Below are 72,089 nucleotides of genomic sequence, written 5' to 3'. Positions count from 1 at the left end.
TTTAATAAATGTGAAGAAAGTAATGCATAATCCTCGCTCCTGCTGTAGAATGTCAGACTTCATTCTCACATGAATGAGAAAGATAATGTGAATTTACAGAAAAAATGCTCTCATTTTAGCTTCTAGATCACCTTCCAAACCTCTGTGGGAAAAGTATGAGAAAATAGTTTTCTCTCAAACATGATTCATGATATCCCAGCAGAAGGCTTTTTCAAAGGGTAAAATCACCTTAGAACACAAAACAATTCCTAAAATTAGTATGGTACCATCAACAAATGATTTATAATGTAACTAAAGTCTTATCACCCTTTATACATTCTCCTGTTGGTGACCCTCAAAACCTTCCATTCACTGCAATGCTTTTTAATGAGGTGCTATCATGTACATTGGTCCCAAGATGGCTGCCAACACTTCTTGGATGAAGTGCTGACAGCCAATCAGATCTCACGATGAGATGTGTGGTTAGGCTCCGCCCAGATATATAAAGTAATTTTTCCTATAATATTTAAAAAACTACTGAACGGATTTACACCATTTAACAACAAGCATTGGCATAGCCAATAGGTCTCGCTCTTGGGACCTTCTAAGTATTTAGTTATGCAGCACAATATTCTTGGTGCAACAATAACTGTTTCATGGATAAACACTTAAAAGGTCCCAAATGCGAGACCTATTGGCTATGCCAATGCTTGTTCATATTGGAGACATTTTTCACCTTTGTTTCTGGTGTAAAGTTTCCAACAGAAAAAAAGTCTGCCGTGGTTAAACGCAATGTAAAAGTTGTACATTGTACTGGAGCAGAAGCACAGTAAGAAATGGTAGTTGAGCACCACAGTTCTGTCACCCCAGGACGTCTTAATTTCCCAACTATGCACACTCCCTTATCCCATAGTTGTTATCACATCTTGAACTCTGGTGAGGTTTTAGCTTTCAGTATGAAAACGGGTACCCATCAATACAATGAGATAAACCCAGTGTTCCGTTTTAGTTTCTTTTACAGGTTTTTACTTGAGATACATATTTTTACATTCCAACAGCTTGCTGCATGACAGGTTTGGATACTTTGTTGTTGAGTATTACAGCAGTCGTTAAATATTTGTCGTTGATCCATTCCCTTTATAGTTAAGGGCTTGAATGACTCAGAATAACACAATTAAGTAGATGGAAAATAATAATTGTGGAAGAAGGGTGCAACAGCAACACCTACCACCCTGCTATATTTCGGTATAAGTATTTTTCTCTTGATTTTTAAGCTTGCCATCGGCAAGTCGAAAATATCATTCTGTTCAAGTGTCATGAATCAGATCTGACATCCAGCAGTAAAAGTGTATTTCGACCTACGGATTTTCTCAAGGCTTAAAGATTGTTGCTCCCAATCGCTCGACAGGGTAAATGAGAAATGTAAATCGTGCTAGATGTTATTGGTGCAGTGTTGTAAATAGTTGCAGTAAATAAGTTGATGAGCAAGCTGGCATTGTAAGTTGTAGTGTATTGTACAGTGGCGTAAACAAATACAATCTGTAATTAAAAGGGAGCACAGTAGTGCTAGAGGGCCCAATAAGCATTAGAGTGCCCCAACTTCGTTATTTAATAAGGCCGTGGTAAGCCAGAAATTGTAAGGTAGAAGAATTACTGTAGGAGTCGTGGCTTCCCTTCACTGCCGTTGGCAAAGCATGTAGGTTGCCAGCCAACAGCAGACCTATTGGCCTTGCCAGTGTATTTTTTTTTCCACGGATTGTTCTGCCGATATTCGTAATAAGGTTAATTGCATTCTCAAGTAACTTGTCTATGTGCCTTTAGCAAGACACATAATCAGTTTGAGGAGATGTGCAAGTTTTCATTTAGGTTGTGTTTATTTCATAAGTGATATAAATAGATCCCGATAGTATAGTTATCATTGTGAAGCAAACAGCTGTTTAGTCTGCTTGCTTGCCTCTGATAGTTTTTCAAAGGACATTTTTGGAAATGCATGTACATAGCGTATTTTCAGAAACACCTACTTACTCAGGCGTTTCTGTATGTTTAATAAAGGCTTCCTTCAGATCCCTTAAGTGCTTAATTTGTGCCTGTGGTTGCAGGAGGGAGGCACCACAACACATTTTTACTAAGCCAGACTTTTCCTCATCGTTCATAAAACAGGAGAGAGAAGGATGGGAAAACAACCATATGGAGGGAAATTCGGGTTGAACAAGATCCTGCAAGTGTGAAATAAAGTAGAAGCATAAAGTTGTGGAATAAAGAGGCTCAAGGGTGAATCAAGACTAGTCAGTCTTGGATTTCAGCAACTCCAACGTTCACCAGTGAAGGTCTATGAAAAACGTTCGGCCCCTGCATGTTTATTTTTGCGCTTAGTAAGTTCCAGGATCGTTAGTTTGGCCTGATAGACATAGTGCTTCAGTGATATGAATTTGGCTTCAGTATAACTTCAGCATGCGTGTTTTGTGTTACTGAGAGGTGTTGGGACAGTTGAATGATGCTGGACGGTGGATAGCTGCTCTTCCCTTTCCTGAAAAGTTGGGTTTCTTTGCTTTGCTGCCATACTAAAATGAAGCTTGCCCTTACTGGCAGTTTGCATCTGATAGAGCTGCTGATACATTTGCCGTAGAGGATGTGCAGTTCTGTAGTCCCTCAGCCTACCTTTTATTGATGGATTTAAAGTATGCATACTCTAAATTCAGCGTCTGTGGTGCACATAAAAACTATTAACGAAAAGTGCGTGAAGTAATGTGTTGTCTATTGGTTCAGCTTTGAAGCCACCCAATTCACTGACATTGTTGACTTACTGCTTTCATTGTGTTTGGATCTCAGAAAAAGTCTGTAACCACAAAATTACAAGCATTGGCATAGCCAATAGGTCTCGCCTTTGGGACCTTATAAGTGTTTAGCCATGCAACACTTGCATAAATAAATACTTATAAGGTCCCAAAAGCGAGACCTATTGGCTATGCCAAGCGGCCGTGAAAGTGAAAGTGATCGCGATCACGATCAAACATCAAAGCGGCCGTGAAAGTAATCGCGGTAAAGCGTGGCGCGCGCGCACATGCACTGTAGCTCTAGGCTGGCCTGGTAGCACTTTTTGGAGCCCTCTCAATAAATCTTGCCAGACCAGCACATGCGCTGGGTCAGGCGAGACCTAAAAAGGTCGCTTTCTGAACCAAGAGCTACCTTTCTGCCAAATTTGGTGTAATTCGCTTCAGCGGTTCGGGCTGTATCCGTGTCTAAAGTTTCCGATGGAAAATTACATGGGGAAAACACGTTTTGGGACCCCCCTTTTTTCTCGGCCCCTGCTTGTCGAATCACCCCGCCACTTTTCAAGACAGGAGTTGACCGGAGCGGGCACTAGTTTTGAAAATTTCGCAAAGATTCGTCAACCGGCGCCAAAGTTATTGGGAAGACAAAAAACACTTTTCCTATGAAAACTAGGTCCTAACTATAACTACCTACTGGCAACCGCCAGTAGGTAATATATATGTATAGTCAAGCCCAGCTCAGATTTTGAATAGTAATGCATTGTGGGAATTGTGGTCGACAGCAAAGATCACATGACCACTTGGACATAAAATCAAAAACCCCAACTCACCTGTGAGCAAGGCGCTGTGCGCCGAAACGCATAAGGTTTCTAGAGTTCTTTTTGCTGCCACGCTAATCAGAGCAATAAAGTCTCAGCATGACGTGATGCCGAAGCTGTGGGATCCGTTTTTCTTTGTGTGCCAAATTCAAACAGGATTCCTCATTCCTGTTAAAGAGCCCGCCCTGCAGAGTTGGAGGCCCCCGGTAAAGTGGAGAAATGTGTGTACATTAAACGGAGGGGGCATGACTCGCGCTATGTCACACCAGCTAACAGTGGATTTCCTAGCGCATTTTGGTGGTGATACAAGCAAAAGGGAAACGAAGGAGGAGTTGTCCTCTTTCTGACAGACTTCGTGTCTTCAAGTCAAGCAAGTACCCAGCGCGTGGCAGTGAAGTGCCCTATGCTTTTTTAAGACTTTTCCTGAATGCATTGGGGATATTAGCATATAATTGGACTTTGACTAAAGGATAACGCTACTAATGCATAATATAATACGAGTTCAAGCCCAACTCAGATTTTGAATAGTAATGCATTGTGGGAATTGTGGTCGACAGCAAAGATCACATGACCACTTGGACATAAAATCAAAAACCCCAACTCACCTGTGAGCAAGGCGCTGTGCGCCGAAACGCATAAGGTTTCTAGAGTTCTTTTTGCTGCCACGCTAATCAGAGCAATAAAGTCTCAGCATGACGTGATGCCGAAGCTGTGGGATCCGTTTTTCTTTGTGTGCCAAATTCAAACAGGATTCCTCATTCCTGTTAAAGAGCCCGCCCTGCAGAGTTGGAGGCCCCCGGTAAAGTGGAGAAATGTGTGTACATTAAACGGAGGGGGCATGACTCGCGCTATGTCACACCAGCTAACAGTGGATTTCCTAGCGCATTTTGGTGGTGATACAAGCAAAAGGGAAACGAAGGAGGAGTTGTCCTCTTTCTGACAGACTTCGTGTCTTCAAGTCAAGCAAGTACCCAGCGCGTGGCAGTGAAGTGCCCTATGCTTTTTTAAGACTTTTCCTGAATGCATTGGGGATATTAGCATATAATTGGACTTTGACTAAAGGATAATGCTACTAATGCATAATATAATACGAGTTCAAGCCCAACTCAGATTTTGAATAGTAATGCATTGTGGGAATTGTGGTCGACAGCAAAGATCACATGACCACTTGGACATAAAATCAAAAACCCCAACTCACCTGTGAGCAAGGCGCTGTGCGCCGAAACGCGTAAGGTTTCTAGAGTTGTTTTTGCTGCCACGCTAATCAGAGCAATAAAGTCTCAGCATGAAGTGATGCCGAAGCTGTGGGCTCCGTTTTTCTTTGTGTGCCAAATTCAAACAGGATTCTCCATTCCTGTTAAAGAGCCCGCCCTGCAGAGTTGGAGGCCCCCGGTAAAGTGGAGCAATGTGTGTACATAGATATATATATATATCCAAAAGCAAGCTTTGATCAAACAAAGACGCCGCACTCTTCCTGAATCTATATATATAGTTTGGAGAGGTGTTTGGAACATATATACATATATATATATATATATATATATATATATATATATATATAAAAACAAAAACATAAGCTTTCAACTGAAGTGTTATTGCCGTGATTTATAGGTTTACAAGAGTTTAAAATGTGTTCAGACTCATAGGTTTGCAACATTTATTACAATAACAACATTTGTGATTCTGAATGTAATGCTGGCAGAGACTTTCCTGACTTTCTTTCCGGCTCTGGTGTGTCCCATGCAGAATGTGAATCTTTTAATCCTCTTCAAACCTTGTGAAGCTAGTGATCCTATGAAAGAATTCCAAAAGTTGTTTCCTCGTATCTGTAGTGGAGTACGACAAATTGTACCTTGTTCAGCATGAGGCCCAAGTTACATTGTAGACAAATCCTGTGTCTGGCTCTGTTTCCATTTGGAGTGTCTGTGCCACACTATTTCAGTCTCTGACATGTCATCGCCGAACCAATACTTTATAATCAGTTGCTTGCATTTGGGGTTCTTCACAGTGATTAGATATCATACTAGAAGACAATTCTTATCTGGCAGACTGTATCATTTAATTTTGCTTTGAGATGTTTTCTATGTTTATGTAGCTTGATTCAGTGTTTGTGTATCGTGATTCAGTGTTTGCACATACAATTAGCATGATTCTGCGTTTCACTAGTTTGTGTAAAAAGTGTATGCTTAGCTTTTCATGTTTGAAAAATTGTCTTCAAACACGAACGTTTGTTATCTCTTTTTGCTGAGTTTGTAGGTTTTTGAGCTGAAATTCATTTTGTTTTTTAAAGTATTTTGTGATATATCTTTCTATGCAAAGTAGAAGTGAGTGATGACTTTGATCTGCTCAACTGGCATTACTGGAAAGTATTCTACAGACCATTAGTGCATCTAAACAGAATATCCGATGCACACTTTATTTTCAAGTGAGTATCTGGCGGTGTTATACTTTTCTATTGATTTTAAACTGGTAATTTGTTTTTTATATTAAGCCTTTTCATGAAAATCATAATTTATGTTTACTTTCAAAGCTTAAGCAGCTGTTGCGAAGCAATCGGTAGCGAACACATTCATGTTTCATCTCGCGTTTGATGTGCATTCCTGTAATTGTATCATATACCATTCCTCCCGTACCACTTGCAAGGAGCTTTGTGAGGGGTGTTTAGTGCTACATGCAGGCCAACATTTTCAGAAAGTTGGCAAATTATAAATATATTTTCCATCTTAGATCCTGTGCACGCAGTGAATTATTAATGTGTATGAAGGTGTGAGGTGTATATGTGGTTCTGGTATTGGTCAATAATACTATTTGGCTATTGTCTAGAATATTTTTGTAATTTATGTAGTTCTGTATTGTTTTCATTATGATAGTAGAAAAATCTTTTCCCGTTTTGGTACTAAAGCTGATACTCTAATTGCTAAGATCCAAACGGTCTCTATTTTGTTCAGAGGTATCATAACCCTATCCCACTTTGTGTTTTAGAGAAATAACCTTGGTGGAGTGCCAGATTCACTAGTTTCAGTACTGTATATCACAGGATGGAAATGTGTGTGAACCTCTTATTTAGTATTGTGCCTATTGCTGTACTGTGCCTGACATACTTCATAGCTGCTTGTCAATCTTTTACTGTCATTGGGTGTCTAAGAGTCTTTGAAAGTTCCCACTTGAACTTTCTCGTTTAATATTAATGGTGTCTTTCTAATGCAGATATTTCTTTTTTTTACAGGTTGTTCATATGATAGAGAAGTGTTTTTCCCAATCTGGGGCCAACCTTTTTCCTGCCTTTGTCTCTGAATTCCTCTAGGTAGCTAGAAGAGGTTTCACAAAAGAGCTTCTCAGCTGCACTGAGAATTTTTTATATAGGAGATTGCTTTTCTTTTTTGCAACTGCCTTGAATGTCTTTAAAGTGTCTAAGTAAGAAGTCCTTAAATTCCAATTGCCTGACTTTCTATGTTTTTAGCTACACTGCTCCATAAAAAATGATTGTCCATGTCTATAGTAAAGCTCACTAAGCCGCTGTCAAGTTTTCTCATAGACTACAGACACCCCATTTGTAAAAAGAAAAAAAGAGTGTGATCATTATTGTTACATCCAGGGGGACAGGAATGGACAATTGGAAAACGAGGCTAATTTTTCTTTCATCAGGACTTGAGGAAATATGCTGTAAGGGGTTGCCCTGGCATTCCTATATCAGGTCTCTCTAGTCTCTACAACAGAAAGCAGACTAGGGAGACCTAGATTTCTGAGAAAGTGTCCAAGACGTCATGTGGCCTAGAAAAGAACTGTCACAATGGCATGAGATATAAGGATATTATGCTGCAGAGAACCGTGGGTGGACAGCTTGAGAGGGACCTCTGTAATTGTTGATATCCAAAGAGTTACAATGTTGTACAGAGGTATCATAAGCGCATCCCACTTTACTGGAGTGCAAGTTGACTGAAAATAACATTGGTAAATAATATCTTGGAACAAATATCCTGATGTCAAAAACATCATGAGACATAGGGTCTAATTAAGAGTACGGCAGTCCAGGGACTGCTGTATCCGTGGATGTCGGGTCGAATGCCCGATTACGATGGTGGCGGTGGGACCGTCACAAAAGAAACTTGCTATTTGGTGAGCACACAGGAAGTGGTATAAAAGATTCCATGACCTTTTCAATAGTGAGCACTGAGTCGGGTGGCATATATACACTCAAACACCATTATAGTGAACAAAAGCATGTTATAGGCACAGATGAACTGTAGCATATAACTATATACTAGAGGATATACCTGTGTTTTTATCTCTTATAGAAAATTACTACTGGAGTTCGAACACAAGAAATACAGGCGAGTGCATTAGGCCTCACAAATGGTGTGCATGAAGTATATGCGATAAGCCACAGCAGGGACCTTAAATCAAGGTACAGAAACACAACACCCTGACGAAGGCCCCAGACCCGCGTGGGCTATTTAAAGAGGGCCGAAACATGTTGGCATTTATCTGAGGGTATATTTGAATATATTAATGTTCAAAACAACCCTAACATATGGATTTTAAGGATACCACAAGTGCCTCAGAATAAAGGATTGAGACGGGGTACACTTGTAGGTATTTTTAGCTTATATATATAAAATTCTGGTTCCCTGCTTAACCAGTAACCTACTTATATAAGAACTCCCATTAGATCTTTGGTCGAGTCCGCCCAGGTAGTACCATCTTACCTGGGTGTGGAGGAAACGCCTATGATGAAGCATGTCACTATTATGTGAGTGAGGCTTTTCCTTCAATATCTTTGATATTCCACCTGACCGAGATAATATTGTAAGAATTTTCTCGTAAAAAGCTGTAGCCCCCGGAGGTTTCACAGTTTCAGGCAACAGTTGCCTTTAGTGATAAAAAGGTTTGTTTTGGGAGAACGCGACTGTCCTACTCATTCTCTCACTCTCCGTGTGTGAAAAAAGACCGTCACAAGACCGCCACCACTGCCAGGATCCAGGAAAGCAGGCAGTAATCACAGCACCACTGAGCAGATTACGAGCTGCCTTTCCACCAAGCATTTCGAGGCAGGGACCCCGCCATGAAATGCTTGGCGGAAAGGCATGTAAGGGGCCCCCCAACAGGGCCCCTGGGCAAATTGGCACATGGGACTGTGTGCAGGGGGCACATGATGTGCCCCTCCAAAGGTGCACAGTTGTGCGTGCACTGCATGGCATGCACGACATGGTGCATGCCACATCGTGCATGAATATGCTGGAGGCACTGTCACTGTTTTTTATTTATTTTAAGTGTTTAGTTAAAAAAAAAAATCATATTTATAGTTGGGACTGGAGTAGGATGTGAAGTGTTTTAATATATATATGTTTTTTGATAAAAGTGTAAACAATGAATGTAATAGTTTTTTATTGAGATGTTTAAGTACTTTCCTTTGTAGTTATTGTATTGTTTTTTTTCTGTTGGCTTTTGCAATTAGTTTAATTTAAAGTTATCACTTTTGAGTGTTTAATATAATCTCTCCAAATTCAAAAACCTTGCTTAGCCTGGACTGGGAACAGTAGATCTGATGCCTCCAATGTTTAACACTTTCCCCATTGTTGCTTAGGTTGGAGTGGGAATAGTACATTTGACTACGCAAACAAACACTTTCCCAAGTGTGTTGCTTAGGGTGGAGTGGGAATGGTAAATTCAACTCCTACAAGCGCTTTCTCCAATGCTGCTTAGGTAGAGGTGAGAATGACAAATATGATCCCTCCACACTCAAACATGTTCCCCAATATTGCTTAGGCTGGAGTGGGGATAGTAAATTTGACCCCTCCGAAGTCTAACACTTTTCCCTAAAGGTCCTCAGGTTGGAGTGGGCATAGTAAGTCTGACCCCTCTAAAGTGATATATTTTACTAAATGTTGTTTAGGTTGGTGTGGGCATAGTGTATTTGACCCCCTCCAGATTTCAAAACGTTTCCCAGTGAACTTCAGATTGAAGCAGGACTACTAAATATGATCACTCAAAAGCCAAACAATTTCCCAAACATAACTTGGTGTGCTAATACCTAATTAGAACCCTCATAAAACGTAATGTTTGTTATGAATGTATTCATGTGATTGTAATAATATTTATAATTGCGTATGAAAATAATGATTATTTTTACAATTCACTAAAAATAAATAGAGGCAAGGTTTTGTTTTAAAACAAATTGTATCAATTATTACATTTTTAATTTAGTTAAAGTTAATGGTTTGATTGTTTAATATAAAACTTAGTAGATTTAGCAAAATCTGTTATTTTGTATACACTGCATCATAATATAGTTTAATTGTTATAACCAACCATTTTTAAATAACTGCCATTGTACTCTGTACTTTAAAGTAAATTTTTATAGATCAATAAATACTGTAAATAAACATTTAAAAATATTTTTTACATTTATATATTTTTAAACAATACCAAAAATATGTTTTAAACATTTTGTCCACTTTGTAAAATGTTGCTCTTATTTATAGTTTTATTACATTTTGTCTCCATTTGCTGTAAGGTAAATGGAGTTGTGTTATGTTATTTTTACAATCTTGGAATGGGAAATAGAGTAAGTTAGTTATGCAAGAGCAGTAGATCCTAATGTTTAAGGGTTTCTGCTTTTTGTTTAGGTGTAATTGTTTACAAGTATGTTTTACAGGTTCATTGATGTATTTATATGTGGGTAGTGTTTGTTTTGTGACTGGGTATACTTCTTTTTTTATTTACAGGTATCCTAAGGTCATGGACAGAAGAGCTATTGTTCCAGACCAGATTGTATCTTTAATGTAGGAACAATAAATTAGACTTTTTTGTCTGTCGTATTAAAATTATTTCTTTATTACTTTATTGCATTCTATATAGGTTTTGAGTCTTGTAGGGAATTTAACAATGTGATATGCATTTTCTACATGTATTATGTCTTTTAAAAGGATTTTTCATTTCCTTTTCCAGTTGATTGTTTTTATAGACTTATATTTTCAATAAAGGATTTAGGATTCTTGGGAACTATAATTAACTTTTTTGTACTTGTAGTTTGAAGTTTTGGGTGGGAAATGTGAATGCTTTATGTTTGAATCATTTCTTTTTATATATATATATATATATATGTTTATGTTAATTGTATTATGGATATTGGGATTTCTTGTTATATTTTGAAATTGAAAAACGAATATTTACTCTCTTTAATAGTTTTGTTAATATTTGATATTATATATGTGTGATGTATTTAAACTCTGGTAGACTAATAGTCTCTGGGAAGTTGGAATACAAAGATTTGTGGTTTTTCCTGACGAAGGCGTACTTTTTTTCGCCGAAACGCGCGTCGAAGACTAAGATATAGCCACAGGATTGTCCTTTTTCCAATGTTTTATAACAATTGTAATTTTAACAATATCATTGTAATAAGTGACTATATATTGTATGCTTTTATTTCACAAACGTGATTTTTTATATCTTGTGATATTTTGAGATATCAAAAATAAATATTATTTTGCAATTTTTTAATTAATTTGTGGTTACACTAATTTGACACACATAACATAGAATTGCTTCATATTTGATCAAAAGAAACAATGCATACTAATTACTTTTCTGTCATTGATCCAGTGGCTACAGTCCCTCTGCCTCTCTTTCGGTCTGTAGCCGTGTCTGTCCTTCTCATATACACTTCCGAAAACATTGTTTTGGGATCTACTTTGATAGCTGCTGCTCCCCATTACATGGCTGTTCTATTGCTTACAATGAAAACTACATATGTATCCGCTGCATGGTGGTCTCCATATAGGATTATGTTTCTTTCTCTCCCATCACACTGGTCCATTGCCCAACACTGACCCCCAGCTTCTTGTATATACCATATGTACATTGCATGAGGTGAAAGAGAGCAGGCAGTGGTCTCCGGCCCAAGTGGCTGAGCTGTTGTCCTTACAAGTGGATTCATTTTGGCTTCATACAAAATTGGAAATGTATTTACTGATCATAGGCTTGCTTTTGCTGTGGCACATGATATTGAGCTATTATGGATGCAGAGGGGTTTACTTCTGCTAAAACCCCCATGTAGAACAGAAAATACATGAAGAACTTAATAAAGTCTTAGGATGTCATGTAAACTTTTAATTGTTAAATGAACGCAATTGATTGATGGAATGCAGAACAAAACATTCATATGACCAGGTCTAAACTGGGGTGGCATGGTGAGCAAAAGAATGATGGATTTAACCCAGATCTCTTGACTGGGGGTGAATGTTTTGATTTGTTCTGCATTACGTCCATCAATTGTGTGTCTTTTGCTTTCTCGCCCTAAGTGCACCAGGTATGCCCAGACGTGGGTATTGGGCTCAATGTGCCACTGGAATCAAGCTATCCTGGCTGAAGAGGGGTGAAACCCCAAAACCAGTCCTAGGATGCATGTTTCCGGTCCAGGGAGGACCTGGCTTGGCAATTCGGGCTGGACTGTTCCCATGAGGCACAGGGTCAAGACTGATTTGTATATGGCTAAGTCTAAACTGGGGTGGCATGGTGAGCAAATGAATGGTGGATTTAACCCAGATCTCTTGACTGGGGGTGAATGTTTTGATTTGTTCTGCATTCAGTCCATCAATTGTGTGTCTATTGTTAAATGAACAGAATATCAGTCCTCTCCAGATGAAGTGTCTTGAGGTAATACATTTGCCAATGAGATGGCTAGGAAAGTGGCTTTATCCTTAAACCTTGAAATTGCCAAGTGTGTTATGCAAACGGATGAATTTCCTGTACCTACACTAAAGGACGAGTCTTTAAAACATGAGCGGGCATCTGAGAATGAAAAAGTCATGAATCAAGCAGGACTGTAAAAAGGTCCCCGACTAAGGAGAGATGGTAGTACAAGAAGTGTGTAAAGACATGGGAATAAAACTGCATTTTCACTGTGTTTATTTCCCGCACCCCATAGTCATCAGGTAAGGTAAAAGCAAATTGGCTGAGACTCATATTAAGTGGCCAAACCCAGAACCCAGGGCACTCTGGTCAACCCATGCCATACCTTCTAGGATGAGTGAGATAAGCTTGTATGAGGTAGCCATGGGTTGCCCAATGCAACGTCTTTCAAATGCTAATTTCTTAAGCTGCCTCTAAACAAGGATATGGTAATGCAATACTGCAGATGATTGAGTGACAGTTGCTGCAGTTTCAGTTCCCAGGACCATGCAGCTGTCAGTGTACATGGCTAAAGTATGTCATGATCTCTAGCCTAGTAAGTCGATCCATATGCAGCAGGAGCAATGAAAGTCAACCTTGCAGTTCCTGTGGAAGGATCCCTACCAAATTCTGTTTTCTATGAACACAACTTGAAGTGCTGTGGGGTCCCTGCGTAAATACACTTTACACACCATAAACAGATGACTACACCTCCAAACTCTGCTCCTCCTCTCACTCCTGGCCCAGCTCCACTAAACCAGCAGGCACCAAGGCTGCATGGAGAGGCTCCAACTTCTAAGTTAACACAACCATAACCATCTCAGAATGCAGATCCTTCCTTTTCACTATTACCAACTCTGTCGGGTAGTTGGCAGGCCTCCTACTATCGGATCCCGCAGTGGGTCTGTCCAGCTAGATTTGCAAGCCTTATTGTTTAGGCCTTGGTGTGGCACTTTATTAAAGAAGAAAGGTGGCGGGCCCCACAAAGCAAATTGCACCTTGCCTTTTGCCCACCCAGGTAAATACAAATTTGCACCTTTTGGAAAACTACCAACTAATGTCAACCTTTCTTACCTTTGGATTTGCACCTATTTGCCCAACAATGTTCAAGGGACATGGTGCTATCCCATTAAAAAGGCATTTGCTTTGATTTGTTTTTGCATGGGCACCTCCCTCTTATGTGCAACATTATGGTCCTGATACCAATGGGCAAAACTGGTTTCAGTTTTCCTAATCAGAATTTCTCATCTGGTTCAGTCCATCTTGCGGACACTGCTCACGGCATGGGATGAGAGTTCCTAAATTACAGCAGCTTTCTAGGACACAGTGGGTAGGATAGCAACCTCTCTGTTACCATATTCATTTTGGGTGCCCTCAAGAGTTCTATATTTTCACACCCAATCCAACAAACAGTGCAGAAGTTAATTTATATCAAATCGAGCCTCTATATGGCTGCCCTGTGGTCAGGACACATTAACATTTAGGTACCTTACATTGTTTCAGCCAAGCCCCACATTGCAAGCGGACTTTCTCATCATAAAAGGATAGCTTAGCAAAAGCGGTTTCTTTGCCATTGGACTGATCATGCCTGAAGTTCCATCGCTAAGCTTTTAGAGGAGGTAGTGAACACCACTGCCCTCACTTTAGGACTTCTTATCAGATCAGCTAGAGCCCCAGAGAACTGTCATATTGCAGAATGTAATAGCTCGGTATAGATATCCAACACCTCCTTCAGCAGCGATGAAGAAATAGATCACACCAGAGAAAGTATGAAAGTGCTGCAGAAAATAAACAGTAGATTTGATTTAGATGGAAATAGTATTTGGTCCTGATTTAAAGGTATTTAAGGAGGATGTAGAACTAACAAGCTAGATATTATTTTGGATGGTTTCACTCACCAAATTTTCTTACAAATCTGCATGTGTACTATATATCATGTTACCCGTATTAAACCCTTTGCCCCATTTTTTCCTTGGACTTTTCCTGAAGATAATGATAGCAATGTTGAATTGAAGCTCAAACGTTGCCATTGTGAGCTGAATAATGAAGTAAATTGAGGTCCATAAATTTTACATTGGTGTTCCAAATGGCGCAAGAGAGTAGGATTGAGAAATTACTTTGAAATCAGCATAAAAGCTGAATCCGTGTGGATTAATTTGTTGTCATTTCTTGCCTTTGATGTATTTAACTTCACTATAGTTCTTAGCACTATTAGGGCAAGATTTCACAAACGACTAGCTCAGCAGTTGGGAGCTTACACTTCAGGTACATATTTTTAGGATTTTTTCATTTTCCTCACGAGAAAGATGTACACCCGCTATCCGTGTTTCAGGGTCTGTCACTTGTACTCTCACTTGAAGTATGTATAAAGAAAACCTATAAAAAGTTTTGCAAATTTAGGAGGGGTTGGCATTAGAAGATCCCAGCTAATAGAGGGGAAATACCGCTGCTTTGTATAGCGATATCGCATCCTGCTTGTTTTTCTGAATAAACTTTTGCAGACTTTATATACACATAAAAAGTAGTCTGCCTTATCTTTGACATTCTTTTTACTTTTTAGAAAAGTATACATTAGTTCAAATGCAACTTTCAAGTGACTGTTAGAAGTGCTTATTTTGAGCCAGTGTTTGCAGGCGAGTCCCACAGGCGCTTATATTGTCTCTCAGACAATTATGGAGTGTAAGAGAGGGAACACACACAAACGGGAAAGACGGAAGAGAAAGACAGGAAAACCGCCACACAGGAAATTAGATGAAACATGCAAGACAGAAATAAAGGGACAGGAAGTGTCTGGTAGTGAACTAAAGAGGCAGCCTTCGTGTTCGGCGTGTAGAATTTTAATAGCACTGGCCAGGGTGCTTTTGAGTAGAGATATGGAACCGGTACTCCTTATTTTACAATTGAAGCACTGACTGTCACAGTACACAACTTCTTTCAAGAGAGTTATGACAAAGTATTAAAGATCATGAAAAATATATCCATACACTTTTTTGAGGTTTTATTAGAAGACACCAGAAGAAAAACAGCCACGCCGATATATAGTAAACAAATACTGTTTGTCACATGCCTCTGTATTATAGTCATAGCATTGCATTAAACAGCATACATTATCTTCTTTAAAAATTACAAATTTCATAGTACAAATGTGTGCTACAGTAAACCAAGGTTGTATTCCATCATCACATGTGGCTCCCCCATGATTTCACTTTGGGATGGATCTGAAAAAAAAAGTAGAGTTTTTGAAGTAGCTGGAGTTGCACCACTAGAGTCAAACAATGTTTTATTTCACACTCAATTATACTTTCAAATACTATGCTGCGTTTGCCAGTCATATTGGATATCTAACAGAATTAAACAACAATTTATTCACACGATACTAAATCGTTAGGTGGATGTGTCTGAATTAGGCACATGCTGAGTGTATGCTGAATTAAATGCAAAATTTATATTAAAAAATATTGAAAATCAGATTTCTTTCCCTTATAAAATAATGCAAAAGTAGTAACTTCAGCTCCCATAATGAAGGACTTCTAGCAAAAGGGGCAGAATAATAGTACACAGAGAGAAAAGGAGAGAGAGCGGTAGGAATGTTTTTTGTTGTACCAAAATCTCAAATTCAGTAATGGAAGCCAGGGGAGGGAGAATCTTTCCCTGCTGGCCCAGCAGATTCTGGAATGAAGGAAGTAAAAGTAATCAGAGATTTGAGAGAAGGGGTTTTTATCAAAATCTATGTAATGACATCAACATCAAAACAGATCTATCAAATTATCCTGGAATTGCTGAATCGTTTGACTTTTAGAAGGAGCACAATGAACCTAGGTTCACGCTCACAGAAGTTGCTTCAAACAATCCAGGAGGGCAGCTCCTAAAAACTCCATTGCTTCTTTCAAGAAAGGATCCAACCTTTGTACTGAATGTTTTGTGATGAAAGGTTCTATATGTGAAAGCATAGGGACTTGCAGTCATTAGAAATTCTCACATTATTTCACACAACTATGGCACACGCTTTTGTCTCCTGGGAAGATCTATCTTTTGTTTAGCAAATAGGCATTATAAAGCGCATAGCTGCCTCGAAACAGGGCTTCCCAGCGCTAGTCACCAATACGGAGTTACAACATAGATCATGCCAAAAACACAACATAATAAAGCCAAGGAAAACCTAGGCTGAGAACAACTAAGTCTTTAGCTGCTTTTGAAAGTCCAAATGATGCTGGATTTTCTTTAATTGTGGAGGCAAAGTGTTTCTTAAAGCTGGAGCCAGCGCACAAAAGTGTCTCCTCCCATTCTGGCTCTTTTAATGCATGGTATAAGGGCCCAATTTGCCTTGGCCGAGAGAAGGGCTCTAGTAGGCAGATACGGATACATCAAAGCAGCCAAACTAGAAGCCCCTTGCTTATCCATGATGCTATGGGCAATGTACAAAGCTTTGAATTGCGTGTGCTTCTCAATAGTTAGCCAGCAAAGTTTGAAGAGCCAAGAAATAGAACAGAATTTGGTAAGACTGGGAGAGCGTTGTTCGAGAGGCAGTTCCCAAATCTAAAGCTCTATGTACCGGAAGGAACAGAACTGAGCGTCTCCATAGTTGGAAAATAAAACACTGCTGTTATATGCCCAAAGAACACGATAATAGCGTTTCCCCATGAGGATAGCATCAGAGGGACAGCACAAGTCTTGAAAGTGATCCTTCTTCAGCAGGGCATACTCTAGAATCATTAAAAAAAAAAAAAGACTCATGGATAGAAACTGGAATACTCTTGGACAAAAACAGAAATGGTGGTCTTCAAACTGTACGTACACTGTGAGCATGTAACCCGTGGAGGTGGGTGTGCGGGTTCCTGGCAAGGCAAGATGGAACACGGGGTGAAAGTCCTTCAGAAACAAAGCTTTGCATGCTGCATGCATGGTGGCTCTTGCTGTGAATCAGAACTCAAGAACCAGAAGAAAGAGCTGCCTGGATGTTTTAAGACAGTATGCATGAACGTCTTAGTCTAGGTATCAGAAGTCAAAGGCAGCAGGGCTTGCAGATTTCTTCAAAAACCCTTTTTTAGCACAGACCCCATGTTCACCTGCTTCACGTTTGCAGGACAAACTTACCAGATTGCCTGTTAAAATAATTTCCGCCTAAGGGTGCTACTTTGAAATGTCACAAATCCCCTGACCAAGACTCCACATAAATTGCTGTTTGGGATTGAACTGTCTCAGCGTATTACAATCTTCAGACTCCCATTAATTCTTTTGTGGCCTATGATTGTGTATAATTTCCAGTACAGTGACTTCAAGATATTGATCATCTCAACCTCTTGATAGTCATTCCTACCTGTGTTGTGTTAAATACACTTTGCTGTTACTCTACATAACAATTATTAATTGACCGTGTGACACTATTGTTCTTGAATTACTTTTGTACCACGTGTTAAGTTTCATGTAAATGTATGGTCTGCATTTTCCGACTGGGTTTTCCTTTTTCAACATGTGATATGTAACGCAACATGCTATTAAAGTAAGGTGCGTGACATCAGCAGGGTGGCCCTATATGCTTGTATGAAGTGTTTTGGGAATTTTTCTGACAGAATGACTGTTCTTAGGGTTACACAGTTGCCCCCTATTGTTTCCTTGTTATAGTTTGTCGGGCTCAGCATGTCATTTGGGAGAAGCAAAAATGCACTCAACTGTCAACTTAGCCAAAAGATCAGCCAAGGTATGAAAGCTTATGAACTTGAGCTAAAACAAAAAGGATGCAGCAAGATAAAGGGGGAAATGAGGAGTTGGGTGATATCAGAGTAACAAAAAGAGAGCATTTACGCATAATTCAGTCTTCATGCAGTCATCAAAAGAAGCATACCCACTGAATACTATGTAATGTAGGCAGGTGTAAATGTAATACACTAAAAATGGCATTTTGCATAGCACATGCTACAGACTAAATTCATTTTAGCACTTAAGACAACACAATTGCATTCACTTAATACTTGAAAAATAAAAGGGTTGACTTCGACCAAGCAGGTTGCATTTCGATTCTTGTAGCTGGAAACCAACTCACTAGACTATTTCCAAGGATCCAAATTTGTGAATGCATCACTTTTGTTCTCCGACAATCACTGAAAATCATGTATAGCCATAAGAAAGCCTGCTGTCAATTGACTATGAGCTTGAAGATCCACTGGGTGGCAGCAAATTCCAGGCAATGTCTCAGTGACCTGGGTCCCCAGGAGCCTTGACCTAGCTATTCATCGTGTTAGTGCTGTGACTTGCATTTCACCATGGTATTCTCTTCAACTCACTGGACCACCGTCCAAGTGAAGCTGTTAGTCAGAAGGGGGGTCTATTATATTCAGAGATAGTGAGTGGGGGAAAAGTAGTAAGAGCAGCAGGAAAAGGGGAGCTCTGCAGACCAATGAATTACTTAAGGAAGATGCCTTGAAATTATCCAACCACTACTTGATGTGGTCAAAGAGTGAGTGGAGGGGGGCTACCTCCATCTGGGAACAAAAAGGTACCGAAGTCAGTGGCTCAAGTCTATCAGTGAAGTCACCCAGGGACAAAAGATCCCCAGTTCATGCGCAAGGGGCCCAAATTACTTATCAAACAACCACAGAAACATTGCACCAAGACATAATGTGGTTTACCATAGGTCCCTTCCTCCCCTATAGTTGGGCCCAGTTACCAGCAGCCGCCGGAGCAGATCCATAGCAGAGTATACCACGGAGAGTCACTTCCAACAAAAGAACACATCTGCATTTCATGCTAAACCATGGACAGAGGACTTTAACTGCTGGGGGTGGTCGGACAGTCACATTGTTCTCAGTGGTCCCAGGCAACTTCAGTCTCAATCTCTGCTCAAGACTTCTACTGCTGGCTCACACCAAGATACGGCTGGGTGCTGCAAGAGTTGCATCAATGCAACGCTTGCATTTATCTCCAGCATATATACCTCTGCTCAGGGTACTGGTTGCAGAGACGGACGTCAAAAGGTAATGTCACCATATACCCCAAAGCGAAGTCCTCGCTTGCCTCTGCCACGTATTAATCCAACAAGAAATTAGTTACAATGCACTGCATCACCAGTGAAGTCTGGCATCACTACATAACTATGCACGTTGAAAAGAAAAACGCATACTAGAACAGGATTCAGAGTGACAAGGGAAGTGCTCACAGTCTGTTCCTCTGTCCATTAGAATCTGCATCCCCCCAAAATTGATGACACTAATAGTGGAAGTACACAAAGATAAGATCAACAGTAGCTCAAATAATACACCCTGAATATAACTGGCCACAAGAATAATAAACATGCATGTTACAACACAAACGTATTAGAATTTGGGCTGTAGCAAGAGTTCCATTGTAAAGTTAACAGGTGACTCCAGCTCCAATGTACTATTAAAAATGGAAAAGATGTATACGCACCATTGAGGATATCCTCAAAACCTATGCAGTCATCGGTACCTTTCAAGGAATCTAGGGCAATGTTTGAGCTCTGAAGAAACGGGAGACGCTGGATCTGCAAATAAAAAAATTACAATTTTGTGGCACCAGCCCGCTATATTTAACCGTAATGCAGTCAATCAATGTTAAAAAAAGATGCCAAAAGTAAATTACAATTAAAAAGACAGCAATGACAAAGAGAGAGGAAACTTTAATAAGGGGCAGTTAGTCAACTAGTGAATATGTAAATATACTTAAGTTAAGGTGACACCGTTGAGAGTCACTAACAGGTGGCCAGACCATTAACTTCATATTTGATATTAGTCTTTAGATGTGCTACTAAAGGCAATGGCGGCACACCCAACATTACATAACTATAATGAAATCTAGAAAAACATGGCAGAGGCTGCTAGAGAACAACTAGAAAGTATGAAGATGTACAAAGAAAGCTTATTGTTTTTGCCAAGTGGGTTTAGACAAACCCACAGAATCGCAATCAAATGAAAACCAACAAAGTCAGTAATACATCAAAATCAGTAGAGCCTAATACATAAAAAAAAATACACTAAAGTGCTTTATAAATCTATTTCCAGTCACTAAATTGGTTAAAAACTTGTGTCGATAGAAGCAGCACTGGTGCTTCATCGTCGTATGATACGTATGAACAGGCACAAATTGTGTTGAAAAATCATGTTGTTTAGTTACAGATTGTTGAAAAATCAGGTGCTTCATGTAATATATCAATTGATACAATGCCAGGCAACTGATCCTCAGTCCTGATGATGATCCCGTGTTTTTACGGGATCGAAACGCCGTCGACATACACTCTGACCCAGTACACTATCCTTTGTAGTATTTTTGTTTTGGGTGCAGTAGTGTTTTGCTTTTAATAATAAGTGATCTAAAGGTATTAGAGTAATGTTGGTCACTGTTTGTTTGCCTGTATATGTCTTTTGTCAGTTTTTAACACCTGGTGTTCTGTGCATTATGGTTTTTTGCTCATTGTTTCAGTTCATTGTTTGTTTGCTCTCTTGATCTCTGGTTTTTGAAATTATTCTGACTGGGGTAATTCAACTTTTTGATCGAATTGTGGTGATCAAATCGAAAACTCTGATCAATGAATCTGTTTAAGGAACTGATTTTTGTATACAGAACAACTGTATTCCATTTTCTGTTGTCTCTAGAATTACTCAAAAACCCTTTGTTCCTTATGTTTTTTGGGTTTCCCTTGTGTACATCAACTTGCTTCTTATTCAATTGCTCTCATTCTTCTTCTTGTGTTATCTCTTTTTAAAGCACTGCTGATTTACCATCCTTTTGATTGGATGACTTGTATCCTTCCATTGCTTAAATACAGAGACCTTTTTTTTCTTTGAGTAATCCAAGCGGGTGGATATTTTCTTACTCACATTGAGCCTCCTTAAATTCCTGACCCTCATGCTCTGTGCTACTCCATCTGACCCTTCAGCCTGCTCACTGCTTCCCCATACACTGTTATTTAAGCATTTAACACCCCCCCCACACCCACCCCTGTTGCACAATGGTGTTTTTGTCTATTTGGACCCAGTTTAGAGCAACCCTCCCTTTTAAAGAAAACCACACAATATCCTTCACTAAAGGCTTCTCCTAATCTGAAACAAGGAATATGCTAACTTAAATGTCATGGTTGAAGATCCCACTATCCCAATTACAGCCATGTGCAAGAACTTTATTGGTAAAAAAAAAAAAAAAAAAGAAAAATGACTATGTTCCTTGGAGTCAGACAACATTAGAAGGCGTCTCTCACGATCCTTCAAAGTTTTGTTTGAAAAGATACAACATACCTTCTACACTTGCCTTATGGTTGGGATACAGGCAATAAATGCATTCACTGGGAGGGTCGTCTGTATGAAGCCTTTTCTTAGAGAAGGTGGCATGGGGTCTAAAAGACTCCTTTTTCTCCTTATCTGACATGGCCATGCCAGAAAAAGGTAAATCAGTACTGAAGAAGAAGAGGTTGATTGAAGCAAAGAAAGCTGGTCTAACACCACTGAAGTAGTAGAAGAGGCTAAGCAGATCACCGAGGAGACTCCCTAGCACAATGTGCGGTAGAAAATCAGAGGTTCTAAGGTTCTCTCAGCAGTGTTCCAGGGGGTGAGAGGTCCTGATTGGTTTAGGATTAAGTTTGGGTCTCTTTTACAAAACAACAGAGATATGTTACAAAATTAAAATGGGCCTAGGCCTAGTTTCTTGTTTGTATTAGCTTTGTTTTGATGTACCGGGGACTCCCATCTCGATGGTGGGGAATGATTCAAGCATGTGAATCTATAAAAGTTGCAATTCTGGAGTAAGACCTTTATTGTCAAAAAATAAACTGAATGTATGTTCCCTGGTGCCCGACAACAACCCTATCTCACTATACACACAAGGAAGTACATGCTATTAGAAGGCAAATCTGATGAGAACTAACACGTACTGCAGAAGCTCGCAATGAAAAGAGTTTGTGTGGAGGCCGACACAATTTTGTACACATTAGCTACAAATTCCTCTTTCTGAATATATTCAGAGATGATATCTGTGAGATTTTACCAGCTAATGCATTTATCTCCCTTATACTTAAAATTGCCATTTCAGCATACATCTCCATTTTGGTGATGAGCCCCCTCCTTCCTTATCTTTAGAGCTGTGAAGTAGTTTCATGCCATTTAACACTTCATGCTGTTTGCCATTTAATCTACAGCACTTAGAATGCTAGAATCTCACCCCACACTTAAGTGACTCTGCATGTCCCAAAATGCAATGCGGTCCTGGCTTACATGAATGGACAAGTTTTGTAACAATCATAGCTACTACAAGTAGTGTTCCAGTGCAAGGAGAAAAACAACTGCAGATTACGAGAAACCACATCACAACCTGAAGAGCCAAGTCTTAAGAGATTTTCAGTAGGCAGTTCATCTCCTAAGCTACGCATCTTAACTGGGAGGCGGTTTCAGGCTTGCGCTGCCAAACAGGAAAAGAGACCCTTTCATAGTCTATTTGATTTTGGGGATCACAACAAGTAAACTATGCAAGGAGCGCCAGGCCCTTGTGCGCTGGTAGTGTATAAATCTGTTAGATGCTGCGGACAGAATCCTAATAGGCCTAGTGTTCAAATGCCACAGTCCTGAACAAAATCCTTTTATTAATTGGCAGCCAATGCAAAGCAGTAAGATGCTGGGAAATATGATCATGTCGAGGAATTTTTAACAGCACATGTGCTGCTGTATTTTGTACCCTCTGCAGATGGTTGATAAGAAATGGAGTTAAACCTAAATGGCGCACGTTTTCATAGCCCAATCTTGACATATTCAGGGCAGAAACCACTGATTTCCTGGAGTGCATTGGTAGAAGGAACAGGAATTTCTTTAAGGACCTGAGAAAAGCATAACAAGATTCCACCATTCGTTGATCTGAGGTTGAAATGATAAATGGTAATCTAATTTGATTCACATATTTCTAGCAGCCGGGGCGGAGAAGGGGGCAAAGGGGCTGACAAGCAGTTCTCTTATGTCTAGGAAGTCAATGCCTCAAACTGTCTGCTGGCTGGCTGGCTGGCTCGCATCTAATCCAGAGCTGCTCTCAAACAGAATTTAAAAGACTTTAGGGCATCCGAGGATTGTTTTTGAATGAAATGAACTGCTTAGATGATAACCTTTACCCCGAATGTCTTCACCCGGGTGCAAAAGGGGTCTTATAGATGTTAAAGTTGGTCTCAGAGAAGAGCCCGGTGGCACATCAGGGCTAAAAGATTTGTTGGCAGATGAGAAAGGTGGCATCCATACAAACTGACCTCCATTTCCCAAAAAGGAGCAAATCCATTTGAGCGTCTGTCCTCTCATTTCAATGCCTCTAAGTCTGTGCAGGAGAATGGTGTGGGAGAGGGGTCAAATGCCACAAAAAGATCTAATAATATCAAGGTCCCATTTTGTCCTTGATCTAATGTCAGCTTGAAGGAAATCAGAAATCTCGAGAAGGGCTGGTTCAGTGTTATATGAAAGCCCTACTGGTGAGGGTGTGAATCTTTCCAAATATTCTGAAAGTTGAATATTATTCAGCTTTGCCTTTCCTCTCTCTTTGCCTGGAAACTGTTCCAAGTTGGCTGCCGTCTTCACAAATGTGTATGTGTCATCTGTAGTTTCCACTTTTTTACTTTACTGTTCCAAACTAGCAGACAACATGGCATTTCAGAACAGCAATATCAAATTAAAAATAACGCGTGGGGGAGCACCAATGCCAACATTGGCAAAGCCAAAAGGTCAGTATTCACTTTTTAAAAGCAAGACTTGTCGGCTTTACTAATGCTTCTTTAGTAGATGCTGTGCACGGTCAATTTTTGTGGGTGGCGGACACACGGTTTATTGCATCCCAATTAGCACTTTCAGTCACAGTCAAACATAGCAGGCAAGGCATGAAAGGGCCTGGCTGCTAAACCTTGAAATCAAGCGTAAACATGTGCGTTGAACCATGCAGTACCAATGTACAATGCTGTCTCTGTAAAAATACACGTCTTGAACCCTTAACATGAGCACTGTTATATACAAAAAAGGACTTACTTGTTTTGCTGCTCTGTATTCCATTTGCAACTTTAATGGTGCATGCAAACCTTGAATATTTCTTAGTGTAGCAAAGTTCAATTTCTCTTCATTTATCTGAAACTATACAAAACAAGCATTTACAATGCAACGGTCTCGGCATTGTTAAAGTTAGAGCTATTGGCATTGCTCATGACATTATTTTTGTTTATGTTTTTGTTTTTAAAACATTTAAAGAAACTGCATTGTTATTTACAATGTCAATAGCTGTTTGTTAGTTGTTTGTTCTTGGAAGTGTGTACTATAATTACACAGTGAAGGGTATTAAGCAACACAGTGTAAGTATAATATACCACACAATCTATAATGCACAATACGAGAAATGTTCTACATTTACAACATAATACACAATGCAGCACAATACTAATGCACTATAAATGGAAGGTACTACACGGTTAAATACATGTTTAATCTAATATAATACACACTAATATACCAAACGCGTCATGAACGGCCCCCTATAATCTACTTTGCACAAAATATTCTGTGGCACACTACATCAACAAATGAACAACTTGAGGTGATGTATTTTGCAATGGACAGCACAATGTATTGTAATGTACTTGGAAATACACATACGGCATAATGTTCTAAACTGTATTTGCTAAAGAATATACAATGTAGTGCACTAAACTTGCAGCACGCGACCATGTAATATACTATGATTTCAATGTACAATACTATGTAGTTATATTTGTGATGTACAACGTCATGTAATACACCCTAGACATGGTGTGTTGGGGGAGGGGGGGAGGGGTTGGGGGCATCTGCCCCGTCTGGGCACGGACAAATCTAATTTGCACCTGGTGGGCGCTGTAGGTAATGACACATGTGAGCTTAAACGGTGGAATGGAATGGTGCACCGACTAGTTGGAAGAGGCCAGGACTGAAATCAAGCACACCGCATCACCTGACCCCCCCCCCCCTGCATCCTCACCTTCCCCCCCCCCCCCCATCATTTAGTGACACCCCACGGTGTCACTCACCCCAGGGGTCAGTTCAGGGGCCCGTAGCAGGGCGCACACAGGGGGGCAGTGCCACAGGGCACCCAGCGGGCATCAGTTCTCTCAGGGCTGTAGAGGGGACCTCTTTTCTTGCCATACACAAGCGAGGCTTTCCATCCCTGGGGTGCACTTGGGTAGGGGGGGGGGGGGGCGGTCAAGGTGACACTCTTTCACAGTGGCACGTGTCAGCAGAAGCCAGAGGTGAGAGCGGACGCGCTGCTGCCGGACATAGCCCCAGCCCTTCCAATGTGCCGAGGTGAGCCAAGATGTGTATGGCCGACTCCAGGCCCCCTTTAGCGCTCCACGTAAAGTGCTTCGTTCAGAGATAACCCGCACTCATGCTCCAGGGGGGGGCACATCCGGCGGCACAAACCACAAGAAGTGACCTTGCTTTAAATATTCTCCTTTTGGATCCAGGGAACGGGAAAGCGCGCGATGTGTGCAAGATCACACGCCTGGGCGGTGCTGAGACTCCCATTTACACGAATCCTGTAAGATAGTGAGACGATGGTGGTCGTGTGACAAGGGGTCAGCTGTGATACACAGGGGGAGGAGAGGAGACACAGGGGGTGGAGGAGAGACACAGGGGGTGGAGGAGAGACACAGGGGGTGGAGGAGAGACACAGGGGGTGGAGGAGAGACACAGGGGGTGGAGGAGAGACACAGGGGGTGGAGGAGAGACACAGGGGGTGGAGGAGAGACACAGGGGGTGGAGGAGAGACACAGGGGGTGGAGGAGAGACACAGGGGGTGGAGGAGAGACACAGGGGGTGGAGGAGAGACACAGGGGGTGGAGGAGAGACACAGGGGGTGGAGGAGAGACACAGGGGGTGGAGGAGAGACACAGGGGGTGGAGGAGAGACACAGGGGGTGGAGGAGAGACACAGGGGGTGGAGGAGAGACACAGGGGGTGGAGGAGAGACACAGGGGGTGGAGGAGAGACACAGGGGGTGGAGGAGAGACACAGGGGGTGGAGGAGAGACACAGGGGGTGGAGGAGAGACACAGGGGGTGGAGGAGAGACACAGGGGGTGGAGGAGAGACACAGGGGGTGGAGGAGAGACACAGGGGGTGGAGGAGAGACACAGGGGGTGGAGGAGAGACACAGGGGGTGGAGGAGAGACACAGGGGGTGGAGGAGAGACACAGGGGGTGGAGGAGAGACACAGGGGGTGGAGGAGAGACACAGGGGGTGGAGGAGAGACACAGGGGGTGGAGGAGAGACACAGGGGGTGGAGGAGAGACACAGGGGGTGGAGGAGAGACACAGGGGGTGGAGGAGAGACACAGGGGGTGGAGGAGAGACACAGGGGGTGGAGGAGAGACACAGGGGGTGGAGGAGAGACACAGGGGGTGGAGGAGAGACACAGGGGGTGGAGGAGAGACACAGGGGGTGGAGGAGAGACACAGGGGGTGGAGGAGAGACACAGGGGGTGGAGGAGAGACACAGGGGGTGGAGGAGAGACACGGGGGGTGGAGGAGAGACACGGGGGGTGGAGGAGAGACACGGGGGGTGGAGGAGAGACACGGGGGGTGGAGGAGAGACAAGGGGGGTGGAGGGGAGACAAGGGGGGCTGGTGGGGAGACACGGGGGGCTGGTGGGGAGACAAGGGGGGCTGGTGGGGAGACACGGGGGCTGGTGGGGAGACACGGGGGCTGGTGGGGAGACACGGGGGCTGGTGGGGAGACACGGGGGCTGGTGGGGAGACACGGGGGCTGGTGGGGAGACACGGGGGCTGGTGGGGAGACACGGGGGCTGGTGGGGAGACACGGGGGCTGGTGGGGAGACACGGGGGCTGGTGGGGAGACACGGGGGCTGGTGGGGAGACACGGGGGCTGGTGGGGAGACACGGGGCTGGTGGGGAGACACGGGGCTGGTGGGGAGACACGGGGCTGGTGGGGAGACACGGGGCTGGTGGGGAGACACGGGGCTGGTGGGGAGACACGGGGCTGGTGGGGAGACACGGGGGCTGGTGGGGAGACACGGGGGCTGGTGGGGAGACACGGGGGCTGGTGGGGAGACACGGGGGCTGGTGGGGAGACACGGGGGCTGGTGGGGAGACACGGGGGCTGGTGGGGAGACACGGGGGCTGGTGGGGAGACACGGGGGCTGGTGGGGAGACACGGGGGCTGGTGGGGAGACACGGGGGCTGGTGGGGAGACACGGGGGCTGGTGGGGAGACACGGGGGCTGGTGGGGAGACACGGGGGCTGGTGGGGAGACACGGGGGCTGGTGGGGAGACACGGGGGCTGGTGGGGAGACACGGGGGCTGGTGGGGAGACACGGGGGCTGGTGGGGAGACACGGGGCTGGTGGGGAGACACGGGGCTGGTGGGGAGACACGGGGCTGGTGGGGAGACACGGGGGCTGGTGGGGAGACACGGGGGCTGGTGGGGAGACACGGGGGCTGGTGGGGAGACACGGGGGCTGGTGGGGAGACACGGGGGCTGGTGGGGAGACACGGGGGCTGGTGGGGAGACACGGGGGCTGGTGGGGAGACACGGGGAGTGGAGGGGAAACACGGGGAGTGGAGGGGAAACACGGGGAGTGGAGGGGAAACACGGGGAGTGGAGGGGAAACACGGGGAGTGGAGGGGAAACACGGGGAGTGGAGGGGAAACACGGGGAGTGGAGGGGAAACACGGGGAGTGGAGGGGAAACACGGGGAGTGGAGGGGAAACACGGGGAGTGGAGGGGAAACACGGGGAGTGGAGGGGAAACACGGGGAGTGGAGGGGAAACACGGGGAGTGGAGGAAACACGGGGAGTGGAGGGGAAACACGGGGAGTGGAGGGGAAACACGGGGAGTGGAGGGGAAACACGGGGAGTGGAGGGGAAACACGGGGAGTGGAGGGGAAACACGGGGAGTGGAGGGGAAACACGGGGAGTGGAGGGGAAACACGGGGAGTGGAGGGGAAACACGGGGGTCAGCAGTGAGAAACAAGGGGTAAGCGGTGAGACGGGGGTGGTGGGGAGATACAGGGGGTTTGTATGACACAGGGGCTGGTGGTGAGGCACAGGGGGTGAGACACAGGGTGGTGGTCCGATACAGGGGGTCTGTATGACGCAGGGGCTGGTGGATACACAGAGGGCTCGCCGGTGAAACACAGGTGGACCGGACTGGGCGGTCCCAAAACAGAGCTTAAAGACTTGGAAGGGCGATGGACGAGCAAACTAAATGAGGAGGAGGGGGATACGGAGATGATGAATGGCAAAGAGAGAGGGAGGGAGAGAGAGACAGGCATGACTGAGAAGACGAGGCAGTGCATATAGCAATCCAAAACAATAAGACTGAGAGAATGGCGGAATGAAGACAGAAAAGAAGGACTAACCGCAAGACGAAAATAGCGAGGTAACTGAGAGAAGGAAGAAAGGGGACGGAATAATCAAGAAAGGAATGCCAAAGTGAATCACATGGAAGGAAGGAAAGAGAAGCCAAGAAATACATTAGGTGAACATTATAGAGAGAGGGAAGGCCAGCTGTAGATTAAGGAACCTGAAGCCGATTAAGTAACAAAAGGGTAAGAGCGTAGAAAAGAGGAGAGAAGAAAGGAGGGAATGGAAGAAAACGTGTAAATGGGAGGGAGGAGAGTGTGGAGAGGGGAGAGCAAGCAGGGCACCACTGCCTTTCTCCGAGGCGAAGCAGAAATGGCTCGGAGAAAGGCAGCGGTGCTTTCGGATTCGGGGGCGTGTTCTAATGGAGAAGAATGAGAAGAGGGCAGGTTCATTCTGGGACATGTAGTCCACTCTTGGAATAACATGCATGTCACCATGAAACCCGCCGCACGCGAAGAAGCCAGGACTGGTGGAAACGTGGCACATGCTACGGGTGTTTGACACCTATGGAAGTGGCGCAGCGACCGCCCAGATTCGGCCGGGGCAGTAACTGACCACTCAAACTTCAGCAACAGTGCAAACTGTCCAAAGGGTTTCATTTTTCCAGCTGTATAACAAGTCAGCCCTTGTTACATTGTGTGGGATTCTTACCCACACAGAGCGAGGCACGGGGTACTGTACCCATTCCGATCTGGGCAGTGGGCATGCTGCACTTCAACCACACAGACCTGGGCAGCGGAACAACCACAGCCCCAAGGCAGCACGCGAGCCCAGCACCCACTCAAACATAGGTAGCAGGCCCTGCACAAAGTCATGCCTCGAAGGAAGGCAACCCTGGTCCGATGCTCTAGTGGGGTCCTACACCCCTGGAGAACTGTGCAGTGGACACTCCGCTCTGCGCAGAGCTTGGGGTACCTGGCTGGACGTAGGCCATGCGCCCACTCAACCCTGAGTAGTGTGCGCTGCACACACCCAGATCCGGACAGTGGCACCCCAGACGCACAGACCAGACTGGCGCAGAGGACACTGAACCCTCTTAGACCTAAGCAGTGTGCCCACAGCCCCGCACCTACATAGCGGGGCAGCTCTTGCTGTAGGAAACACAACGAGATCCTGGCAGTAGTGTGAGGGGAAGCAGCCAAGCAGAACTGCCCAAACCCAGGCGAACCGGTTCCTTGGCCCGGCTCAGAAACAACCGGCCTTTCTTCCGCTCTCTTTGTTAGAGTAATCCTGCAGCAGTTGCAAAACGGGAAGGGAGGAAAAGATTAAGGAGGGGCATGTAAGGGGGGAGAAGAGGAAGAGAGGGAGAAGAAGAGGAGAGAAGGCAGGGGTGGAGGAGAAGAGAAACAAGGGGGGGCGGGGTGACAGAGCAACCGGGGGGGAAACGGGACCGGCAGAAATCCAGGGAGGATTGAAGCCGGAAGTAGAGGCGAGCTCATCAGGGGAGATGGGGGATAGGACCGGAAGTGAGAGAAGGAAAACATGATAGAGAGCAAAAGGTGGACAAGAGGAAGGGGGTAGCAGGGGCAAGGATGGGAAGCAGACCGAGAGGGCGCAGGAGCGAAAGAGAAGAAAGACTGGCGAGAGTGAAAATCTGCAGCCCAGGAAAAGAAGAAGGGAAGAGGAGCAGGGTAAAAGAGACATGGAAGGGCGATGGACGAGCAAACTAAATGAGGAGGAGGGGGATACGGAGATGATGAATGGCAAAGAGGGAGGGAGAGAGAGACAGGCATGACTGAGAAGACGAGGCAGTGCGTATAGCAATACAGAACAATAAGACAGAGTGAATGGCGGAATGAAGACAGAAAAGAAGGATAACCGCAAGACGAAAATAGCGAGGTAACTGACAGAAGGAAGAAAGGGGACGGAATAATCAAGAAAGGAATGCCAAAGTGAATCACATGGAAGGAAGGAAAGAGAAGCCAAGAAATACATTAGGTGAACGTTATAGAGAGAGGGAAGGGCAGCTGTAGATTAAGGAACCTGAAGCCGATTAAGTAACAAAAGGGTAAGAGCGTAGAAAAGAGGAGAGAAGAAAGGAGGGAATGGAAGAAAACGTGTAAAGGGGAGAGCAAGCAGGGCACCACTGCCTTTCTCCGAGGCGAAGCAGAAATGCCTCGGAGAAAGGCAGCGGCAGTTTCGGATTCGGGGGCGTGTTCTCCTCTTGCCATTGGCTGGAGGAGATAATTAGACTTCTTGAAAAAAACACGCCCCCGAATCCGAAAAGGACGGGGCCTGTTCAGAGTGACGGACCTCTTCTCCAATGGCTGGCCAGCATTCAAGAGGCCAGCCAATGGGGAACAGGGGAGAAGAGGGGCGGGTTCAAGCCCCTCTTCTCCAAGTCATTAAATCTCGGATCGAGACTGCGCAAGCGCAGCCTTCGAGCCGAGACCTAAAAAGCACCATCAACATACATTTGTAGATAATTAATTCCAAGGATAGCAATGTGCATCTTCACTCAAAGTATGGTAATGTGTATTTTGGGACATATGCCATCCTATTTAGTTTAATGTATGCTCGCAATTGTAATCAATGGCTTATTTACCACAAGTCTGGAATGTTTACCATTACCGGAATGCAAAAGAATTAAACTGTACTGCTTTCGAACAGTCCCTTAAAATACACATGGCTAACAAACAAAATAAGACGGTATGGGGCACAGCAGACAACTGACTTAATAGCTGGGTCAAGAAATGTATTAGGCAACTGACATTACAGTCAGGGCAACTAGAATTATGCGATTTTGCGGCCGTGGCATTTTCCGCATACCTATGGATCTGCTGCATAATTCATCATCTGCTGCATAATTGGCAGATATTAACAAAAATTCAAAAAAAGATTCTAGCTCAAAAGGTTAAAAAATGTTACTAAAAACAAAGCAACATGTGTTGCACGCCGAGGAAGGCAAAGGTTGACTGGTTACCTTTCTGTTGCTTACTGGTATGTTTGGGCAATAACCTGGTACTAATAAGGTCAAATCTAAGCTCAACAGTGTTAACAAGTGTAAAAATAACAAAATAATGAAGTAATACAATCAGAAAATGTGCCTCATTATGCTACATAATTAGCCTTTTCCTGCTGCATAATTTGGTCAATCCTGCTGCATAATTTGGCCCTCTCCTGCCGCATAATGTCAGTGGCTCCGATTATAGAATGGATCCGACAGCTAACGATTTTTAGAATAATTTGTGCAAGCTAAGTTTGAAATTATAGTTACAAAGGTGCAGAAACGTAGACACTTTTAAAAATGAATGCACACTGCGCACACACATAGGTGCTACAGATTCAGAATAGCAGTGCACTGATGGAAAGACTGGATGGCCAAACTGTAGGTAAACACACTGTAGGAGAGTAGGGTCTGCAATCCTATGATCACCCAGATTTTTTGCTTTTGCTTCATTGGTTTACGACTTTCTCCGGCTGTGGGCCTGCCAATCAGCCCCACAGCCTAGCTGTTCTCTCTCGAAATTAACACACATGTACATTAGGTGCATCCACTAATTGGAACTGGGCCACCTTGTCAGTCCCTGTCTCAGCATACCACAGGTATCCAGGGCATTGGTGTACCCAGGGCCTACCAGGGGCTGAAGCATGTATTATGCCACCCCTGGAATGGCCGCCCAAATCTGACACAACTGGCTGCACGACAGCTGGGGCCACGTGGTGTAATCACCCGTTGCTGTAGGTGTAGTATTCCTACACCTAAACCCTAAAATGGACACATGGATTCCTATCAGTCACTCCTATAGCAGGCCTTATCAATCCTGAAGGCAGAGTGCAGGGAATCATGTGGGACGGTGCTCTGGCGCGAGCTGAGCCCGTCGGCGGCTTGCGGAACCAAGTCCTAATAGCCGTTCCATGGTGACGCGGGCCAACTACTTTTAATGCATTATAATCCTTGCGGTTATTTGCTAACTTTGGCATTGCATCACCTACGCATGTCGAGTAAGGTGTCATACGAATGGGAATACGAACCCCTCGCCAGCCCCGGCGACGGGGTTAGCATTCCCCCCTTTTAGAGGGACACGACATGGAAGTAACCTTGAACCCCGGTTAAAGTTGACTCAAGCCTCAGCATCACAAAATGGATGCTGCCACCAGACACAAGTCTGACCTCCTGCTGCTGGGGGACCTTCCAGCAAAGGGAGCTTGGACAAAGGGTTTCCTGTCGAGGGCGGTGTTAGCACCATCCCAGACAGGGTTTGTGTATCCCAGGTAGGCAGGGCTGAAAGGAAGGTGATTGCCAGTGGCACCCCGGTGCTCACTGTGCATAGCCCGGCTCAAACCAGTTTCGGGGGCACACCAGCCCCTGAGCTGGCGCGAAGCCGGACAAAGGATAGGGGTGTAACCACCCCCTCCTGGCTCCACCCATAGGTAGAACCTAGTCACGGGCCAGCCCCTTTTCTTAGAATAAAGGTAGGAGCGAGTCCCCTTCCCAAATTGGATAATCAGATAATCGGATAACTCCGAATCACGAACTACTTTCCACGAAAGGAACTCTTGACTATTTCTGAAGACTCTCCCTTGTGGCTAAGGAGTAGCCACCCTGCACCAGCAGGCACCATCTAAGCGCTTGCGGTTTGCTGTAAGTCTCTCCTACGGATCAAGACTGCCCAGCTCGACGAGACCCGAGTACCCTGCCATCTCTGACCTTTTACCTACCTCATCAGCCCAGCTGAGAGTCGTAGGTGTGACGAGACCTGCGGGACCGGCTATCTTCAGAACCTGCACGACGCTTATCTAGCACGCCCACCGAGGGACCCTCGAGTGAGTGCACCTAGGGTTTGAGAAGCCCTAAACCCTGAGCAGCTCCAGCATCGAAGTCTGTCTCCCCAGCATCCACGAGATCTGCGTGGGGGCCCTTCCGCTTCTTGCTGTTCCCCGCGTTGTCCGACCACTTGCCGACCGGCTTGTGGCCCTCTTCACGACGCTCCAAGATTATTTGCATCACCGGTCTGGTTGCTCCAGACTGGCTCTTGCTCCACTTCAACAGAGGAGTACCCCGGACCCTCCTGGTCCACTCCCGACGCCATCTTGACTCCCCCGCTTGGGTTGCCACTGCCAAGATCCGCTGCCCCTGCCTGGGCCCAGCATCATCGACAGCAGACACCTTCGTGGGACAGCTCGCCCTCCATCCTGGTCGCCGCCGCGCCTCCTGGTCCGAGGAACAGCCGAGTCCGGCGTCACCCACTCACCTGGTCGAGGTGACTTCAGCCGGTACCCTCCTGGTACCCACACGATCGCTGGCTAGCGGTGGAGAACTGAGTCCCCTCTGCTTTCAGGTTTCCTTCATCACCGATCCAGGCTTGGATCGCTCCGAACATCGTCACTGGTCGCCTGCCAGCAACTTCTTCTTTCAGGCTCCTGAGACTACACGAGGACTCCCGACATCTTGCCGAACTTCACGCAGCCGCAGCCTCCGGGCTAGGTAACTCGAGCATCTCGGTGCTCCATCGCAGGTCCGCTCTACAAGTGTCCAGTTCCTTTTTCGTTTAGTCCCACTGATCGGATCACTCCGGAATCAGTACCTCCAGACTCTAACCATTCGCATTTCACTGTTAGTGTAGATGGTTTCCCGTGCCCCTCGGGCATTTGTGTAAATTGTGCAACTGAAGTATTTTCCTAAGAGTTTTGTAGTGTGCTTAGCTCCCTGACTCATAAAGAGCCAGGGTAGTCTTGTTATAAATAAATATCCTTTTATTTTCATAACAACTTGTGTGGTGTCCTTTCACTTGGTGTTCAAGGGGTATATGTGATGGTAAACAGCTGGCTTAACACGCCCTCTAGAGTTTAGCCTAAAGACTGCTCGTATCCACGCTACTAGGATAGCTGGTCTAAAAGGTTGACTTACAACCAATCATCAATAAGGGTCGTTTGGAATGATACACAGTGATCACTAGAATAGTGAGCACTACATATCAGGCCAACTTCTCACACACACTATTTAAGTTACTAGCCTCTATCGACCCCTCACCAACCAAGAACCTCATTCATCTTTTGCAAAGCACATCACGTGATATTACCCCAAATCACTTAATCAAGGATTTGCTCCAGAGAACCAGAGGAAATGCCCTAAAACCGAACAGGAGAGTAAAACCAAACTACTTGGGGTTAAAAAAACAGCTCATGACAAGATTCCACAAATTAGCCTGCAAATGATAATCTGCGACAAAGTGGTCATGGTTGACAAATATCAGAAAAAGTTCTGCCTCAATAAACAGATAAACAAACCCACAAAACTGGCCTTGCTCTTTAGTAACCGAATGGAGACACACAGTGGTCTTTAAATCTTTAAAATACATACTTCTTTTTTTTTCTAAAAGACGTTGACCCGCCCACTAAATCAGTGCCCCTCCAACTTTCTTAGAGGTGAGTGAATTGAAGGCTTTCCTGTCACTAGGCCATTATTCTCCACTGGACCACCATATCAGAGTGTCAGTCCCCCTACTCTATTTAGGAAGGACTGATCATCAGCAGAATTCTCTGCCCTCAACAGGAGAGTCCGTTCCAGGTCTAGTAGCCACTGATCAGTTGGGTACTTCCAGCAAAAGACTTCTTACAGCTTGTTGACAAATAACCCTTGGAGTTTGCACTTTTGTCGTGGGTACGAGAGGGAGCAGGTTCAGTAGTTCACTGATCCCACTCAGGTCACAGGCAGCTGGTGCAGCACTTTTCTGATCTTACACTGGTCCAGAAAGTGTTATGAAATGGGTACCTTGAGAAGCCACATTTATGTCAGGAACTAGCTAGTCAGTGGGAACGACTCCTGAGCACACCCTAACCAAGTCAAAAGCTTTCAGGGATAACCCTGCTCACTTTTGCATCCATTTCTGTATCCCTTACTGCAAACAGGCCCAACATGTCAAGTGTCAGATTATTTTCAAAATGGCAAAAGTCTTCGGCCACACTAATCATGGGCTCTGAAAGGTTGGGGGCCTATGCGGGAGGTTTACTGTGGCAATGCTAGTGTCAAACACCATCTAACACTAAAATACAATTTGAAGCTGGTACTGTACCCACAACAAACCCAGAGACAGAAGTCTCGTTGGACAAACAGCAGGGTCCCTTCAGCAACCAGACAGGGAGTCCACAAGAAATGTCTTCCCATCTTGTCCTCTCCTTTTCAAGTGTGCACCAAGTGTTACCTGTGGCTCAACAGCTATCAAACAGAATTTGACACTGTGCTGTCAAAAGGACGCCACCATCCCCCTATACTGCATATTCTGCTAAACTCAGAAAGGTCATCTCTGCCCATTCAGATCAGCCTATTGTTTGCTCCTCGGGGGGGCATTTCATACCTATTCGAGGCTACTCACTGGGTGGGAGAAGCTGGATAATTTAAGCGAATTAGCCTCAAGGAATTTCAGGCAGGAAAAAGGTAACTTTCTAAAAGGGACTTTTTCATAATATTTATGAAAATCTGACTTCACTACTGAATTGGATTTTAATAGCTATTAAAAATAGTTTTACATTATTTTTCTAGCTTGTTCTATTCTGGAGATACAGCATCAGTACTTTTATCTGTACTATGGTTTTCTACATAGAAAAGCTAGGCCTCTTTCCCAGTGAAAATATCATTTAGGGCCCTGTCACTATAGGACCATGGTAATGTTAACTTTCGAAAAAGTCTCACTTTTAAATACCATGCACCCTACCTTGTGGGCAGCAAAGCTTACATGGGGTGACTTACTAATATTTAAAAGGAAGGTTTTCTTTCCTGTCAAAAAGTTTTTGTTTTGACAGGTTGCAGTGCATCGTTTGCACTGTTAGTTAGGCTACAGTGGTAAGCCTGAAACCATTTTTGCTCTGACACTAAATCGGTTGTTACAATAGTTGCTGCAGTCCACTAATAGCATTTAACTTCCAGGCAATTGGGTATGTTTTATACCATCTACTGGGGACTTATAGGCAAGTTAAATATACCAATTAGGGGTATACCAACTCGACAATATTTAAAGGGTGAGCCAGTCACTTTACTATTGGTTAGCAGGGGTAAAGTGCACAGAGTTTTAAAGATGGTCTAAGGGTTGCGGGGGTCATCACACTAAAGATGGTCATTCCCAACAGAAAGCAATCAATAGCCCAAACAGTTGCTACAAGGCAGGGCATGCACTGTAGGTAAAGCAGTTTGCTACTGGGCTGTCAAAATAAACCAGAAAGTCCTCCACCAGGTACACTTATGTCTTGTCCTCTTCTGACCTAATAAGCTGTCCGTAGAGGGCTACATTATGAACTAAATCCATTGCCATAAAATCACAGTCCTTACTTGAAGACTATTCCTGGCTTCAGTAGTAGTTGTAACTGTGGCACACAATACACATTCAAAAGTGCCACAAACCAGAATAATTATTGAGCACAAAGAATTATACTTTGATGATTTTGTAGAATGGCTGGGAGCAAGGATTGGAATTTATTGCCTTTATCTTCTTTGTTATTGCCTCACCAAACACTGAAATAAATCATATTTAGTGAATGAAATACAAATTGCAAGAATCAATATGAAGTAGTCTGAGAACATAAACATGGGATCCCTCTCAACAATCAGTCCCTAGGTGCTCCCACTTTTGAATTGCATACTTTGCTCTGAGATCAGCAGATCAATTGTGTGGTAGGGACTGACCTGGTCTAGCCAGTGGCAGGAATGAAGCGGGGTTTGACTTTCGATCTGGGCTGTGCAAGGTTTGGTGAGAGAACCTAATACTGTGAGAACTGTCATTACCCTGCCCTCACAGAGATCCTTTTATCCTCTGCAAACGTTGGCCCAGCTGACTTTCTCTACCTTGTGAGCAGCAAGAGAGGTGTCCTTCTAAAGTGTAACATTTGCAGGGCATACTGTAGCAGGGGAGTTAGGAAATGCAGTGTTCATCACAGATGCCTGTGAACCCTTTGTTAAGCCTCACCCTTCTGCTTCGGGCTATGTTCAACAACATTGTTTTCAGGAAATTATTGAAAACTCAAGCCTTACACTAAATAATGCTCAAGCCTAAATTTTAGTGATCGTGGCCAATGCCAGGATGCTTTTTAGGTTGTAGCGTGCTTTACAAATCGTTTTAATTAACATCCTGAACATGGGTGCAGTACCACTACAGCTTCGCAGTTGAGCCCGACATCCACTGACCTGGAGACTCACACAGCTAGAGAGCCACTACCGAATCATCTGAGCCCCTTGCCACAGCATTAGACCACAGTCCCGGACACATGCCCAGCCTTCAGGTGATTACTCATTCTCTTGCTTCACATTTGTGCTCAACTACACTGATCTTGACATTACTGCACTCCCCATCTTCTGCTGAGCTGCCATGTACTGGGTTAAGTGAGCCAGCCTGGCTCAAGGACCACCAGGCCATGAAAATGCAGCTTCCTTGCTTGAAACACAACAGGAGTATTTTATCTAAAGTTCCCTCTTCAACACCCAGCAACTCACTTAATATCATCTTAGAAGACCAATATGCAACCCCCCCCCCCCCCCCCCGAGTACTTTACTGCTTTTCACCCTCATATTATACTCTCCTTTCGAATAGCTTCAGTTGAAATCCTCTGTATAGCTAACCTACCACCCCTAATCAGATAAGAATTCCTTTGTCTTTTCTAAGACCAATATATTGTTCACCACTGTTCACAGCAATTCCACAAATAAGGCTCCTCTTTAGAGAAAAATCCTAATGCCGACTGTCATTTCAGGTCTACTAGCAGCTCCTTTCAAGCATTTAAATTCTGCACATTGGGCTCTTAGCTAAAGCTCAAGTCAAAATCATGCTTAGAACTAATTCTCTCTCTCTGGCCTGCAGCAATTTTAGCATAAGTACCAATAGTGCTTATGCCAGCAATCTTCAACCCTTTAGGAACTAAAGCACTCTGCATTACAAATCGCCTTTGCTAATCCACTATCATAGCTTCTTTGCCCAGCTTCCTTCAACTTTCACTGGATGTTAACTCCTGATAACTTCACCAGCTCAATCATTCTTCTGCAACAATGAAATTGGACTACATAATCCATATCAACGAATTCCCAAATAATTGAGACCCAAAAAACGTACGAAGTCCAATCCATGAAGCACCCACTACTCCAATGACTACTCCAATGCTAAAATCAACACCCATGTTTCAGCTTGTATTCTTTCAAATTGTAGGCAGCACCCCTCTTGTAAAAGGCAGTCTGCATTATTGCATATCCACCAATGCACACTATGGGGCCAATTCTGATCCGGGTCGGAAGGGCACCGAACGCGATGCGTACGACACGTAGTTTTTCCGGCCGGGTGTTTTCCGCCCGACTCGTACAGCTGTACGAGCGAGCAAGTACGATGCGGGATACATGAAATTCACCAACCGACTCGTTTCTGGGTCCGAACCGCTCCATACGTCTCGGTCGGAAGCTAACCGTGGCATGCAATGGATGCGATTCACACCCGAGCCAGTACGATGCACGCGGACAGCCTGTGCGAGCCGGAGTGTCCGGCTCGCAAAACGTCCGGGTGGTTGCCTTTGGGGGTCCACGTCGGACCCCCTGTCCCCCGCAGCCCTACGACTTGGAGACAGGGGGAGACCCATGGGTATGTACAGGTATGTACGGTGCGGATGGCACTGACGCGAACTCACTGTAGGGGGCGCACTTGTCCGCGATGTACCCAGTCAGTCAATGGGAGCCCATGTATGCGTTGTACGACCGGGTCCCATTGACTTCTATGGGAGTCCGACCGAACCGAGCCAGACAGCATGCGGCCGCATCGTACTCGCTCGGTCGGACTGCAGGACTCTGGTTCGGTCAGAAAACACTCCGGATCCGGCTCGGTTGGAGTGCTTTCCGACCCGGATCGGAATCGGCCCCTAAGTCTTAATTTTTGACACGGTCTCCAATTTGAACTTAGACTACTTAGAACAGGGATTCACAATGTATTTTCAGCATTCTTGCTCTCCAAGAAAACAAGTTCACCAGGGCAGATAGAGAAAACTGCATTGGCACAGGAAGTGCTCAGATACTTACATGAACTCTTCCAGCAGCAACCATTGACATTTACACCATCTATTTTAGACTATATCATCTACATTAAAAAAAGACAAATTATGCCTTGCTACTTCTCTTTCAACAGAGAACATGTATGGTGGTTACCATTTAGAACTGGGGTAACTAGAGACTCTCACCTTTCAAAGATGACAAAATGTTAACAACTTTAGGCAATTACTAACCTATTCAAAGAATATAAAGAAAAAGTCAGAGGATTGGAGATAGTTGTCCTATTGAAAAACTGAATGCTTCAACCCCACTGAATTGAATTGAACAATTCGTAATCCTCACAACCCCAAAAGCTCACATCGAACTCCCAAAACAACTGCAAAAAGATCATCCAGCTGGACCCAAGAAACATAGTGTCTGACGCTTTGAGAGAAATCACTTCCAAAACTCAAAATAGCATTGGTGTAAGTAATAATTTAGCGTGATTCCCGGACATCATATGTATACCAGCGGGCTTGTTTGTTGGTTCTTCTTTTTCTTTTGTTTTTGATGGGCGCGAGCGAGTCTGCCAAGTGCTTGATCCACATGTTAAAGTTGGTTATGTCCTTGTCTAGGTTGTTGGTAGTGGTGTTGGTTTGGTCCATTTTGAGGGAGTTACACCAGTCAGACTCGGATACTTTTTTTCAGCTTCGGGCTCCGGCTATATAGGTTGATGCTGGCGAGCATGTTGGCTTGTGGCTTGGTGATCTGGAAGTATATGATAGAGTGGTTGGTTCATGTGATTGGTGAGGAGGCGTTGTACGTGATCCTGTTGCTCGTTGCAAAGATTGGATCCAGAGTATCTCCTGCGATGTGTATAGGGTCTGTGACGAGCTGGGTCCTCCCCCTGGTGGTCTTAGCGTGCAATCTTGTAGCCTGTTGGGATGGCTGGAGTAAACACAAGTTTCCGTGAGGAAGAGGAGGTCCGGCATGATGTTGCGGAGGATATGATTTCAGTGGTGGGCGAGAGGGTATTGAGAAACATGCCTGCAAGTAGTTCTCGGGTATGGTGTGTTGTGAGGCATTTCCCCAAGTGGGTGGGGAATGTGTTGGGGTGGGGGAGGGAAGCAGGAAAAAGAGGCAGTAAGGCAACGTAGGAGGGGCAGTTAAGGAGCGGGGGAGGAGGGAAAATATGCAGGAGAGGCGCCTGAAAATGGGAACGGGGCATGAAACGGGAGAAAGAAATTGAAAAATGGCACGAAAAGAACAGAGCCTTAGAGGAGAAAAACACACTAACAGATGCCTGCATAGAAATGGCAACAGGTCAGAGAGAGTGAACGTCACCAAAAAGAGAGGGACACAAAGTGAAAAAGAGAAGAAACACCAAAAGAGGCTTGAAAGAGAGAAAAGACACAAAGAGAGAAGTGCCCAATGAGGGGGAAAGTGGTGAAAGAGCAGAAAACACACAAAATAGAGCAAAAGAGGTAGAGTCACTAAGACACAGGGAACAAGAGTGGAAGAGAGCAGACAACAGGCACGAGAGAGAATATGGCAGAGAAACAGAGCGAGTAAGAGGGGAGTGTAGAGAGAGCGAGGTGGGAGCCTTGAGGTGCGAGTCTGGATACAAAAGGGCCTAGACCGGTCAGAGGACCAGTCCCAGGTAAGTGGGTGGGTGCTGGGCAGAGGCAAAGCTAATCTCCAACTGACAGCATTATCCAGCACACAAAAAAAACCTTCAGGGAAACTAAAACCACAAGTGAAGCGTTTTGTACCATATTGATGTCCCGATTGAAAAAGTAGTGAAAGTTGACTTTTCCATAAAAGGCAGAGTTTATCATCTGGTGATATTGCATCTATTCGTACTCAGTGTCTTGTGCAGGCACGGTGTGCACAGCTTCATCCCCATAAGCAGTGCATTTAAGATTATTGTCCACATTATGGAAATTACTATATTCCTGAAAGTCAGTCCATCAAATGAATCCCTGGTCTGGATGGATTATAGGGCTAACATTACGAACATATTCTATCATTATGGGCCATTTATAGACAAATATTTTTAGCGCTGTCTGGAGATCTTATGCCATTCTGGATACCTATAGGCTTAACCATAATAGTACCAATCTTTAACAAAGGGTACTGTTCAAACCTCAGCTGTTACAGGCCAGTTTCCCTACTTCGCTTCTTCAGTTAAGAACTCAGGTAGGACTCTGCCCGACAGATAGCTGGGTTTCATTTTGTGATGTTTTCTTGCAATGTCAAGTGGACTAACCCTCCACTGGAGAAAACGGTTTTCTTGAAAACCCCACACCCATCAGGGATACCCCTTGGTGGCATGCTTCATCGTGGGGTCATCCCGTCCTGCTGCAGAGCGGGCATGCTGTGACCTATGGACTACGCTAGAGCACTTTAGAGAATATCCATTAATAAAGAAGGTGTAATATAATTTTGAAATCTTTTAACCTCTGGGGTCTGTTGATAGGAACTGGTGTACTGTGCAGATGTAATTCCTATAGCAAACTGTTGATGCAACTTTTTTTTATTCCATGTATTAATTGTACATCTGTTTTAAAGGCCCTAGCCGAAATAAACTAGCTAATGTTGACCAACTTCATGAAACGGTTCCCTAACGTGTTAATATTAATATTCCATTTGTCTAATACTTTATGCAATAAAAAACAATTTTAAAAATTGTAATTACTGACTTGCTAGGTATGAAACACCATTTTAGGTTAGCAGTCAACTGATATTTTCTACAAAAATGATTAAACCACAAATAGGATAAATAATATAGGCATTTAATTGGTTCAATATCATACACTTACATTTTTTTCTGAGATCTCCAAAACATGGCTAGGTAGCAGTTCATTTTTCAAACTGGTAAACCTGTAAACCCAAAATCAAAGCTTTATGTTAGTATACAAGCTAGCATACAAGTGCATAACAAAAAAAGACAGAATTCGAGTAAAAGTTAATTAAACCTTTAGTAGACTACAAATGGGGAGGCCTTAATAATATCGAGGCACTAATGACAAGTGTGTCTGATGGGCAACAATTATTTCTTTATTTTATTTCAAAGATATACATCATTCTGAATCCACCCTATTAATACTTAATTTCTCAATCAACCTACTACTTTAGAAAACTCTCTAAACATTACTTGGCAGGTGTGAGAAGTTGGCCTGGTATATGATGTCCAGTAATTAAAGTGGGTATCTTGCACCAGTCCAAACAACCCTTATGATGATTTAAGAGGTCAAAGATAACTTTAGAAAGCTATCCAAGTGGTAGCTGTGGAGAGCAGCCTTCAGGCTTAGTCTTGAAGGAATGTTAAGCTTTTTTTTTTTTTACCAGAATGTAATCTTATTGTATTGGTTAAATGAAAGGAAAACCACACAGTACTTATTAGACTATATATTATAACACCTTAAACACCTTGCAGTATCTGCTATACGCAGATAAACACAAAGCACACAATACTGTAGCACAGAAACAATCGTAAGTAGCACTAATACACGGTGGGCTCCCAGAGGAGACCAAACCATATACTAAAATAATGGTATAAGAACCACGTCTCGATTCAAGACAATGTCTAGAATCACTGGGGCATTGACCCCAGGTGAGGCAGTAGGGACCCCAGAGGGGCTCTGCTCATGCCACACTCTCACATAAAACTCGGCACCCTGCCTTCAGGATTGTTAAGGCCTGCTATAGGGATGACTTATAGGTTTTAAGTGTAGTGACCTATAGATATAGTAAACCTATATCTATCGTAAGTGGTGCATGCCTCATCTTACACGGGCTGCAATGGCAGACCTGTAGTTCCATTTTGCATGGCCTCTCATGGGTGGCATAATATATGCTTCAGCCCATGGGATGCCTCTGGGGTACCTATGCCCTAGGTACATGTGCACCATATACTAGGGGCTGACAAGGCTACCCTAGTATCTAATCTGGAGTGTACCAAAGTACATGCATAACATTTTGAGGAGAAAGCAGATAGACTGGGGTCCTGATTAGCAGGATCCCAGTCAGACTAGTCAAAACAGTGTAACATCAAGCAAAAAGTGGGGGTAACCATAAGAAGCAGATCCCACTTTCCTACAGCAGGAATATATTTTATTATATTTAAGGGGACTAAGCCGACTTTTAAGCTTGTCTGTTACACCATTTGGTGAATGTGAAATGGAACTATGATACTGAAAGTTACTAATGTTTCCAAACTGGTTTATTGAACCTATATCATATGGCATCAGCCAGCCTTTTCATCTAACCAGGAAATTTTAACACTGTTTCGGGGTATTGGTGGTGTGAAGGGATATGCTACCTATGTTGGCACGTAAGGAACAACTTAACCTATGATAATTACTACTGTGTAAGTAAGTGTTATTAAATATACTGGTAAGAGAAAGTAGACCAAATTGTCTAAAGGCCGTGGGTGGTTATGAAACATTCTCAGCTTCTTTCAATCACATTTTTTTTAACATTCTATGTTTCTTTCAATAACATTTTTACCCACATAATGACTTACTTGACTTCTACAATTGTTTGTCAAGAACTCAGCATCATATTAATGTAATAACTTCAAATAAACAGAACTGATAGCAAGAGCAATCAAATGATGTTTAGTGCAGTTACTCAAAATAAAGAAAGCATGAAGGCTGAATTTATTCAAACTACTGTTGTTTTCGAAACAATTGTAAACACAAAAAAATATTTAGGATTCATCCACTGATTTTCGAGCCCCACCACATAAAATCTGACAACATGAAATGCATGTGCTCAATCAGCAGCTGAAACATACCCAGTACGCAAGGTATCCTGAATTCCATATGCTCCAGTTGAGGAAGAAAGTTCACATATTGGAACACTGTCCTTAAGCTGGGATCCAAGGCCCCTGGTATTCTATAACAAAAAAGTAGCAGCATTTTATTGCACAAACTAGTCAACATGAGCTGTGCAAAAAAGAGGGTTTATGCTTTCAAGATCAATCTAAATATCAGCTGCTATTTAATTTTCTTTACCTTCCATTCCATCACTTTTGGTTTGCTGCACGATGACCCTCTGTACAAATCTCAGAAACAGGTATTAAGTTGCAGTTACATTTGAACACTGTTAGAAAGCTGAAACCGGAAATATATTTTCTGAAGCTACCCCATAGTGAGCTAGAGAATTACTTTCAGCATCAGATCCACAGTATGCATTCAACATGCTCTCAATTGGTAAGGAAGAAATATTTCAAAGTCTGATTTTAACTCTGGGATGAAATCAAAACCCAAAAGGTTCTACCATATGCTGTACATTGATGACTATTGTCTGGGTATTAATTGCATGGCAGATAAAATAATTAAACTAGTTTGGTCAAAGCACACAACAAACTAGGAAACACAAAGTTTAACTATGTTTGCTCGCGTGTAATGCAACTTGTGAGGTAGGAGAAAATCGATTGGGATGTCAAATAGGTGGAATCGTAGATAACTAAAGACCATTATGGAGTATGTGTGCCTTTCAACTTGAAGACATTATCCAAGAGAATAAGTTAATGGAAAACAGCGTATAACGTTACTTTCAAAGCGGGAGGTAAGCAACTCAAAGTTGGTCCCGAAGCAGCAATAGACATACAATTGCAGATAAAAGCCATGTATACAATTGCTCCATTACCAAAACCGATTACCTTAACTATAAGCCATTTATAGAAAAACACATTTGATTTCATCGGGATGGAGACTGAAAATCATGTAATTTACAAGTAGCACCACAGGGATGGAAAAAGCACCAGTCATTCAGACTATCCTCTTGAGCACCTTCAAATACAATTGCGTTAAAAAAAAACCTGAAGAAAAAACAGATGGGTTACTGCTTCTTCATGGAATGAGCAACAGACCTGGACGAACAAAGTGAAAGAGTGAAGAGACATGTTTGAAAGGTAGTATAGGTACTGGGCAAAGACACACACTGTGAAAAGGCAACATTTGCTGCAGTGGTGAACAATCATGGTCTCCACATTTTTTGTGATACAAGAAACTCTTGAGGCAACAACACAGTCACAAAAGATAACAGTATGTGAGGTACAAGCTGTACACGAAGCATAGTTCACAGTCTGCATCTGATGTAAATCAATGCCATGTCTTCGTCACAGACTTAGTTTTTCTAATAAAATGCTTAGCATGTAAACAAAAACCTTCTTCCATAAGTCCAGGTTACAAGCATTTTACAATTGATTCATATGGAGGACCTGGTCCTCACTCAGAGGGCACAAAATTACCTCTTTAGACTGTGACCAGCAATATCTTCAATAATCCAACTGAAGGTTCGACAGACACAAGCTTTCAAAATCAGGGGACATTTACTACAACTTTTATAAAGTGACAGCTATTCAGGTCTCAGCTTTGGCAAAGTGGCTACACCCCCTCAGAGATCTTAAGACAGGCAGCAGAGCTCAAACTCCCCATCTTACCTTTTTTTGCATTCTGTGACTTAAGTTGTTGTCTTGTATCAATACTAGGAAAATAAATTCACAAGTATAATTTGTCCCTGTGCACTTTCTTTCCTCTGTTATGAGAAGGTGCTGATGTGCCAAAGCCAGACTTTACAATAATGTTAACATTAATTGCACATTTTTTTTTTTTTTTTAATATGGCAGTTGATGTTTATTCAGGAGTATGGACCGTATGGTATGTGGAAACAGTGGTGTGGTGGAGCTCACTGCAGCAGACCCTGCCCAGGAAGAGAGAGGTTTGTGATACGTGTATAATAATCTATGCGACACATTGTACTGTGGTACGCTAGTGCCCTTGACACCACACCACACTGATAGAACATGCAGGTAGGCGTTCAATGAGAGCCAGGCGACGGTTAAGGCTCAGCAGTTGGATATCTGAGCAGGCAAGGAAGCCTCACTCGTTTGGTGGGAAGATCAAATAAAGTTATGAATGGTACTGGAAGGGTCATGGTGTTTTACTACAAAGAGCTACTTATGAAAATCACTGCAGCCTCTCAAAAATGCAGCAGTGCAAACAAGTGTAGGCATAGGCAATGAGCCTTGCCTTTTAATGGTGCTACCTGAACATTTGCCATTGCCAATACTTTTTGAAGATGCTGGTCTGCATAGGCAAAACACTCAGAACTCTGCAATGGCAGTATAAGCTGGTAAGGCTGGAAAAATGGAGGCTCAGCAATTTTAGCATTTTCCTACTACATTTGAACTGGAGGCAAATTCAAGTATGCCGATTGCTGAAGTGACAACATTTTTTCACCATAATTCTAAAAATAGGTCTAGCATGATAGGGAGTTTTCCTGTGATTCGGAAAGCTATTTTGCAATAACGTAGCTGTTATATTAAAATGTGCTCTTTGCAGATCAAAAACCTGGTTGAATTTCCACACAGTACTACCATCGCGGTGGCACTCCCAGAAAACTGCAGCGTGTTGAGACTTCACAGAGAGGGATGGATAGGTGGCGGATTAGCCATTATATTTTAAGAAACACTTAAAAGTCTCTCTCATAGACATGCTATTAGCAGATTGGGCAGAGATTTGTGTTTTTAAAATTGAAGTCTCGCCCAAGGAATGTTGGAGAGGTGCCCCTATTTATCGTCCTCCAGGACCTAAAAGAGACTTTAGTCAGCTTCCTACTGAGTTTATTGCCCAAGATATTCTTACAGTACAATATTTTCTTCTGCCGGGCGATTTAAATTTTCATGATGAAGACTCTGAACATGGAAGTCGCCCAACTGGTTACCAATTTAACCATGTTAGGTCTATATCAGAAAGGGATACGGACCACCCATCTTGCTGGCCACACTTTGGATTTGATTTTTACGAATTCACCCATCTTTGTTCTGTGACACCCCTCAACCTCTTCTTTGGACTAATGACTTTTTAATTTGTTTTCAATTTGCATAGTCCAAAGAGGCTGAGCATCTTAAGAAGGCCGTAAATAAAAGCAACAGACACTGATGCAAAATTGTTCCCGACTCTTTTGCAAAATAATTTTTTAGTATAAACAGCCGCAGATGCTGACATGGATAAAGCCATATTTCATTATCACAAAGATTTAAATACAGCATTCAAATAATTAGCACCTGTTAAAACTTGTTCCAGTTTTAATCATGGTCTGCACACACCCTGGTATACACCAGAACTATGATGTGAGAAGTGGTTGTATCCATCACATTCTGGCTTTAGACCTATGCACAGTACCGAAACAACTTTAATTGCGGTTACTGACTCAATAAGATGCTCTCTTGGCATCACTCCATCACTGCTTGTGCGGTTAGACCTTTCAGCAGCATTCGATACAGTATCCCATCTCAGATAACTTCAAAGGTCGCAGGAGATAGGAATCCATGGAACAGCATTAAAATGGCTCAAGGATTTTCTAACTGGTCGTACCCAGACGATTAATTTGGACCCTTATAAATCACGAACTTTACAATTAGATAAGGGGGTGCCACAAGGCTCTTGTTTGCACCCCACTCTTTTTAACATTTATGTAGCCCCCCCCCTTGCCAAAATTGCCAGAGCATTTGGCTTTGAACCCTTATCGTATGCCGATTACACACAGTTACATATTCACACTTAATAAAGACTTGAGCAATGCAAAAGTGCGCTTTTCTACTGGTATGACAGTTATTGCCACATGGATGACTGAAAACTGTCTACAGCTGACCGCCAGTAAGACAGAGATAATGCTCTTTGGTAAGGCCCAACAGGTCTAGACACCAGACGGGTGGCCCATCGATTTGGGCGCTGCACCCAAGCCGAAGTTGGTTGTAAAATGTACGGGCCTGTGTACAATAGCTACTGCAGTTAATTTTGGATGTACAGCCTGATACCGTGACAGATCAAAAAAATCCATGTGGGAGGTATTATTTCTTGTCCTGAGGAAGGTGGTGTTTTGAACAGTGATACCCACCGAAACGTGTCGACGCACACTGTATAAAGGCATACTGCAGATTGTGGTGACATTTGGGATCTGTTCTTGAGAAAACCTAAAGCACAACGACTATATGTGTTGAACAAATGATCCGGATCTAGTGTATGTGCTTTTTTATGATTAGAAAGTATCTTTCTTGCAGAGTCTCCCTTTGATTAATTGTGTAGATTGAATTATGTGTATGTTTTTATCTTTTTTTAACATTGTAAAATGATCTCTTTGCTCTTGATTATTGTCGGATAATTTTTCATAAAATATTTTTGTAGTATGTTCACATTTCGGCCTTTGATGGTGGTGGTATTATGTTCTGGTGATATTTTGAATGTGACGAGGGCTTTGGCTTCCTTGAATTAAGCCAACCCAAAGGGGATTTTTGACGACGGTCTATTTGGTGCCCTACTCCTTTGGTGGTTAAGGGGCCCCTCTCATTTGTCTTGTATATCAGTATGTGAAGCCAAAACCAGTTGCAAAATTCCGAATGTCTGTATACCAGAAAACCGTATTTTCCAAACATAAATGCAAGTTTATTTTCTATATTATATGTGTTATCTATTGGTCTGTTGTAAATAAAAATAAACAGAGCGGAAACTGCCTCCCTGTTCAAGGTGAGACTAAAATATAGAAGACTTAGAAGTAACACTCCTAGAGCACTCACTTATGCACATATTTGTAACAGCGAGATTTGGGACAAACTTGTACAAAATGTAAGTTTAATGGGTTGTAGGCTACCGCAGAGTGCGGGGTTGGGAGCTCAGTTGCAGCTAATTTGTGGATGCCTTCCCGGAAGCACGGTGAGGGGCAGTTTATATGTATAGTTTTGAACCTGGTGCTGCACGCTGTTTAGAACAGATTCTTACTGAGCCGCCCTTGCTAGTTTCGAAGCTATGCACAAAAAATCTCAACAGCAATCTTCTGAATGTCTATGCAGAACTAAAATTTACATAAGGCAGAGGTCTAATGTTGTGGGTACCACAGACAGTGCTCCAATACCTTTGGGTTGAGTTCGCGCTATATAAAAGAACAAAATATAAATATATATATATATATACAGCGCTTGCTACCTCTGACAAGGGGTAGAAGCGTTTTACGTAGAGTAGCCCGATAATCTGGAAACCAAGATTAGCGGTCAATCAAGAGGTGTTTACGATATTTCATGTGCTCTTTGTGAGCAGAAAAAAAATATTTTTGAACACCACTCTCAGTTATCGCCACCATCTCAATCTGAACACATCCCATTCCTTTTACTTACAAGTCTCTGTCCATTGACTGCATATAATCTATACAAGGCTAAACTACTTGGGCAGACTGCTGTGAATTTTTGTAGAAGCCTGGTATTTAACTCAGTGCACTGCCGCCTCCCTCCTATCGCCCTTTTTGCGCTCCAGGCACAAGGTAACTCACCATGATTGACTATCCTCTTTCTCTTCCTTACGACTCTTTTGCCGGTGCCTTTCACTTTTGCTGTCTTCTGCTGCCTCACTTCCGCCGTCGCGTTCACGTTGAGACGCGTTCCGATGACGTCACGCAAACTACGTGCGTCCGCTGCCCGGCGACAATGATAATCATTCCCCGGAAGTTTCGGGAGTGCTGCTGAGAGATGAAATGAAAGACTACTGGAATATAAATTGCAGTTTTGTAGCTTTCTTTAATGGAACGAATTCGTTATGTTTAAGACTGAGCTACGTATACGCCAACGCGGCTCATAAGAAAACGATACGCTTTTTCCCGCTACATTCTGAAGCCGTTGTGGCCTTACACGATAAGATTCTGGACCAGTAGAGTGTCTGATTAAGAGACATAAAGAGTGAGAACTGTGTTTGGTACATTGTACAGACATGTCAACCCTCCCGATTCAGGCGGGAGACTACCGATTTCAAGGCTAGTCTCCCGCCTCCCGATTCCTGCAAGCAAACACCCGATTCCTCGGGGTTTCAGCAGACAGCTAGGGCTTGGTATTGTGTAACGTGCTAATTCTTCCAGCAATAGTCAGAGTGGCAATGCAGGGGCTCTAGAAGGGGTGAAAAACCAACAAAGCCTCAATCACATGCAAATGGTCTTTTAAAGACCTGTGAAGTACTGGGGGGTGGCTGTGTGTGCCCGGGAAGCTGTTTAAGCCCGGGCTGCCACACGGGGGGGGGGGGGGGGTGTATGCACTGCCAGCAACCTGCCAGGCCAGCACACAACACTTGCATCACCCTCTCTCTGCCTGCCATTGCGCTCCATGCTTCTGAAAGGTAAGAAAAAAACGTGCATTTGCGTTTCAAATGTCCGATCCTGGAGCAGCACACTTCCAAAGCCCATACATGAAGTAACCCGATTCAAAGCCCCATTCTCCCGATTTTTTTAAATAAAATCTCCCACTTTGCGCTTCTGAAATGTTGACATGTATGCATTGTAAGCGCTAAAACAAGACGTTTTAAAGTGGTGACGTAAACGGAGGCAGGCGCGAGTAGATGCACTTCACGATTTTACACGTCAACGCGCCTTACTGCGGAGGGCAATTGCTTGCTGGTCTATTTAGGACGTTAATTATTTCACTGCCTTTCTTTCAGCTTACTAAAGTATACATAGTTGAAATTCAAATGAATGGCTGTTGAGACACGAAACGTTGTCGTAGAAGAGAAGAAAGATGTTTATTTGAAAAGTAACATCTTTAGAGTCCACACGCAGGTGGAAACGTGTGGATAACAGCTCACCAAAGATCAAATCCACCCAAACATTCTATTATGTCATATTTGTGACAAATACACATTCTAAATAGTGACATAACAAATACAGGTCTACCAATAAGAATAAGATATGTAACACCTTTTGGGAAAGGTGTGTAAAGGAAACAAGCATTGAAAAAGCAGATTTTCCACAGTTTTAATGGGTAGAAAATCGTGATTTTATTAAAGGCACGGAGGCTAATATTATGCAGCATACCTTTATTGCTCCTCTAACACAGCAGCAACAAAACACTTGTATTAGAACATTTTCAAACTCTAGAACGTAGAATATGCATATATCCATAGAACCGGCAGCCATCTTCCTCTTTTAACTGCTGCAAAATAAACAGAGTCCAAATACATATGTCCATCTGCAGGTCCAAAATGTCCCATCCTTTGGTGCTCTCCAGCACTTATCACCATTATCCAAATCTTTTTTAACCTACTTAAAAAAATATATAAACAAACATTAAAATTCGGCGGGTCAGTGGAGGGATAATATTAGCCTCCGTGCCTTTAATAAAATCATGATTTTCTACCCATTAAAACTGTGGAAAATCTGCATTTTATGGCAAAGCCCGGAGGCCAATATTATGCATGTTCAAAGTTTGTCTAAAATTCTTTCCAATACATTTTCTACAGGTTTAAAATATAATTTTTTTAAAGTCGAATCATTTGACCAATCAGCCGCTCTCAAGATACCACTCAAACTAAAACCTCTCATAAACGCTTTACAAGAAATCGCAACCCCTAACCGAATGTGCCCCAAAAAGACTCGCATCCACACCAGTCTTACACATAACCTCTTTTACCCACCTTGCCAAGGTAGGTGCTGAAACAGCCTTAAATGGCTTCTTATAAGAAATTAACAACTAAAAAGAACCACTTTGCCTTAATCCTAAAGTCCTCTTCTCATATTCTCTAAGACGACTAACCACACACAAATTACTATGCCACTCCAAAAGAGGATAAAAAATAGTCCTTGACATAGTCTTCGTCCTCTTCCTCAACTCAAAACACACACCTTCCGGTTGATAACATCTAGAATTCACCTCTAAGGCCCTAATATCAGAAACCCTCCTAAAGGAGACCAAAACTCAGAAGCATAGCCAACTTCCAAGATAAACTCTTCAGATCCAAACATGAATTAGCACCCCAACTGTCCAGCTCTTTCAGAACCACTGAGACATCCCACAAAACACCATACTTCGCTTTAGGGGGCAAACTAATCCTAACACTCTTAACCAATCTTTTATCCAAAGCATGTTGTCCCACAGGCAATCCATCCACCAGAACATGCCCTGTTGAAATCGCAGACCTGCTTAAATTCACGGTATTATATGCCAAACCACTATTATACTAAACCGATAAAAAAATTTACCACCTCCACTAGATGTGCTGATACAGGATCCAAACCCCTTTCAACACACCAACCACTCCATTTTTATCAAGCTGATTTGTAAATCCTAGTTGACCCTGGTGACCATCATTCCGCAATGAGATCCGCAGCCTCCTTTGATAGGCCATGCATCTGCCAAACACTCCTGAAATCAACCAAGCCATTAGCCTCAACTGTCCTGACACTACCAACTCGTGTACATTCCCTTGCACATCCAAAATTACATCTCTTAAGTTCGGCAACAAGACTGGATCCTACATCAACAAGCTCATCACATCTGGGAACCACACTTGTGCTTTCCAAAATGGCGTTACCAGGACTATCTCAGCCTCTTCCCTCCTGACTTTCATCAACACTCTCTGAATCATAGAGAACGGAGGAAAAGCATAATTCCTCCCCCTCTTCCACTCCTGAAGAAAAGCATCTGTCCCCTTTGCTTCCGGATCCAGCCTCCAGCTGTAAAATTCCTTCAACTGGTCAGTCTGTCCGCAAACAGATCTGCCTGCAGAGGACCCCACCTCTGTTGCAACCTCTGGAAAACTTCCCTGTTTAACTTCCAATTGATCACATCCCTGAGATACCTTGAATACCAATCAGATTCTAAGTTGCTCAATCCTAGGATATACTGAACCTGAACCATAATCTCCCTCTCCAAACATAACCTCAAAAATTCCTTTGCTAACTCCGCTAGGCACCTCGACCGAGGACCCCCCAGATGGTTCACATATCGCACTGCCGAAAAATTCTCCATCTTCAACAGAACACAACATTTTACCTGATCCTTCAAAAAACTTTTTTATCGCAAACGGCCCCGCCATTAGCTCCGAACAATTTATGTGCAGTTCTCTTTCTTCCTTGGACCACTGTTCCCCTGTCGACATTGTTCCACACCTTGCCCCCCAACCGTGCAAACTCTCATCCGGCTTCATCTCTATCTCTGGAACCTCTCCAAATATAGCCCTTCCAATCCATGCTTCCAGACTCATCAACCACCAATCCAACTCTTCCCTAGTTTCCTGAGTCATTTTCACCTTCTGTGAATATTTTGTCTCCTGCCTCAAATCAAAAGCTTTCAACCTCTGTAATGCCCTGTAATGAAGGGGAGCAGGAAAGATTGCTTGAATCGATGCTGATAACAGACCCAACAGACGAGCCAACTGCCTCAAAGTAATCCACTTTGCATTCTTTACTCTCTTCACCTCTTTTCTTATTTTCTTCACTTTCTCCATAGGAAACTTCAACACACATTCCAATGTCTGTATCTGAAAACCTAAAATCTGCATCACTTGCTCTGGCTCCACATATTACTTCTCCCTGTTCACCACAAAACCCAGATCCTCCAGAACTTTTATTGCAAATTCCATTTGCACCCTTGCCAATCTCCTGTCCTCTGCCATAATCAAAATATCGTCCAGAAAAGCAATTAAACGAATCCCCCTGGACCTTAGCCATGCCACTACTGGCCTCATCTCCTTCGTAAAACACCATGGAGCTGAAGTCAATCCGAATGGAAGACTTTAGAACCTCCAATGCACTCCCTTACACCTGAACTGAAGGTAGTCTCTTTGTTCCTCGCACATCGGAATGGTCAGATAAGCATCCTTCAAATCTAACACAGTCAACCAATCCCCTTTCCTTAGCAAATCCCGCAACATATGAATTCCTTCCATCTTGAAATGGCTGTAACAAACCCAATCGTTCAACTCCCTTAGATTTATTACCGGCCTCATACCTTTTCCCTTCTTCTCTACAAGAAACAAATTGCTTACGAAACAACCTTGAACCCTCTTTGCAGGCTCTATTGCCCCTTTTGCTTCCCAAGCTTCTACTTCTTTCGTTACAACATCTTCCATCTCCTTTGAAAACCTTAAAATATTGGGAGTCCTCTCTTGTATTGGCGTCTGAATAAAATATTCAATAACCTGCCACAGTTTCCAAAATCCAAGGATCCTGAGTTATTTCTCTCCATCTTAAAACAAACTGGGCTAGTCTGCCTCCCAATTTTATTTTAGTAGAAATATGGCCTGGTATACAACTTACCTGAGGCACCGCTTGATTTTCTCCCTCACCGCATGCCTCTTGACATTGCTCTCTGCCTCTGCGGGTAAAAACAACCCTGCTCCGTCCGTGCAAAACCATAGTTTGCTCCATAGTTCGCTCCATAGGGTCTAAATCCTCTACCAAAGGAACCTCTGGTAATACCCTGTCCACAGCTGGGGAATGGACCCCGCATTCTTCCGGCCATTCCAAAAACCCTATGAATATCCTTCAGAGCCTTCTGTAGTGAAAGGTACCCACATACCTAGCCATGTCCTTCACAAATTCATCTCCAAAGAGCAAACCTTCACTTTGCTCCCCCAGTTCCTTACTAGCTAAATCTGCTAGCTTAGGATCAATTTTAAAAAGGATGCTTTTCCTTCTTTCCACACAATGTGCCGCATTAGAGTTCCCCAGAAGGCAAATCGCCCTCTGTACCCGCTGACGTAACTCAACTGCGTCCACTCCTGTATTGTTAGAGTGCGCCTCTTCACATAAATCAAAAATCTTAGTAAGAAGACCCAGCACATCCAACAGCCTATCTTGACATCCTTTGAGTCCTTTATCCAGACCCCTTCTTGGATCTTTGCCTGATTTATTCAGAAAAGCCATTATTTTCTGATCCAATTCTGGTGTATACGCCACTTTACTATCCAAACTAGGCCTTGGATATTCTGATCTCATCCTTGGTCTAACCTACTTTGGAATCTCTCTTCTTATCCATTATGTGACATATTTAGCCATGTGCTCAGCAGGAGTCCACTGAGGAGACAGAGGATGCTGAATCAGCAGAGGATCAAACAACTCCTCTCCGGGGCGTGGCTTGCAGCCGATCGTAATGGCCGCGGCTTAGAGGAGCTACGGAGAAGGCGCGAGTTCCCCCATTTATCCGGCACACAATCCGCCCACAAATCCTATCTCGAAGGCATACACAGGAATCGGAGCACACAAGGCACCCTCCGATCCTGATTCCAGCCGCCAACAACGTTCCCCGCGACTTCTGGGCCGAGGTGATGGTGGCGGCCTAGACCGCCAAAAAGACTGAAGCCGGGGCCTCGCTTGCTGTGGTGGCCCGATCAGGGCGTGCACAGCTCGGCAGTGCCAGACCCGTCGACTTCGCCTGGGTGACGTATGCCAGGATCCGAACACGCGAGTCATCCTCCGATCCTGGTGCTAATCCCACACTGCAACCCCCAAGACTCAGCGGTCGTGGGGGCGGCCGCGGCCCGGATGGGCAGCTGAAGCCGGGGCCTCAATTGGTGAGGAGGCCCGACCAAATTGAGTGGCACCCGGCGGCAAGGAGGCAGTAATGCCGGGAGTGTGAGATACCGCGCAGAACAGGGGGTCGCTCCGGCCGGGCAGCCCCGCCAAGCAGTGGTGGAGAGCCACAATAGCAGGACGGCATTGGGGGCCACGTGAAGGTCTAAAGTCTTGAAGAGCCACGGGTGACAAAATAAGCGGGGCGGCATCTGTAGGACCGCCAGGCACCATAACTTTCTTGCAAAATCAGGGTCAAGTAGGGGGCAGCGATACCCTTGTCCTGCAGGCCCAATCAAAGGAGCCTGCAGCTGCGGTGCACCCCGACGCTCACACGCTGTGCAACGAGGAGACGAGAGCCCCATAGACATTGGCCCGAGGACTCACAGAAGATATCGAGGAAGGATATCGGCACTAGCATTACCTTTGTCTCCCCACAATTGACCTGCTTACACATGGCGCAACTGGCCTTCTTTTCTAAATACCCACCACGAACATACGTCACGGCGGGAAAGCCGACAGGCCGCACGTGGCAAAAAGACACGCGGCGGTGAATACCGGCTAGTGCCCCGACCATCAGCCACAGATGGGGGCAGAGGTCCATGCACGACCCCCCAGGTCAAGCTTGACAAATATGCCTACTCTAAAGACTTCCCAGCTCTACCAGAACGACAGGCCCCATCTGACAAAACCCCACCACCGGAGGGACCAGCGAAGATCACACTGGGGGACATCATGTCTGCCCTTAATAAGGTCCAAACAACGGTGGGGTCAATTTCCTCTGATGTTTATTTCCTGAGGGCAGACTTTCAAAAAATGGCCACCAGGGTCACGGAGGTTGAGAAGGTGACAACGTCTCTCACTAAAGACACTACCACCCAGCTAAAGAAGGTCAGTAAACTGGAAGCCGAGAACAAGCCCATGGCGGCCAAGCTCGATGATCAGGAGGGGCGCTCCTGGCGCAATAACGTCAGAATTACTGGTGTTTCGGAGAGCGAAGGTGGCCCAGCAATGGATCTCTATATTGAAGACCTCATAAAATATAGGCTTCAACCCAGGGGGCTCTCGTCCTTTTTCTCAGTGGAGAGAGCACACAGGATACCCGGAGGCAGGCCTGGCCCCCCCCCCCCCCTGGCCCGCATCTTTAATTTCCGAGATTGAGACGCTATACTGCAAACAGCGCCGGTGGCCCCTCCACTACGTATACAAAATTCTGTGGTCTCATTCTTTCCGGATTACACGGCGGCAGTTACAAAGAGACGACGGAGCTTCCTGGAGGTAAAAAGGAACTCAGAAGCAGAGAGCTACCCTATTCCATGCTGTTTCCAGCTAAACAACGTGTGGTGGCAGATGGGAAAACGTGGCTTTTTGACACCGGAGGAGGCCCAGGAGTGACTCGAGGGCTGGAGACGCATGGGAGGTTCACGCCGGACAGAGAGATTTCGACAGTGGCTCGGAGAAGAAGACGACGCTCGGGACCACAGACGCGAAGGCGAGGAAGGGGCTTCCTCACAGATAGAGGCGAGAGTGTGAAACTTAGGCGGCATCACATGTTTGGGTCTGGCCCCGACGCGAAGGCATGCGTGCAGCAGATGCCGCGATGAGGGATGTTTACTCAGGGGGAGTCGGATGACCTGGCCAACCAAGTCATCCAGAACACCAACCTGAAGCAGCACAACATGACTCTAGAACTGCTCTGACAAGCCAAAATGTGTAGTTTAATGTTTGTCTTCGAGTAGGGGAACGACTGAGGCGCCTCCCGGACTTCCTCCCCTCACACAAGTACTGTTTAATGGGAATGAAGCACTCTGCACTGTTGGGGTGGCGGGTAGTTTGGGATCCGTCTGGCAGGGGAGTAGGGAGGGGGCTGGTGGGGGGTTTTGTTTTTTGTTTATGGTTGTCCTTTTCTTTTATACGCATATGAGCTCAAGTACAACAGATAGAATTAATCACACAACCGTTGCTCCACACGCTTGGTATTCCACTGGTTGAAACCCACTGTCGTGCAGTGATCACACAATTTACCAGACTATGACATCTGAGACCACAAGCTTACGATTAGATAACACACATGCGCAGGGCTCGCCCTTGACCATGATATCCTGGAATGTGAATGGGCTTGGAAATAAGATAAAACGGGGTCTAGTATTACAGTATCTTAAGAGACATGGCCCGTCAGTCTGCCTTATACAAGAAACCCACTTGGTGGGCACAGCTGTTAAAGCTCTGGACAGATGGGGGTTTAAGATGGTGACCCACTCTGAATTTACATCTGGTTCTCGAGGGGTTGGGATCCTGATCAGAAAGAGCTGCCCTGTGATAGTGACTTGGTCATGGACGGACGACCAGGGGCACTTTGCAGCGGCCTCCTGTCAGTGGGAGGGGAAGGTGTATAATCCTGTCTCATTGTACATACCTCCGGCACTTCACACACTCGCTTTCCCAGCCCTAGGTAAATTCCTGCTAGATCTGCCCCCCTGGGAACTTGTAATAGGGACGATTTCAACACCACAATGGATGATGCAAGGGACAGACGCCCACTGAGGGGGCGGGAAGCGTGCATATCGACCTTGCGGGATTTCGCTGATGCAATGGGTTTGGTGGATGTTTGGCGCATGCGAAACCCAACTGAACATCAGTATACGCACCAGTCAGGCGTGCATAATAGTCTTTCCCGGATAGACCTATTCCTCACAACGCCGATGGGTTTGGAAGCCATACGAGACAACACACACCTCCCCAGAGGCATCTCAGACCACTCCCCGATACTATTATACACATCACACCTCACGGGTCGGAGACGTATTTTCCCCATTCACCCCGGGTACCTCAAGGTGCCAACCATACGTAAGGCCATGCATAAGACCACAAACCAATACTTTCAGGAAAACATGCACTCAGTGACCTCCCCAGTCGTGCTCTGGGAGGCATATAAGACGGTCATGCGCGGCCAGGCCATCTCTGTGATCTCTGCCCACAAACGTGACATAACTCAACAGGTATTGACACTAGAGCAGGCGGTGGACCAGGCAGAGGGCGCACACGCTACAGATCCCGACGACGACACTTCCCCCTCTCTTAATCTCGCTAAACAAGCCTACAGGGATCATGTATGGGAGTAAGCCAGGGTGCGCATCACGAAGACGCAGCACAAGATATATGAAGTGGGGGACAAAGCTGGCAAATTGCTGGTATGGTTAGATAAAAAGGAAAGAGCTAGTTGGTGGGTAGCACAACTTCGAATAGCTGAGGGGGAAACGATAACAGACCCTGATGGCATCGTTAAGGCTTTTGCACGCCATTACGAAACGGTTTATACGCCTGTGGCCACGACAACGGTTGAGGAAAACATAGATTTTCTATGAGATGTACTTCTCCCCAAGCTAAAACCGCAGGATGTACAATCTCTGGAAGTGGACCTCACCAAAGATGAAATCGCTGCAGCTGTTAAGGGTCCACAGTTGGGGAAAGCACTGGGGCCCAACGGTGTCCCAGTAGAACTGTTTAAAAGGTAGGCGGACACTCTTGTGCCACACCTGCTGAGAATGTACCAGGCCAGCCTAGAGACGGGTTTGCTTCCTCGTGATCAAAGTGTGGCGACACTTATCACAATACTTAAGCCCGTCAAACTTCCCCAGGAGTGCAACTCCTATTGACCAATTTCACTCCTTAGCGCAGAGGCGAACATACTAGCTAAGGCGCTAGCTACCAGGCTACAGCCCCATCTTGCGGCACTCATACACCCAGAGCAATCTGGCTTTATGCCGGGCAGAAACACTGCAATGAACCTGCGACGGCTACATGGTGTTCTGGCACGAGGGCCTTATATCCAAGAGGAGGCGGTAATTCTCTCACTAGATGCCAGTATGGCCTTTGACCGGGTGAAATGGCCTTTCCTGTCTGCGGTGTTGCAACGTTTTTTGCTTTGGACCCAAATTTTGCGCCTGGATACAGCTGCTCTACGCACAGCCACTGGCGCAGGTGGCAATAAACGGACGCTTGTCAGAGGACTTTCCGTTGGGGCGAGGAACTAGACAGGGCTGCCCCCTCTGCCTGCTGCTGTTCGCCCTGGTATTGGAGCCGCTGGCGGCATGGATACGAAGAGATCCAGGGAATGCGGTGGGCGGAGGGATGGGAGGACCGTATCTTCCTTTATGCCGATGACATCTTATTATACTTGACACACCCCAGACGGTCCCTCAATTGCTTACTCAACATTTGTGCGTCCCACGGTAGGGTCTCCGGCTACACCATCAACTGGGCCAAATCAGTGCTATATATACTTAAGGGCCCTCCACCGCGCCTGCCCCGGGGAGCTGAGATACAGAGAACACAGACCGGCTTCAAATACCTAGGTATAAATATCATGCCCCACCAAGAGCAATTTATGGAGCGTAATCTGCTCCCACCGCTGCGAAGCCTGAAAAATGATGTAAAAAGTTGGCAATCGCTCCCACTGACATTGCTGGGGAGGGCTGCATTGTTCAAAATGATGGCTCTCCGTAGGTTCTTATATGCACTACAAAATACGTCCACGCCTGTTCCCAATTCATATTTTAAAGCCATCGATACGGAGGTGGGACATCTCTTGTGGGAGGGAAAACCTCACCGAATAGCTATGAGTAAATTAACTCGTAGCTGGTATGACGGCGGTATCGCCCTGCCCAACATACAGCTATACTATTGGGTATCCCAGCTCATCGTGATTAATCAGTGGCTGCACGCCCCACAGGACGAACCCACTCTGCGCATGGACAGGCTCACTTTAGGGATGAATGGTCTCCTGTGTGCCTTATACGATAAGCAAAGGAGAAACACACTAATAGGACCCACGGCCCACACTGTGCAAGTATGGTACATGGCGCAGCGAGCACTCGGATGGGAGGGGGTGATAACTCAGAACACACCACTGTGGGACTCCCCAAAGTTCGGCAAACTGCGCATGAGCAAAGGTTTTACAAGGTGGGACCTTATAGGCATTTCTAAAGTTGGCGACCTATGGAAAAAGGCGAGGTGGTTCCATTCGCACAGCTTCAGGCAACGTACCAGATGGCAGGAAGGGAGCAATATCGCTATATTCAAATTAGACACGCCCTTACAAAGGCCATACCCCCGGGAACCGACCTGCCCGAGTCCTCTCCGCTCGAGGACCGTTTGCTGATAAATAACCAGAGGGATCCCACACAGACTCTAAAGGAGAGATGGCAGGCAGAGGTGGGGGAGTTGGACAAACAGGAGTGGCAGGAGGCACTGGCGTCCCCGTGGGAGATAGCGACCCCTTCCAGATTAAAACTCGTGCAACTTAAAATACTACACAGAACGTACTACACACGGTCGATACTATACAAAATAGGGAGTGCAGACACGCCACTTTGCCTGAGGTGTTGCGGGCTCACTGGTTCTTTCTACCACACAATATGGGACTGTCCCCACATTACACCATACTGGAGGGCGGTTATGACAACGATCACCCTGGTGTGTGGGTTCGAGGTCCCCCTTGAACCTCGGCAGTGTTTGCTTAATGTGTGGGAGCCCACAGATCTAAACCATTCAGCACAGGACTGGGCTACACTCAGCATTACCCTAGCCAAGAGGAACATTGCAAGACACTGGGGAGCCCAAACAACACCCTACCACCAGCAGTGGTGTCGTGATCTTGATCGCGCCATGGTGGCAGAAAAGGCACTTTTTATTAATAGGGGATGCCCCTGAAAATGGACACGAGTGTGGGGGAAATGGAACAATTTTCGAGGAAACATATGTACTCCTTCACACGAGGACTCAGATTCGAGCATGAGTGACTGATGTGCCGAAAACGGACATGCCAAGAGCAAATCCCAATGTGAGACGAAGAAGTTTGGTAACTGTATGGAGGGGGGGTGGACACACCTGTATCCATATGTCTCTTTATTATGTACGCAATTACTGCATGTTACACTATGTGGATTACTCTCTGAATACGGTCATGTATGTGAACTACTCTACTCGATGTATATTAAAATGCTAATAAAAATGTTTCCCAAGAAAAAAAAAAACTTCTCTTCCTGTGGGTCTACAAAATCGCCTATCTCAAATTTAATCTCTGTCTCAGCCACCTTTCTCTTTTTGAGTGGAATTCCTCCACATGTAAATCCTCAAAACTTGTTGTAGTGCACATCAACTCTACATTCCTACTTGTAGATGACGAATCACAAGCCACAACACTATGTTTCCTTTTTCGTGCCTTTATAGCACTTCCTTTTGCCTTTATAGCACTTTCTTTTTTAACCTTACGTTCAATCTCATTTCCATTTCTTTTCCTTTCCACATGCTTTCTTTTATGCGTCTTTTTTACGCTTGGACAGAGATACCCCTGCGACAACCGCAACCTCCTCTGTTGTCCAGAAATCATCCTCTGCTTATATCTTTCTTGAGTCCCTTTTTAACATACTTTTCTCCACACTACTCTCAATTGTCTTATCCAAAGATGCTGACATTTCTCCAAACATCTTCTCCATCTATACTTTCATTCTTTCCTCAAAACCTGTTTCTGTATTTTCCATCTTGTCAAAATTAATTACGATCTTCCTCACAAAACAAAAACCTAAATCTCAAACACTTCACAATTCTTATTCTTTTAAAAAAAATCTTCTCCTTCCACTATCTCCTTTAAACACACCTACTATTTCCCTTCCTCACAATACCGCCCAAAATTGTTAGTATCAGAATGCTCACTGCAACCAAAAAATCAACCTCCTCCTGAACTCGTGACCGAAGTCTGTCAGAAACTGACCCGTGTTCCGATAGACTCTGTGTCAAAATCCTCATCTGTATTGTATTACAATTCCACTATTCCCAAACATCAAAGATGGCTGCCGTATGTTGCGTAAATACTGCAGTAATCTCAATTACTCGTTGAAAATGCCCACAAATGAATTCTTTTTTACCCCTTAATTTCTCGCCTCATATTTACACTCTGCCATAAATACCTATTTAAAAAACATCTTTCAAAATCTGTTCTTATGTACTACAAAATTAATTATAATGATACTAATTAAAACCGTTCTCAATCATTCATTAACAATATATCATTTCCACACATTAACTGTTAATCAAACAACTCTAATCCAAACATACCACATTTCTATAAGAAATAAGATATGATTGAATTTATCTGTGCTTGAGCAGCAACAAAAGAGGAAGATGGCTGCCTGTTCTATGAATATATGCATGTTCTATGTTCTAGAGTTTTTAAATGTTCTAATTCTACTGTTTTGTTGCTGCTGTGTTTTAGGAGCAATATAGGTATGCTGCATAATATTAGCCTCCGGGCCTTGCCATAAAATGTAAATACATGTACATCTCCCTTCCTTACAGAATCACAAAGAACGATTTAATACATAATAAAAACTTTAAAGCGATTTGGCATTCCAACATTCCTTCCAGATGTTCTCCCTCTATAATTTATCTCTGAATTATTGACTAAATCAGCATTATGAAAATCAGGTCTAGGATCATTGTATTGAAAACCAATAGAAATACTAAACTGATTGTAAGAAGGGAAATCATACGTTTCTAAATCATTACCAATTCCAAAATTATCACTAGTATTTTTGGAAGAACACCCTTTAAGATCTTCTTCATTAATACTTTCTCTACTTGTTTCAAAATCAGATTCAAATAAGTTCTCAAAACCACTAAACTCTGTAATAGCCAATGATTTATTTTCTTTTTCAGAATTACATTTTTTCTTACTGGAAAATAATATTTCTTCTTGACCAGGTTTTAGCTTGATAACATCACTCTTGCTCCACCACCCTTTCCCCCCTAGGAAAACAGAGCCTTTTGAAACTTCTATGACTTTGTATGGTTTGGTGTATTTAGTCTCCTTTTTGAACTTTTGTAGGGATTTTTACAAAAACCCCATCATCTTTATTTATTAACTGGACAACAGTTTTGTTGGTTACATCGCTATGTCTCTTACTCATCTTTTGTCGTTCTTTGATCTTTTCTTTTACTTTAAATTTTTCTTCATCTCTTTTTTTTTTCTTTTTACACTGTCTTTGAATTTGATATCAAATTTAGGAATGAGCATGGTAATACACTCTCTTCATCTCATCAAATAAAAGGGTGTTTGTTTTGTGATAGCATTCACAGTATTATTGTAAGAATTTACCTTCTCTCTTAAAAAATCTTTTACTAGCAAATGAGATGCAATTGCCAGTTGAACCCCTTCTTGTAAAAATCAGTTTGTTCTTTCAACCTGATCATTTGATGAGGGACTATATAGAGATGTCTTCTCCTGTCTTATACCTAAATTACTCAAAAATCTTTTCATTTTGTCAGAAACAAGCGGAGTACTGTTGTCTGAAACAATTATCTTTGGTTGACCTTCAATAGCAAAAATTGTAAGTAAAAAATCATTTACAATGTCAGTAGTGATTTTAGGAATAAAAGCGTAATGAATCTATCTTGAATAATAATCTGTTAACACAACCTTAAATGTGTTGCAAGTATCCAGCATAGTGAAAGGTCCAGAAAAATCAATGACAGCTTTCATCCGTGGTCCGTTGGGTATTTCCATTAACTGCAATTCATATTTCCTCAACTTTCAGTGCTTGTCAGCACACAAATTATCTTTGCAAAAATCAAGGTACTTATTAACCATCACGTTCATGCCAGGCCACCAATAATATTGTTTCAATAAATATTTAGTAGCAGGTTCCTGGATGACCTCTGTGAGCAATGCTAATACGTTTTTTCCTTAAACTAAATGGTGGTGTAAATACATCATGCCTCATCAAAAATTCATTCTCAACACTTAACTCATCTGCTACTTGTAGATAACATTTTAATTCTTGAGATAAATGCCTTTGTGGTGGCCATTTTCCAGTAACATGATCAATTACTTTTTGTAAAATCATATATTTCTGTAAACATTCTTTCCATTCCATCACACATCTCAACTGCGTCAATATTTGACACAACACATTCAGTATCCTCTTTACAATCTACTTCAGTATCCTGCACAGGCAATATAGATTAAAAAAAATCTGTACAGCAGTTTTGACTACTAGGAATGTGTCTAATGGTAAAATTATACTTCTGTAGTTTTGATAAAAGTCTGACTAATCTTGATGACGCCTTTCCATTTCCTCTACCACACTCATTATTCATGTATATGAGTGGTTTGTGATCGGTTATACTTTCAAATACTTTTCCCCATAGGTACATTTTCAGCTTCTCAACTGCCCAGACACAGGCCAGACTTTCATGTTCAATGGTACTGTAAAGCTTCTCAGCTCCCTTTAGTCTCCTAGATATGTATGCAATAGTGTACTCTTCATTACCTTTCTTTGGACTAAAAACAGCACCGATACCAACTAGCATCTACTATTATTACATTACGCCTATTTGTGTCAAATGGATGTAAAGCGTTTGCTTTGACAATTGCCTTTTTGATAATTTCAAATGTCACACCTTGTTCTCAAGTCCATTCAAACTTAATCACCTTCCTCAAAAGTTTACGTAGAGGTTCAACCATGTCAGCATAACATGAAATTAATCGCGAATAATACTCATTAAGACCCATGAACGACTTGAATGTGTCTTTATCAACTGGTCTTGATGAATCTCTAATTGCATTAATCAAGTCATTTTTTGGTTTGATACCTTCTTCGGTTGATAAATGTCCAAGATAATCAATGCTTTTTTGTAAAAATGTGCACCTATTTTTTTAAACAGTCATACCTTTGTCTTTTAATATGGACAAAACAATATCAAGTCTTTTGTTATGCTCTTCCTTGTTTTTAGCATGAATTTATATGTCATCCTGAAATTTCTCTACTCCAGGAACATCTTTAAATAGCAAATCCATTAACTTTTGGAAAAACGCTAGCAGAAGACGCTAACCCAAATGGCAATCTCACGTATCTGTAAACACCAAAAGATGTCCCAAAAGTCATTACATCTTTTGATTCTTCATGCAATTGTATCTGATGATACCCCGACTTGAGGTCCATCAACTAAAAACATTTAGAACCTGATGTGGATGCTAACATTTCTTGAATTTTAGGGAGAGCAGGACAATCCACAATAATGTTCCTGTTCAATTACCTCACGTCTGCACATCGTCTGATTTCGCCATTTCTTTTAGGAAACCACAATAGCCGAAACCCATTCAGATGTGTCATTCGACTCAATCACGCCCTCCTTACAAAGTTTGTCTAATAAATCTTTTAAATCTTTTCTGACAGAGAGAAACAGGTCTAACCTTGTGTGTCACAGGTATTGCACCTTCTTTAAGTTTTATCCGGTGTTCAAATCCTTTTACACAACCTACATGTTCTCTAAATACTTCCCAATTTTTCCTGAGAACAGATTGTATATCCAAAGTTACATTCGAAACTTGAATATTACCTGTAAAATTTGTATCAAGTACAATAGGTTCTTTGGAACCAGGTTTCAATATAACACCTAGGTTTGTCAAATCCTTCCATCCAACAATGTTACGTCCTTTTTTCGCAACATAAATTTTAGTATTTATTACTCTGTTTTTAAATTTCAGGCAGTCTTCGAAATAACCTAACATGTCTATTTCGAAATCGCCAAAAGCTTTTGGGTTCACATTTGTTACGTCCAACTCAATATCATCCCATAGCTTGTCAAAAACAGTATCTGATAGAATTGTGATGGGTGAACTTGAGTCAGCTAATACTTGAAGTTCTACGTTTCCAATATGCACACTGCCAAGAGGTGCAACAATTTTACTATCAGGTTCTTCAACTGTTAAGACAATATTAGAACATATTTCTTCATAGAATTCTTCTATATTGTTAATTTTCACTTAACTGTTTACATTACATTTGTTATTTTTGTATGCAGTAGCAAAATGCCCTACTTTCTTACATTTTATGCATCTTTTGCCAATAGCAGGACCACCTTGAAAATCTGCTATGTGAGTTTTTAGATGTATGTATGTATGTATTTTGTGATTATACCGCGCAACTATCACCCAACGGGTATCTTGGTGCTCAGACTGTGATGGAGAGAAACTTTTAAACCAACAAAGTGTATAACTTCAGAGACAGAAAAAAACGAGACAGGAAAAAAACGAGGAGAGATAGAGAAGCAGAGGCCGATCAAGAAATGGGGGATTAAGAGGCCAAAAGCCCCTCCCTAGGAAAGAGCCAGGTCTTCAAACTTCGCCTAAAATCCATCAAGGAGTTGGCCTGCCTAATATTCAGAGGGAGTTCATTCCAAAGTCGCGGGGCCACTGTACTGAAGGCCCTACCTCCCATCCTGGCCTTCTTGATCCTGCCAGTGTTTAACAAGAAGGCATTCGATGAGCGGAGAGTCCTTTGAGGTTTGTACCAGGATATTTTCTCCTGCAGGGAAATAGGGCCAAAACTGTGTGCCGCTCTGTAGACAATGCACAGGGATTTGAATTTAACCCTTTCCCTCATAGGAAGCCAGTGAAGCTCCTGAAGCGCCATCGTGGTTGAGGAACCACGTTTCCTATTCAGCGCCAGTTTGGCTGCCATAGACTGGACCCTCTGCAAACTCTGATAGATGTAAAGAGGAGCTCCTAGATACAGAGAGTTGCAGTAGTCCAGCCTACTCAGTATGATACTTCGGACCACCAGAGGTCGTTTCTCCACGGGCAAGAGAGGTAGAATCTGCCGTAGGGCTTTCATGAGAGCAAAGCACACCCCTACTGTTTTTTTTAGCTTGAGAAGCCATTTGAAGATCATTGTCAAACATGACCCCCAGATTCCGCACCGTTGTCACGGGGACGATGGGTTCCACTTCTGGGGCCATTCTGAGGTCAAAAGGCATATCTCTTACTCCCGCTGGGGGGCAGTAGATCACCTCAGTCTTGCCTCCGTTGAATTGCAGGGAGTTAGCCCTGAGCCAGTCCGAAGTCTGACACATACATTTCTGGAAGTTGTCCATAGTCAAAGCACCCTTTCCCTCCAGTGAGAACACTAATTGTGTATCGTCCGCATAGTTAATAAGGTCAATCCCGTGCGCTTTGATAATAGGGATTAATGGCTGCAGATAAATATTGAAAAGGATGGGGCTGATGGCCGATCCCTGGGGGGCCCCATGTTCCACCAAGGTCCTACTGGAGGTAAAAGGGGGCAAAGAGACCACCTGTTGTCTTCCTGTGAGATAGGATTGTATCCATCTCAAGGCACATCCCTTCACTCCATAATGCTCCAGTCTGTTCAACAAGATTCGGTGGTTTACCGTATCGAATGCAGCTGACATGTCTAAGAGGACCAGTACTGACGAAAGGCCTCTGTCAGCCCGCATCCGAAGGTTATCCAACACCGTGACCAGAGCTGTCTCCGTGCCGTGACCTGGTCTAAAGCCGAACTGGCTCTTATCCAGGAGATGGAACTCCTCCAGATACCCAGAGAGAGATCTACTCACTACCTTTTCAAGAATTTTTATAGGGAAAGGCAGCAAGGAGATGGGTCTAAAACTAGTAGGATCTCCTGGGTCCAGAGATGGCTTCTTTAGTAGTGTAGTAACCACTGCCAGCTTCCATGTTTCAGGCACCACCCCTTCCTCCAAGGATTGGCAGCATATCTGCCACAGCCGCGGGAGCAGTGCCGGAGCATGCTCTTTCCAGATCTTATTGGGTAGGGGGTCTAGTGGGGACCCTGACCTCACATTCTGTGCACAGTTGTTAAACAACTCATTAGTGAGTGGTAAAAAGTGCTCCAGTGAGGTTACCATCCCTGGTTCTTCCGGGGGCATGTGTCCATTAATATTTAGAGGGGAGGGGTCGCACATATTTAGCCCCCCTATAATTTTTGCAATTTTCTCCTCGAAATGGGAGGCGATTTTATCGCATAGCGTCTGTGACGCGACCACTTTATTTCCCACACTAGTGCGATTAGAGAGGTCTCTAATGATCTTAAAAAGAGCTCTGGTGCTATTTGGTGCTGACAAAATGGAGTTGATGAAAAAGTCCGCCTTGGCCTTAGCCATCAACTATTTATACTGAGCTTGTACCTTTTTAAGAGCCACTTTATCATGCTCAGCATAGTGCCTACGCCATTTCCTTTCTGCCTGCCGACAAGATCTGCGTATGATACTCAGCTCTTCAGTGTACCACGGTGCAGATGTTTTATTCTGGCCTTCAGGCATTTCGGAGGTGCATGCTGATCTAATACATCGAGAATGTAATTCTGGTACAGACGGTAATTCAAGGCCACTGACTCATGAGGATCAAAAGGAGGCAAATTTCGAAAAAGTGGCTCAGCCCTGCTCCTCATGAGTTTTGCCCAGTCTCTCCCCATTCGATATGTGACAGGAGGCAGTCTAGTTGTTTTTCCGCCAGGTATACAAATCCGAAACTGGATCAACGAGTGGTCGGTCCAGGTCTGAGGTAGAATGTTAACCACCTCAGTTTCATTAAAATCAGCAAACAGGAGATCCAGAATGTGCCCTCCTTGATGGGTAGGTTGCTGGACCAACTGATGCAGGCTAAAACTCTCACAAGTTTCCCTGAGCTCTGTTAAGTGTCCGTCTAAAGTACCATTCTCCCACATATTGAAATCACCCAGAAGCAGCATTCTTGAGTGGGTCAACGACTGGGCCGCAATGACATCCAGGAGCGCCTGGTACTGAGTGTTGGAACTTGGGGGTCTGTAACTGACCATCCCTGTAAGGAGCCTCCCTCTCTGTTCTTGTAGGGAGAATCCTAGTTGCTCGATGCCCGCCACCTCATCAACCTTAAATGGGGCAAAGCCCCAGGTGTCCTTAAACAACACCCCGACCCCTCCACCCCGTCCAGTTGCTCTGGGCTTGTGGAAGATCTTATAGCCCTCCGGGCAGGCAAGCCCTAGTTCCACCAGAGAGTCATTACTACATCATGTCTCCGTGAGGAATAGCACATCCAAGTGCAGATCTTCCACCAACTTAGAGACTTCCTGATGATGTTCTGCCAAGGAGCGGCAGTTAATCAAACCACATTCAAGGACCAGGCTGGGCTGTGGCGTCACAGTAACTTTCTCCCCCCCACTAACCTTGTTCCTTATAGCTAGTAGTTGCTCCCTAGTGTATTTCACTGGGCTTACACCGGTTCTAGCGGCGTGGCTGATGCTGGGTGCGACCGAGGCGCGGACGGGCGCAGACGGGCTTGCCTCTGGTGCGCCTCCGGCGCGCCTTCGGTGCGCCCGCTGCGCACGCGCTGCGCGCTTGCATGGCCCCTCCTAAATAGAGGGTCAGCTGTGTCGGTTGAACCACTAGAGCGTCAACAAAAATGGCAGCGCTAAGGTGGCACCCGGAAGTGAGGAGAAAGACTTCTCGACGGGACGTTACCAGTGCTCTATCCCTCGCAAGCGCGAGAGTGTATCAAAGTTTTAAAGTGTGGGTAAGTGCAATTTTAAAAGTCTGTTACAGTTCTCTACACTAGAGCGCATCCAAATCCAGTACAATTTACTAAAAATTCTCCCAACCCCGATAAAAAGCCCCACAGACAGAACAGAGATCACAAAGCGCGCTCTCGTGTCACCCACACAGTCCGTGACACAGCGCAACACACGTTTAGTTAAAAGCAGTCCACATCTATAACATGCACATGTTTTACCTTCATACACTCTTAGTTTATTTCTCTCTCCTCCTCTTAGTTCAACTTGTTTCTTTTCCTGAAAGACAAAAACGTTAGTACAATTTGCTGCTTCATTTGATAAAACTTTAGAAGCTAGCATAGAACACTCAATTCCTTTAGCTATATCAATAACTTCCTGTAAACTTGGATTACGACAACCCAAAAGTCTTTCTTGAATCTTTTTTGAATAACAATAAAAAACAAACAAATATGTATTTGTCAACCATTTCATTATATTCACAATTCAACGCCAGTACTCTTAATGCCGCAATATATTCTTCAATAGTCTCATTTTCATTCTGTTTATGCATTGCGAACTTTTGTCTATCGACCATTATGTTTGGCTCTTCAGAAAATTATTTGTCCAACCTCTTTAGAGCTTCTTGGTATTCATCAAGCAGAATAAACTGTCTTGGCGCATTTTCAAACTCTGGCAGACTGTCAAAAATGTCCTGCCGTGCATTACCTAACAATCCAAACAAAATTGCTTTTTTCCTTTTTGCGTTGTATGCCTTTCCATCGATAGCAACTAAATAATTTTCGAAAGAGCTATGCCGGTTCCTCCATTGCATAGGTGGTTTTCCAGCTTCACTTAAAAAATGTGGAGGTGTACTTATTGCAATACTTTGTGCCGTGCTGTATTGTAAATAAGGCTCTCTGTTTTCCGTTTTTACTGATTTTTACAGATAAATACAGACAGAAAACACTCATTTTATTGTCTGTATTTATTTTTGAATGTGGATAAAAATGGAAATTGGGTTGCTTTTTAAGTAATTCTAAATACTGTCTGCCATGACTGCCAGGCCAATGGATGTGTGAATTGATTGATAAGGGGATTAAAAAAGAAAGGAATTTTTGTAAGGAGGGTTTAACAGCAGTAGATATGCACAAGGTTGATACTGAAATTTGCATATTTTTATATAAGTGGACTGATTTATCTTTTGCGCGTGTTCACAGCACTGAAACCTGGCAGACATTCAAGCATGAGAGCATATTGATCGGTTAAATAAATGTGGAAATATACTAATTTCAACTGAATGTTTCCACAAACCCCAAAATAAATATGGATAAATACAGATAAAACTAGCAAAAAATAAATATGGATAAATACAGACGGAAATGGCAAAAAAATAAACACCATAAAACTGGGAGCCCTAATTGTAAATGAAAAAGGAACTATAGTTTAAGTTTCCTGAACGCTTATTTACGACTCTGCCAATAAAATGTCTTACAAAATATTTAAATTGTAGAGTATTATGCTTTCATGTAGTTTCATGTATTCATTTTTATAAGTTCCTCTTTAAATTTGCCATGTATCTTACCAGAAAATAAATCCTAACTGTTGTGATCATTTTTCTGATGTGCCTTTACTCACAAACAAGTTCAATTTTTTAAACAAAATGGTGGCACACAAAGATGTAATTACATGCTTGAAGATAAGGGAGCCGCTGAGGACCAAATGCCCTTTTTTTAGTATTAAATGCAAGCCGTCCGACGTCACAGTAAGCCTTTTGCTGCCTCAACGATGCACGTGAAGCTAAACAGTTGCCTCCAACAGCTACCACAAACTTCAAAAGCCGTAAGCCTTCCACACAGAATTTACTCCAAAAAT

The 72,089-nt window shown here is 43.7% G+C and overlaps 1 protein-coding gene across 1 annotated transcript; it reads right to left on the bottom strand.

Annotated features, from left to right (window-relative positions):
* Positions 1 to 15,221: 15,221 nt before the first annotated feature.
* Positions 15,222 to 50,009, bottom strand: POMP (proteasome maturation protein). The gene is made up of 6 exons (XM_085621642.1): positions 49,873 to 50,009; positions 44,339 to 44,439; positions 42,360 to 42,420; positions 24,232 to 24,333; positions 19,643 to 19,736; positions 15,222 to 15,456 (listed from the first exon to the last, which is right to left on the bottom strand). Exons 1-6 carry the CDS (start codon positions 49,873 to 49,875, stop codon positions 15,389 to 15,391), a joined length of 429 nt encoding a protein of 142 aa, XP_085477768.1. The 5' UTR covers positions 49,876 to 50,009; the 3' UTR covers positions 15,222 to 15,388.
* Between the last annotated feature and the right edge of the window lie 22,080 nt (positions 50,010 to 72,089).

Source organism: Triturus cristatus, chromosome 8, assembly GCF_964204655.1.
Source record: "Triturus cristatus chromosome 8, aTriCri1.1, whole genome shotgun sequence".
Taxonomy (NCBI): Eukaryota; Metazoa; Chordata; class Amphibia; order Caudata; family Salamandridae; genus Triturus; species Triturus cristatus.
The sequence above is the reverse complement of the archived record's forward strand: the minus strand, read 5'-3'. Positions and strand labels throughout refer to the sequence as shown.

Bases quoted from the DNA above. Each gene is read 5' to 3' on its own strand.
- POMP (XM_085621642.1), bottom strand. The intron at 19,737-24,231 runs GTAAGTCCTTTT...TTTTATTTGCAG, and splicing joins AATACAGAGCAGCAAAACAA to ATCCAGCGTCTCCCGTTTCT. The intron at 15,457-19,642 runs GTGCGTATACAT...TTTTTTTTTCAG, and splicing joins TTTTGAGGATATCCTCAATG to ATCCATCCCAAAGTGAAATC.